The sequence below is a fragment of the Bos javanicus genome, chromosome 21 (genome assembly GCF_032452875.1).
Source record: "Bos javanicus breed banteng chromosome 21, ARS-OSU_banteng_1.0, whole genome shotgun sequence".
Taxonomy (NCBI): domain Eukaryota; kingdom Metazoa; phylum Chordata; class Mammalia; order Artiodactyla; family Bovidae; genus Bos; species Bos javanicus.
In genome coordinates, this window is record NC_083888.1 from 68,817,274 (window position 1) to 68,878,221 (window position 60,948).

General features: G+C 60.6%; 2 protein-coding genes across 10 annotated transcripts; one reads left to right on the plus strand and one right to left on the minus strand.

Moving 5' to 3' along the window:
- Window positions 1-8,491: 8,491 nt before the first annotated feature.
- BRF1 (BRF1 RNA polymerase III transcription initiation factor subunit) lies at window positions 8,492-60,700 on the minus strand. Of its 9 annotated transcripts, none has more exons than XM_061395569.1 (19): window positions 59,823-60,057; window positions 55,462-55,593; window positions 53,241-53,252; window positions 42,776-42,913; window positions 32,469-32,500; window positions 29,827-29,899; window positions 21,849-21,998; window positions 20,798-20,891; window positions 19,896-20,022; window positions 19,460-19,499; window positions 19,280-19,372; window positions 15,658-15,927; window positions 14,574-14,635; window positions 13,926-14,007; window positions 13,797-13,852; window positions 13,177-13,490; window positions 11,952-12,003; window positions 11,593-11,764; window positions 8,492-11,442 (listed from the first exon to the last, which is right to left on the minus strand). In XM_061395569.1, the coding sequence occupies exons 1-19, from the start codon at window positions 60,004-60,006 to the stop codon at window positions 11,405-11,407; spliced, it is 2,121 nt and encodes a 706-aa protein (XP_061251553.1). In that variant the 5' UTR covers window positions 60,007-60,057; the 3' UTR covers window positions 8,492-11,404. The 9 variants fall into 9 exon arrangements, with proteins under 9 accessions (XP_061251553.1, XP_061251546.1, XP_061251549.1 ...); XM_061395562.1 differs by lacking the exons at window positions 53,241-53,252; window positions 59,823-60,057 and adding exons at window positions 57,416-57,560; window positions 57,924-59,261 and having other exon boundaries at window positions 42,751-42,924; window positions 55,513-55,593; XM_061395565.1 differs by lacking the exons at window positions 53,241-53,252; window positions 59,823-60,057 and adding an exon at window positions 60,625-60,700 and having other exon boundaries at window positions 42,751-42,924; window positions 55,513-55,593.
- On the plus strand, window positions 26,344-28,933 carry BTBD6 (BTB domain containing 6). Its single transcript, XM_061395571.1, has 4 exons — window positions 26,344-26,828; window positions 26,904-26,994; window positions 27,137-27,255; window positions 27,428-28,933. Exons 1-4 carry the CDS (start codon window positions 26,455-26,457, stop codon window positions 28,458-28,460), a joined length of 1,617 nt encoding a protein of 538 aa, XP_061251555.1. The 5' UTR covers window positions 26,344-26,454; the 3' UTR covers window positions 28,461-28,933.
- Window positions 60,701-60,948: the final 248 nt, after the last annotated feature.

A 60,948-nucleotide genomic window follows, 5' to 3' on the forward strand; every position in this document is an offset into this window, starting at 1 on the left:
GGCCGGGGGTGGGACGAGGCCCCGTGTTCCCAACCCCCAGGCGCCCCGGGGTCTCGAAGGGAAACAGCGCAGCCAGGAGCCCCAGGAACGCGCGCGCACCCCGCTGCAGCCAGGCCCGCCCGGAAGGCACGAGCCCGGGAACAATGCCCTTCGTGTGACAGACTTTCCCTCCGTGGGAGAAAATAGAGCTTGATAGAATGGCAATTTCCTGCATTTGTGCTATGGCAGAGAGTGGTTCACACAGGGACCTCCCACAAAGGGGAGCTCCTCGCCAAGTCGGCGGGGGCCCCAGGGCCGGGCAAGGGTCCTCCCTGTCCTCCAGGCCCCTGCCCGCCCCCCAAGCCTCAGCTCCAACTCAAGCAGCTTGTGGACGTGCAGAGGGGCTGGGAGGGGGGAGGGGGGCTTCCTGGAGGAGGGGACCTTGGACAGATTGGGCCATGAAGACAGCTTCTCAGGGGACAGAGGGCCCAGGGCAGAGCAGATGGGGTGCCACGGTGAGGGCAGGCCGGGGGCACTGCCATGGGTGGAGGGCAGAGGTTCCAGGGAGGCATACCAGCAGCAGAGCCTGGGCCTCCGTCTACATTCTGAGTGAGGAAGCGGGCAGCCTGGAGGTGCCCCTGGATATGGCGATGCTGAGTGCTTGTGGCCCATGACGGCTGCCATGGGCTGAAGGTCCCAGTGCCTCCGCCCGCGGGGCCTGGCTGGCCCGGGTGGTCAGACCCAGAGCCCAGGGGACCGCTGACCTGCTGCGGCGGGGGCAGGATCCTGAGGACACCCCTGGGGTCTTTCCCCTCCCAGAAGAGGTTTGTGGCCAGGGCCTGGGAAGAGGGGGTTTGAGGCGGAGCAGGGCGCCTGTGGCCGGGACGGAGTGCCTGGCCCAGGCTCACACTGCGGGGTTCTTGGGCCATGTGCTGAGGATGCCGTCTCTACCCACCTCTTCTCTGAGGACGGGCCGCTGGCCGGCCCTCCTGCCCAGTAATTCCAGCGCTGATGCACTCTCCAGGGCACACAGCCTGGCAGGCTGTCCCGACCTCTGTGTTTCAACCTTTCTCTGTCCCTGGGCACAGGGACTCAAATGAGCTACGAGCTGCCCACCACACCCCAGCCCTGGGGGCCACCCTGTGGCCACTGGCCTCTTGGTCTCTCCTGGGGGAAGCCCTGGCTGACCCTCCTGCCTTCTCCTAAGGCTTCAGCAGCTCCCACACCCAAAGCCCACCATGGCCACACCTCTCCTTGGAGCTCAGGCCTCACCCGTTCACACCTCACCCCCATTCAGGGCCCAGAGCACAGAGGTGGTGGGACCCCTGCCTTGCCCTGGGGACACAAGGCCGTTCTCTGTAGGTGCTTCAGACAGCAGTGCAGGGCAGGGCCTCACGGCTGAGACGAGGCTCCTCTAGGACACCCTGGCTCTTCATACTGTTCATGGTGTTCTCAAGGAGAGAGTACTTAAGTTTCAAAAAACTAAGACCATGGCATCCAGTCCCATCACTTCATGGCAAATAGATGGGGAAACAATGGAAACAGTGTCAGACTTGATTTTCTTGGGCTCCAAAATCACTGCAGATGGTGACTGCAGCCATGAAATTAAAGGATGCTTGCTCCTAGGAAGAAAGGCTATGACAAATGTAGACAGTGTATTAAAAGGCAGACATCACTTTGCCTACAAAGGTCCATATAGTCAAAGCTATGGTTCTTCCAGTAGTCATGTATGGGTGCGAGAGTTGGACCATAACGAAGTGCTGAAGAATTGATGCTTTCGAACTGTGCTGTTGAAGACTCTTGGACTTGCAAGGAGATCAAACCAGTCCATCCTAAAGGAAATCAACCCTGAATATTCACTGGAAGGACTGATGGTGAGGCTTCAGTACTTTTGTACCTGATGTGAAGAAGTGACTCATTGGAAAAGACCCTGATGCTGGGAAAGATTGAAGGCAGGAGGCAAAGGGAACGACAGAGGATGAGATGGTTGTATGGCGTCACTGACTCAACGGACATGAGTTTGAGCAAACTCCGGGAGACGGTGAAGGACAGGGAAGCCCGGCTGAACAACAGGACCTGCAGCTTCAAGGCTGGTGGACAGCGGTCCCACTGCTCCCCCCACCCCAGCCCCGATGCACCGGGCCACCCTGCCCATGGCTGCTGCCGGCCTCTGGGGGTGCAGTGGAGCACCGCAGAGGTGGGAGGCCCCTTCTGCCCACTGTCCTGCCGCCCCTGCCTTCCCTGGGGCAGGCACCCTGCATGGGGTCTGGCCCCCACTCCTCGCCGTCCCCCAGTTATTCACAGGCGTTCCCCCCAAATCTCGTCCACATGAGCGCCCCACTTGGTCTTTCAGATGGGATCAAGTTCAAGCTGCCAGCCCCTCTCCTGGACCTTGAGGCCTCCGGGGTGGCGCGGTTCCCCTCTTGCTCTGACGGTGCCCTGGCTGCTTGCACGAGCTCACTGCCCTTTGTGAAGCACTGCTGCCATCCTGGGGCTTCCGGGTGTTCTCCGCCTGACACCTCGTGTCTCTGCACAAACCCTGGCGTTACAGCAGAGCTCAGAGCAGGTCAAGGCTGCAGAGGCCCAGCCCTGCGGGGGTGCACCCATGATGGGGTCTGGTTGACAACTCTCCCTTGGGCTCCTCTGGCCTCAGGCAGTGGCGTCCAGCGCTCCTAAGACCTCTGGGACCAACTCCTCATATTAAATCCTGCCATTGGAAATAACCACAGTGATAGCCATGATGCTTTATTCTGGTTGAGTTGGGACTGAGTCAGGGAGGGCTTTGCAGGGTGGAACACGGTGTGTGTGGGGTAAGGGGGATACTCAGAGAAAGGCACTGAAATTCCAGGGCTCTAGGGAGGGAAGGCAGGCCAGGGCTGGCCCAGAGAGGTCTGTCCTGTGTGGTGGGAAGGGGGCAGAGGTTGGGTAAGGACAGGGGAGCTGTATCTCCCATCACCTCCTGCAGACCCCACTCTCAGTTGTGGGTGAGCACGTGACTGAGGCCGGGGCCTGGTGAGTGGGCAGCCTTGGAGCAGGGACGAATGAGGAGGCCTGCCGTGGCCCCAAGTTGACCACCTGTCCAGGATGGGCAGGACTGCTTAGCGGAACCCAGTGAAGGAGCAACAGGAGGTCTGGCCCAGGTGGGGAAGCACTGGGAACCCCGTCTCCCTCTTCCTCTGCCAGGCCACAGTCCTGCCCAGCCTGGAGCCCCAGTGGGCTCCTCCTTTTGCTGAGGCAGTGGGAGCTGGGTTCCACCCTCTGGGACTTGAGTTCTGCCTACTGCTGTTCTTAACCTCCTTGAGTCTGTCACCCCTGACAAGGATCAGAGGAGGAACACAGGCCTGTGAGGGGCACCCCTCTGCCCAAGGGTGGTCCTCCTCCCCCTCCCCCGCCCCTCCCGCAGCTCTATGGGATCTGATCTCATGAGCACAGCCCCCATCAGCCTTCCCTGGGAGCGGCTATTCTGACTCGACCGTCCACCCTGCAGACGGGCACACGGAGACCCAGAGGAAAGGGCTGAGCTGAGGCCAGCCTCGCCCCTGGTCTGGCTTGGAGCCCCCGGCCCAGGGCCCAGGGTGGCCCCGGGCAGGTGGCCGTCACCTCTGACCCCGGGCCAGGGTGGCCTCGGCGTCTGGGCCTCAGCTCGGAGCGTTTCCTGCCTGCCTGCCCCAGCCCAGCCCCGCAGGAAGTGGCCGCCTCCTGAACAAAGGGGCCGGCGGACAATGGCCATTGAATTGGGCCGGGGCGCTCGCGCACGGACAGACCACCAGCTGCCCGCGCTGATAAGACCGCTCCGCGGACTCCACGGGCCCCTGGACCCCAAGGCGGGGGCTCGCGGCCGGCGCGGCCCGCGGCCGGGCGGCCAACGGGGAGTCGACCCGAGGCGGCCCCGCCCCCATAGGCTCCTCCCCATATGGCCCCGCCCCCCGTGCGGGCGGCCAATGAGGAGCCAACCCGGGGCGGGTCAGTCCCCAGCAGGCTCCTCCCCCACCTGGCCCCGCCCCGGCGGGCACGCCGGTTGGACCCGTAGAGGGCCGCAGAAACCGCGCTTGGGGAAGTGTCCCCTCGGAAAGCGGAGGAAGTTAGCGCCTCGTGCGTTTCCTGCGCCTACTGGAAAAGTCGGGGAGGGCGGCCCTGGCTCTCTGCGAGGGTCACGTGCGGCTCGTTGTGCTCCAAGGGTGGAGCGGGCAGCTGGGTCCTCACGCATGCCTGGGGCAGTCCTCCCGAGGCGCCTGGACACGTGGTGAACACGGTCAGCTCTGTGTACAGAGGCTCAGCGTCGAGAGCCAGCTCCAAGAGAGAGCAGTGGGGCTGAGGTCACGAGTCAGCCCTGAGCTGGTTCTGCAGGGCCCAGCTGACCCAGGCCATCACCCGTGATCTGGGAGGCTCTGAAGGTGGCAGGGGGTGTCCGTGTCCTGGAAGGCATCACCTGGAGCCCGTGGGGACGGGACTGAGAGGGGCAAGACCTAGAGGTCTGGGAGAACCGAGACAGGCTCTTCCTTCCTGGTGGGATGACATAGCCCACTTCCGGGCCTGGCATGTGCCAGGCAAGGCAGGGGTCTGGGGAGCTCAGGCCTACAGCAGCCCCGTTCTGTTTGTCCAGCTGTGATGGTGGCAGTGGCTGTGGATAAGGTGACCGTTGGAGTGTTTGCATGCTGACTCTGCCAAGGTCTCAGGGGTGCGGTTGGGTGGAGTTGGGTGGGGAGAGACGGTGACGGGGGTGGTGGTGGGCCAGCAGCTTGCGGTCATGGGCAGAGCCGCATGGCGGAGTGCTGGGGCTGCGGTCACTGGGGGTGGTGCTATAAGGTAGCTCACATAGCTCCAGGTGCCTCAGTGAGGCTGCCCAGACTGCCACTCAGTGGCCTGGGGTCATGCCCTCGAAGGAGCCAGATGATCCCTGCCAACTCCTCTAGCCCCTCTTGCTCACGTGCTGTGAGCACCCCATCTCCTGAGGAACCGAGGTAACCGTGGTCACTGGGCGCGTAGACACACCTGATCTTCAGGTGGATGCAGCCAGACCCTCTCGTGGACTCATGCCCACCCTGGCCTATGTGCCTTGTCCTCCACCCCATGCTGGCCCTGGCTGTGTCCTGACCCGACCACCTTCTCCACTCCACCCTTTGATCCGAAGCCTCTGAACGGTGGCCACCCTCCAGCCAGAGGCCACGTGGGACCCAATGCCCACCTTGATACCCCACTGCGGTCTCTGCAAGCACGGCCAGGTTCTCATCGGTCACATGGTGTTCCAGGAGCCATCCAGGCTGGGCCACAGACCCACAGCCTGCGTGAGCAGCCGCCCGCCCAGCCTCTGCCCGGCACCAAGCCCGCTGCTCTGAATGCAGGAAGTGGGAGGCCCGGCGGCTTCTGACTCCCGCCCTTTATCAGCCCACGACGTTTCCTGCGGCCCGCGCAGCCTAGACCCGCGGCGCCGGGACCCCAGGTCATCAGTGACTCATCGAGAGCCCGCCCTGGGGACACCCGGGCCCATGCCCCGACTCCTGCAAACGTGAACTCCTGCCCTCAGCCCAGCCCACACCTGGCTGGCAGGGCCACTCTGGGCCCCCGTCCCTGGGCCACCCACTGGCGTCTCCCCATCTTTTAATCCGTCCCTCCCTCCCCCATCCACAACCAGAAGGGCTGAGGTGCCCCCACCTCTTTGTGCCCCCCAGTTCCCAGTGCCTGTAGCCAGTAAGGTGGGCAGCCAGGGCTGCAGGGCCCACGGGGCTGACCACGAGCTCCTGCTCTGAGCACAAGACCCTCTGTGGCCACCCGCTTGCTCCCTCCCGCGGGCCCTGCTGTCCCCCAACCCCAAGGAGCACCAACACCACCACCTCTGGGGACCCCCAGTTCTCACCACCTCTCCCGGTGCAATCACCCAATCCCAGGTTGGCGGCCCACCTTCCTCTTCTGGTCTGTGTGGACCCCTCTTCCTCCAGGAAGTCTTCTGGACCAACCCCTACACCTCTCCTATCCTGGGGCCTCCCAGGGGATGCCTCCACTCCACAAAACTTGTCTCTGACCTTTACTGGGCCCCCAGACCCCCCCGCCACGGGAACCCAGACTCTGTCGCTCACGGGCAGACCCCTCCTCCCTCACCCCAGGGCACCCCTTGCCCAGTGCTCCTGGGGACACCGTGCGGGTCAGGATGGGAACTGAAGTGGGGGTGGGATGGGGCAGAGAGAGCACCGGGAGGTTCATCTTGGTCTGCACTCGCAGACCACCCGCTGGGCCCGATGTAAATGCTAAAGGAACCACCAGCTGTTGGGGTGGGCCCTTCCCAAACAAGTGCAGACCCCTCCCTGGAGCCAGGTCCTTGTGGCACTGACCCTCACACAGGCACAAGTGTGCACATGCAGGCTCACACCCTGCAGGAGGGTCCTCATGGCGCACACCAGCCATCCCACTCAGGCCCACCCTGCAGGGACGCCTGCAGGGTGACCAAGCAAAGACCCCTGCCACGTGCCACGCATTGTGGGGCTACAAGTGGGAGCTCTGCTCAGGGTGTGCCCACGTGTGCACGGCGCTCCTTTGCATGCTGTGGCCTGGCCCGTGACCACCATGCCACCTCCCCAAGATTCACATTCCCAGGCTGGGTCAGTGACCATCGTTGGGAAAGTCTGTCTCTGCCCAGGGCCAGGCTGGGGTCCACCAACCGGGGGGAGGGGTTGAGTGCCATCCACAGGCTGGTGAGCTCGGCGCCCAGCCCTCAAGCTGCCTCTCCATCACTGCAGGCCCTTCCGCCTGCTCCCTGGTGACAGCCACAGGACCCTCCTGCTCAGCCCTGCCCGGTGCCCCGTCCCCCCGTGGCTCCCTCGCCTCTGCCCTGCACAGCAGCTCTGCTCATGCCCACCCCTGCTGCCGCACTTGCCCGCAGCATGGGGGCCGTTCCTCCCAGGGATTGTCCCCATCCCCATGGCCAACTGCAGACTCTCAGAGCTTCCGCGAGGTCTGCTGAGTAAGTAAACCCATGAACCGATGAACGGGGACTGTGTTTTCCAGAGCCCTGTGTGGCTGGAAGGGACACCCAGTAGGGGCTTGTGGGGAGAGAAGGCCAGAGGTGCAAGCCCCCCGGGAGGTCTGTCTGGGACCCCAGCCGCCTGCCTTCAGGTCCTGCCGGTGTGGCCCCCACTGACCCAAGCCCTCCCGCCCCGGGGCGTTCCCCCCAGCCACTGGCTTAGCTCCACAGCGGCTGAGGCTGGCAGCAGGGCCCACGGCAGCCAGGCCCCTGCTGAGTCCTGCACGGGCGTTTTCCCAGGCCCCACCAAGGCGGGCACCTGGCAGACGATGTCCTTATTCACTGCGGCCTCTGGGTGGGGGAGCAATTACTCAGTCTGCCTGGGGTGAAGGGCCCTCGTTGCCAAGGAAAGGACGGTCCCCACGCTGTCTAGCATGGCAGCACTGCCTCCAGCCATCCAGGCCTCCGGGGCTCAGCTGAGTGCGTGGCCTCTGCAGTTGCCCCTGTGACGTGTGGCAGCCCACCTGCCTGCCACAAGCCTACCCAGCACCTACCCCACCGCAGCCTTCCACTGGCCTCGCCAGGGCTGAGGCAGCAGTGACGGCTGGGTCCCACCATCCTGGCCCCCTGCCCTCCCAGGACCCAGGTGGACCATTGTGTGATGGCTTCCTGAGCCAGGCTCCTCTAGAGGCAGGAAGGTCAGACCGCCTCGCCTCTGCCTCCGCCCACAGCCCCTGGGAAGGGCCCTGGCGGTCAGGGCCTGAGGCCCGCAGCCTTGGAGCCCGACTCTCGGACCCCACCCCTTGCCAGCCTGGCTGGGGCCAAGGCCTCCCCAGGGACTAGCCGGCCCTCCAGGCACGTAGGCCAGGACGACGCGGGTAGGCGCCAACCAGCCGGGGCAGCTGCCGCCTGCCTGCGAGCGACCCTGACTCGGGAGCCCCTGCCCCCAGGAGATAATGCCCTGTCGGTGCCCCCAGCCGGCCGGTGTGCACGTGCAGGGAGCCGGCTGTCCTGTGGATGTGGCCACAAGGAGCTGGGAGAGTGTCGGGAGGACCCCTGGGCGGGGCCGGGGGCCGAAAACCCAAGGCCGTGAGGCAGACAGCCACCCCCGCCCCCCTCCCAGGGACGGACAGGCAGGAGCCGCCCCGGAGCCCTGCTGGCCCTGCCGGTCCTGGGGCGCCCCCTGCTGCCCGGGGCTGGCCCTGCAGTGTGGCAGCGGCGGGGGCTCCCTGGAGGCACAGGTGGCTGGGCTGAGGGTCCGGATTCAGGACTGGGCCCCGAGGCTGAGACGAGCGGTGGCCGGAGCCTGGCAGCGGAGCCTGGGGTGACATGCAAGCCCACGGCCGGGCACGGGCCGCTTTCTGTCCACACTGATCCCCACGGTCTTGCGGGGCAAGGGGGTCCTCAGCCCAGGAGAACAGGGTGGGTGTGTGGAAGACGGCGAGCCTGGGGCACCCACGCCGGTGGGGGTGGCACCGAGACGGGGTGCCGGGGGCAGAGCCGTCCTGGCCCACCAGCCACTGGACGGTGTCAGAGAACAAAGACACTGAACGGGGCTTGCGACTCCAAAGGCAGCCTTTATTGCGCAGGGAGCAGCGTCCCCAGGGTCTGTGCTGGGCCCCACCTGGGGCCTGGGAGGCAGAAGCAGGACACTGGCCTGGCAGCCTGAGGGTGCCCGGGCGGAGGTGGCCATGGGGCTGGGCCTCTTGAGGCAGGGTGGGTAAGTCCGCCCCCCGGTGACCTGGGGCCTTCAGGGCAGCCCCAGCCTGGGGACGGGGAACTTCCTTGCCCTCCCGGGGCCCCCTCAGCCCAGAAGGGACAGGAGTCCCTCTCCCGGTCCCAGACTCGTGGCCCTCACTTGGCCAGCGCTCCAGCCCGCCAAGGAACAGATGGAGGACCAGGGTGTGGAGACAGCAGAGGGGTTCAGGGAGGGCGAGCGCTGAACAGAAGGAGGGCATCGGTCTGGGGCGGGAAGACAGGGAGGGTTGGTCTGCACCTCGCCCAGTGCTGAGCCGTGGGAGCAGCGTTTGTGGGGCTGCCAGTGGGCAGGGCACAGTGGGCGCTCAGGCTGGGCTCTACCAGAGAGGGTGTCAGGGACCCTGGTTCTCAGGGGCCCCCCAGAAGCCGCCCCTCCTTCAGAGAGACCCCCCAGCGCCAGCAGGGGCCGTGGTGGCAGAAGGCAGCCACTAGCCCTACTGCCCGTGTGGAGGCCTGGCCCAGCTGGATATGACTGTGGGAGCCAGGAGAGCGTGGGGAGCCGCTGGGAGAGGGGCAGGAATGCAGGCCGGGGCCCGGACAAGCTGGCTCAGGATGGGGCTCCTTGCCACCTGCAGGCACTGGGGGCGTCTCAGGCCTTTTCCCCCTTCTTGGGGGGCCTGAGGCAGCGAGTGGCATGACGCCATGGCCCATCCAGTCCCGCCAGGAAGGGCGCCCATGGTCCCGACTCCGTGGACCAGAGGGGCGGGAAGGGTACGAGGTCCCGGAGCACGGCGTGGGCTGGGTGCCAGCAGGTGCCACATCCTCTGTGGACACCCCGCAGCACCTCCAGGCCTCGGGCCCCTGAGCTCAGCCCCGCTGGGGGCAGACCTGGGTCTCGTCAGAGCCCGGGATCCGGTGCCCTGATGGTGCCCCAGGGACCCGGGTGGAGCAGCATGAGCAGCAGTGGCGTGTCCGTGCACAGGTGTGCACTGTGGGCGTGCAGGCCCTGCAGGCCTCTCCCGGCAGGCCCTCCCACCCCCAGGCTGCTGGGGCACAAGCTGGGAAAGAGACTGACGGGGAGAGCAGGATACCCCGGAGGAGGGGCAGGCAGGGGGCCTGGAGACCCTGGCCTCACGCTGGAGGACGGGCAGGGCACGTGGCGGGGACAGGCCGCCCTGGCCCCAGTGGACACAGGCTGCCTCCCCTAGCTGCTCCCGGCACCGTGCGGAGCCTGGTGGCCAGTTGCGTGCCCTGCTCGGGCGAGCGCCCACAAACGACTCTGCTGACGTCAACCTGAGTGGGCGCAGCTGGGGACCCAGCCTCCACACCCTGTGCCTCGCCCCGCAGCCGCCCTGCGCATTCTCCTCCCCAGATGTGCTCGGCCGCTCCCCTGCCCCTGGCTCAGCAGCCTCTCCTCTGCAGGCAGGCCTGTCCACCCATCCCCTGGCCCACAAGGCCATCAGCCCCTCCTCTGTGAAGGAAGCTCCAGCGAGGGTGGCCTGCAGGCTGGCCTCCTCCCCACCTCCCGGGGAAACGCCCAGCCAGACCTGTGTCTAGAACACAGCATGCACGGCCTGGGCGCCCCTGACAGCCGCCAGCTCCCTCCTCCACCCGGAGTCTCCCGGGCTCCGGCCCAGCGCAGCACCTGCTCCCCGTGCAGTGCAGGGCCCCCTGTCCACGAGACCCTCTAAGAGCCTCTGCAGGGGCCCAGGGCCTTCCTGTGAGGGTGGGTGTGTCACTGGTTCCCCAGCTGACAACCGGGTGCCTGTGGAGCCTGTAGACCCAGCACCCCGCCTAACCTCGCTCCTCCAGGGAGCCAGACAGAGCTGCAGACCACACACTCGGCGAGTTTCGGCTCAAGCAACGATCTTTGTGTTTCACCAGCCCACCTTCCACTCCAGCCAGCCAGGTGCCCTGGGGTCCTGGCCGAGGGGCACGGCGAGGGCCTCGAAATCCCCCAGTGAGCCGTGATGCCCTCTGGGGTGGACGCCATGAGGTCTGCCCACCCAGGGTGGGGCCTGAGCCCTGGGGGCAGGCTGCTGTGGCTCTGCCACTGTGAGGGGCAGGTGGCCGAGGCTAGCCTGGAAAGCCCCCGTGGACCCCTTGTGGACGCCCCCGTGCAGCCATGCCCGAGGCCAGGGCAAGTGCTCTGGGCCTTCCAGCAGCAAGGCTGGCCCAGGAGGTTCCAAGTGCCGCCAACAGAGGGCTTCTGCCGGCCACGCCTCTGAGGACAGGGACCCAGGTGCAGCTCGGGTGGGAGGTGCCCAGACAGCTGCGCATGCGCCTGACAAGCGGGGCCGGGCAGACTGTGGGCTCTTCGGTGCACGTCTGCGGGGTCCCCAGTCCCGGGCACAACGGGGAGGGCCTGGCTGGGCGTCAGCTGGACACAAAGTGCTTCTCTCAGACGCGGCAAAGAGATGAGGGGCACAGGCTCCCAGCCCCCGGGGCAGAGCAGGGTCCAGACCCCGCCGGGCCTCCACGAGCCTGGACACGTGGCTGGGCCTCCCTGGGCCGCAGTTTCTCTCCACAGGATGCGGCAGAGTAAGAGTTCCTGGGCCACAAGACCCAGCTGTGCCGAGAAACACACACGCTCCTCACGTTGCTCAGATCAGGATCCCAACAGCGAGGGCCATGAGGTCGCCGGCGGCTGTGCATGAAGGCCGCTGGGCAGCAGGGCGCCCGTCTCATCACCGAGTCTTGCTGCTCACCGGGGGCTCACCCTCAGGAGCCAGTGGCGGGGCCACCAGCGGACGTGCCGGACGTGAGATCACCTCAGTAGCCATCGTCATCATCCCCGTCACAGCCGTAATCTGCAGAGTGCAAGGCAGTAACCACGGGGGATGAGGCCCGCCACCCCAGGAGTGAGCGGGACCCCCGAAGCGCCCCCCATGGCCCCACCGCCAGCCCTGCGGGCCCTGCCCCCAACGATGTGGCCTCGCCGAGCGCCCGCCTGCACACACCGTTGCCGCCCATCATCTGCAGGGCGCTGACGCAGGGCTCTCCGTCCTCCTCCTCTGCGTCCTCCTCCTCCGCGTCCTCCTCCGCGTGGTAGGACACAGGCCCGCTCTCCACCACGACCACTGCGGGCCTGACACGCTCGGCCTCCAAGGAGTGGGCGCTCGGGAGTGAAGCCTGCAGGTGAGGCGAGGGGCTGGGCAGGTGCGGGCAGGCTCCGGGCCGCTGGGGCAGGGCCGCCCAGCTGCAGGGCCTCGGCTCCAGGGCCCGGCCCCTCTGCCTGGGTGGGCGCACCCTCCAGACACCGTGTGGGCACCCTCTTCCCCAAGGACCCCAGCCCTGGCCCCACCCCCCGTCAACACACCTCTCCAAGTGCCACCTTCTTCGCCGGCTGCGTGGACACCAACGGCCGCAACCTGGAACAGCGCACAGCGAGGCAGCCTCAGCTCAGGGCGCGCCTCCACCCGGAAGGACACGGCCCAGAGAGGCCTGCCTCTGACTGCACCTGGCCGGGCGCAGAGGCCAGGGACGCTGGCCCTGTCCCCAGGGCCCTCAAGCGCTGGCCCCTCACCCCCGGAGCATCCCACAGCCGCCTCCTGCACCCAGGCCTGGCCACCCTCCTCACCCCGACCCCGCGGGCTGAGCAGGTCGCTGGACAGGCGGGCCGCCCTCTTGGCCTGCTCGCGTCCACGCAGGGCACAGCGGGGAGCGGCTAAGACCCTCAGGCCGCAGCCACCGTCGTCCTGCCTGCACTGCGCTGGACACACCCACAACGGACCCCAGAAAAGCTTCCAGCGGTGGACACCCTTCAGGGGGGGTCTCTGGCTAGGCCGCGGGCAGCCTGCCCCGTCAGCAGCAGGGGCTCAGGGCTCTCACGGGGGCCCTGGCTCCCCGCGGTCCTGGCCAGTGGCCTGGAGGGGAGGGTGGCAGGCGAAGGTACGGCTGTGCCCAGGCTCCTTGGCAAGGGCTGCCCCATAGGCAGGGTGCATCAGCGGAGCAGGAGGAAGGCCAGAGGGGCAGGTCTACATCTCGGGCACCCCTCTCGACGCACCCTACAGCCATTCGCACGCCGCCCCGTGGGTGCCCAGGCCTCTAAGAGGGCCCGCAGGCACCAGGGATGCTGACGGAGGAGGGGGAGGGTGGGGTCAGCCCCACAGAGCCCAGCACCACCTGCCCCCCGGGAGTGACCAGGTTGGGGCACGCCGACCAGTCTCGGGCCTGATGGGAGCCCAGGGGGCGGGCACGCGGAGCTGCCTGGACCTGTCCACGCAGGGCGGCCCACTGGCCCCAACGAGGAGGGCCCCATGGCCGCGCTGCTGTCTTCCCCCAGCCCCGCCGGCCTCGTCAGTGGTCTCCTCTCCCAGGGTGGGGTACTGTGGGGGCTTCCAGGAGCCCCTGGGTGGGGAACAGGCCCGGCGCCCCCCGTTTCTTCAGTCAGGACCGTCTCTGATGCTGTGGGCCCCGTCCAAAGCTGGACCCCCACTCAGCTCCCCACCAGGGTGGCAGGAGCTCCGGACACCAACACTGGTTTCTGGCACACGGGTGGTGAGCGACCTCAGCCTGCCCCCCAGGCCCATCCGGTACGGTACCTTTTGCCCGCGCTGGTCGAGGGGTCAGGCCGGCTTCTCCTGGAAGACGTCTTCCGCCGCGACAGCCTCCGGGCACTGGTCCACTCCGGGGGCCGGGCGGCCTCCCCCTGGGGGCCCGTGTCCTCCCCAGGCGGGGGGCCGTGCTCCCGGGGCGGGGGGCCGTCCTCCCCGGGCGGGCCGCCCCCCGCGTCCAGGCCTCGCAGCACGCTGTAGTTGATCTTGCTGGAGATCTTCTTCTGCTCCAGCATCTTCTCGATGGCCTCCCCGGCCGTGCTGGCCTGGATCGGCTCCCGGCGCTTGCAGGACTTCTTGGGCTTGAGGGAAACACAGAAGTTACGCTTCCTGTGGGCCTTGGTTCTATGAACCAGACAGGTGCCAGTCAGGACGTAGGGGGCATCAGCTGGACTCCTGGGAAGGAGACTCACACCGTCAGGGCTGGCTGGGGCCTCTCACCCTCCCCAGAGAGACGGGCCCCTGGGTGGCCGGCACTGCCCTCTGCCCACCGAGCAGCCCCCAGCCGTCCTGCACCTCAAGCGGGACCACCCAGCAAGAGGCTGACAGCACAGCCCAGAGGCGAGGCACGGCTGGGGCCCCTGTGTGCAGGGTGGGGGGGCGCTCACCTTGTGCTCCTTGTAGATACCCAGCTCTCTCTCCTTTGCAATTCTCGCTTCTTTCTCTGAAAGACCAAGGAGTGGGGTCAGCGACGCCCGCGTCCCAGGCACCTGGGCGGGCACCGGGCGGGCACTCACCCTTCTGCTCCCGCAGGTACTCGGCATTCTCCCGCATCCACAGCTCAGCCTTCACGCGGGCTTCTGCCTCGTTCAGGATGTACTGGGGCAGAGCACAGCGTCACTCAGAGGGCACGCCCAGAGCTCAGCCTCAAGCGTGCCCGCTTTGCGCATGCCAGTCAGGAAGCAGGCCTCCGATCCGAGAAGGAACGTGTGCAGAGTCCGGGCTGACGGCTCGCCATACCCTGCCCTCCCTAGGCCAGCCTGGGGGCTGCACCCTCCCCAGCAGCTTGCAGGCCCCAGGCACAGGAGCCAGGGCAGCCAGACTGCAGGCTCGAGGGTCCCAGAGAAGGAGCTGCGCTGACGGCCACGACACCAGCTGAAGAACCGGCGGCGGCCGCAGGCCCGAGGCAACTGGTGACAAATCAGGGGAAGGCTTCCCGCTGCCCGTGGGTGAGCACCACCGGGCAGCCTCCTCAGAGCCCACCTGGCTTCCCGCTGCCCGTGGGTGAGCACTGCCGGCCAGCCTCCTCAGAGCCCACCTGCACAGTGGGCCTTGGACCTGGGACGTGGAGGTGCAGCCCCAGCCCACGGGCCCCCATGGGTGCAGCCCCGGGCCCCGCCCCAGCCAGCCCGCCCCGGGAGGCCCCACGAGCAGGCAGCACCTACCCGGTCGATTTCGAGGTCGTCGATGCCGCTCAGGTCCAGCTCCCCGTCCCCGCAGGCGTCCTCTGGAGGGAAGCACAGGCTGGACTCAGGCTTGGCCTCCCGTGGAAAGGCGCACAGCTCACCCAGGGCGGCTCGGGGCCTGGGGCAAGGCCAGGGCGGCTCCAAGTCGCACCCACCGTGCTGCTCCCAGGGCCTCATGGAGGAAGCAACTCTGACCCGGAGCAGACCCTGTCCTCACGCTCCTTAAGGAGGAGCTTCTCAACAACGTTTCTGGGTGGGGGCCCCAGGGAGCCTCCATGACCATGCTGAGGACCCCCCACACCTGTGGGCCGCCGCCCTCCTGCCCCTGCAGGGCCAACGGTGCCCTCCGTGCAGCCCAGAAACAGGGACGCCTCCTGTCAGCTGCCCGCCCCTCGCTGCCCGCAGTGGGGCCCTGCTCTCAGCTCCAGCCAGGACGGCCTCGCTCTGCCCCCGGGCCCCCATGTGAGCCCGCTGCCCGGTGCCCTCGCACAGCAGCCCTGGGGGGTGCGGCCTGCTAGTGCCCAGCAGGCGGGCCAGGTCTGCGTCAGGCCCCCATCCACTCCCAGGGCAGGGGCACCCACAGGGCACAACGGGGGCATCGGGCAGCGTCCCGCTCGTGACGTCTCCTCACACAGAGGCTGAGCCCTCGGTGCCCAGGGAGAGGAGGTCATGCTTGCATGAGACACAAGGGACCCAGGCCTGCCTTCCTCATGGGGAGGGCCCCGCGGGCACCAGAACCCAGCAAGCAGTACCCATCTGTCCAGTGGAGAGGCTGCCCTCGACCGACACCTCCCCACCAGGCCGACGCAGGGGACAGGCAGGGGTGCCAGTCTGCCCCAGTGGGCCCCCTGTGACACATGGCTTTGGCTTCCTGCACTGAGGGGCAGGAAGGAGACTGGCCACAGCCCACCACACTGTGGGCCCAGGCCGGTGCAGGAGGGCCGCGGAGACCCTGCAAGTGCTCCGGGCACCCAGCTGTCAGCACAGCCCCTCCCACGGCGGGGGGCGGGGCCATGACCCAGATGGGAACGCCCTTGCCCGCCCCCCAACCCCCAGCACTCACTGGGCTCGTGGCTCGGGGAGGAGATGCACTCTCGGATGGAGTCCGAGATGCCCAGGCTGGCCGCTGTGGGCAGAGGTCCGAGCAGGGACTCCAGTGCCGGGGGCCTCCTGCCCTCCTCGGGGACCCCTGCCACCTCTGAGCTGCCGGGGACACTGCCTCTGAGCAGCTCCTGGTAGAAGTCCTTGTTCAGGTGGCTGGCCGCGGCCTCCAGCTCCTCATCCTCGGTGTCCTCCTCCCCGCACAAGCTAGACGTGGAGTCCTCAACGGAGCCTAGGACACAAGTGCACATGCCCCCCGTCAACCAGGCAGGAGGCCAGAGTGCCGCCCGGGGAAGAGCGTTTCCACACAGCCGCACACATTCCCAACGGCGGGCCTGGCCCCAGGGCGCCCACACCACACACGCAACGCCAAAGCCAACTTACATCAGACACGAACCTAACAGCTGCGAGTATAAATGTTTCTGAGAAAAGATGGGAGATAGGAAGAAATGCTGACTCCAGCATCGATAAATCAGATTTCATCAAAGATGGGAACTCTACTTTGAAAGACACTGTTTAGGAAGACAAAAAGACAAGCTGCAGACTCTTCTGCAAATCACATGTTTGACAAGGACTTGCCTCTGGAATGTGTGAACACCTCTGAAAACACAGCCCCGTCACAGCTGGGCGAACGATGCAAGCAGAGACCAGCAGAGGCGTCGCGGGCGGTCACAGGCACGTCACCATCACGACAGGCGCCTGCGGCCATGGCCACAGCGCAAGGGCCGACGCCACGCACCTGGGGCTGTGCGTCGGGAAGCAGCTTCTGAACCACCCGACCACGTCTCCCTGACCCAGCAACGCCACTCCCCCACATTTACCCTCGAGAAAAGCAAGCAAAGACTGACGTGAGTGTTCACAGTGGTTTACACGCAACTGTCCAAGACTGCAAATGACCCGGATCCTTTGTGTGGATCACAACAGACTGCGGAAAACTCTTAAAGAGACGGGGTACCAGACCACCTGACCTGCCTCCTGAGAAATCTGAATGCAGGTCAAGAAACAACAGTTAGAACTGGACATGGAACAACAGACTGCTTCCAAATAGGTGAAGGAGTACATCAAGGCTGTATATTGTCACCCTGCTTATTTAGCTCATGTGCACAGTACATCATGAGAAACGCTGGGCTGGATGAAGCGCAAACTGGAATCAAGACTGCCGGGAGAAATATCAATAACCTCAGATACGCAAATGACACCACCTTTATGGCAGAAAGCGAAGAGGAACTAAAGAGCCTCCTGATGAAAGTGAAAGAGGAGAATGAAAATGTTGGCTTAAAACTCAACATTCAGACAACTTAAGATCATGGCATCTGGTCCCATCACTTCATGGCAAACAGATGGGGAAACAATGGAAACAGAGGCTTCATTTTTGGGGGGCTCCAAAATCACTGCAGATAGTGACTGCAGCCATGAAATTAAAAGATGCTTGCTCCTTGGAAGAAAAGCTATGACCAACCTAGACAGCATATTAAAAAAGCAGAGACATTAGTTTGCCAACAGAGGTCTGCCTAGTCAAGGCTATGGTTTTTCCAGGAGTCATGTATGGATGTGAGAGTTGGACCATAAAGAAAGCTAAGACCTGAACAATCGATGCTTTTGAACTGTGGTGTTGGAGAAGACTCTTGAGAGTCCCTTGGACTTGAAGGAGATCCAACCAGTCCATCCTAAAGGAAATCAGTCCTGAATATTCATTGGAAGGACTGATGCTGAAGATGAAACTCCAATTCTTTGGCCCCTTGTTGCAAAGAACCAACTCTTTTGAAAAGACCCTGATGCTGGGAAAGATTGAAGGCAGGAGGAGAAGGAGACGACAGATGAGATGGCTGGATGGCATCCCCGACTCAATGCACGTGAGTTTGGGCAGGCTCTGGGAGTAGTTGGTGACGGACAGGGAGGCCTGGCGTGCTGCAATCCACAGGGTCACAAAGAGCTGGACAGGATTGAGAGACTGAACTGACTTCCACTCAGGACCGGACGCTTGGGACCCCTGCCCCAGCAAGGACTGACAGGCGATGGACCTCTCAGAGTAACAGCACTGAGTGAAAAAGCCAGAGAAGAAACGATCCCGCTCACAGAAAATTCTAGACACGACTAACTTCCAGCCGCGGGAGGCAGCTGCACGCTGGCCTGGGCGCCCTTGCGGCCCCTTGCCTGGAAGCCCGACCTGCCACCGCCTGTATCGTCAGCAGCCCGTGGGGCGGCCGGCAGAGCTGGGACACTGGCCACCCACTCGGCCGCCTCGGGGCCTTCAGAGCTCAGGGCCCGGCACACACGTAGTGTGGCCTCTGGAGGGATGGACTCGACGGTGTATGCGGCCCTTCCTCCCCCACCGGTCCCCCAGCACCCGGCCTCCTCTCCTCGCTGCGGAGCTGCGGTTCCCCCCAGGCCGGCCATCCTGCAACAGGGCGGAGCCGCTTGGAAGCCAGGGGTCAGAGGAACGAGTCCACACCCAGGAAGGCAGACCAGGAGCAAGGGTGGGGTGGGACGTGGAGACAGTCCCAGTAACCAGCGGCAGGCACGGAGGAGGACGTGTCCCCGATGCTCTGGTCAGGAGCAGCCATGAGAAGCTGGACCTGGGGCAGACCGGCGGTCCCTCAACAGCACTTGGTAAGCGCAAGCAGGGAGAGCGAGCCCAGCCCTGTGGCTGCGTGGCTGCAAGCAGGTGCTGGCCCAGAATCAGAGGCCTCCAGAGACCACGTGAAGAAAACCCGCGGACAGAACACACGCTTCCCGAGGCCCAGGGAGCGCCTTGTGAAAGGCGCGTGAGCAGACACAGGGGAGCCGGGCCCTCGTGGGGAGAGAGGTCCAGGCTGGGCCGGAGAGCAGAGCCCCACTGTGTCCAGAGGGGGACACGGGCTGGGGGCGGGGAGGCAGGGTGCCAGGGCAGAGACCACCAGGCGTGCATGCAGGCCCATGGGGGCGCCCAGCACCGAAAACCAGCCGGCCTCGGCCGAGACCACCTCTGCCTGTGGGAGGGTCACACAGCTGACAGCGTGGACGGGGGGACACCCCATAGGACACGGAGCCCAGCCCTGGTGGATGGAGCCCAGGGGGCCTGTTCCCCAAGCACCACAGGCATCTCCAACCAACGGACCTGTGGCCACAACACGGTGGTGCCAAGGAGGGACAGCGCCAGCAAAGCACCCCGGCCCCAGGCGGCACGAGTGTGGGGCCCACCCCCACCGCTGGAGGAAAGCGGCAGGCTGGCAACCTCAGGGGGAGATGCTGCAGAGGTCAGAACCGAGGGCGGCAGTCGCCGGCACAGAGCAGAGAGGTTGCAGGGTGCACGAATCAGCGCAAGAGCTGCCTCAGTGGGAAATCGGTAACGAGCCCGGAAAACGAGGACAAGGCACAGCAGACACGAGCAGACAGCACAGGAAACCGCCAGAGACAGCACCGTCGGAAGCGGCACGAGGCGCGCGCTGTTCACGCCGCGGACAGGGTGGCCCAGGCGTCCTGGGGGCACTGAGGCTGGCTGCAGGGCACCCAGGCCAGCGTGACCCCGGGCTGGGGGGAGGCTGGCAGTGGGAGGGGCCGGGCGCAGGCAGACTGGGGGCGGCTGCGGGCGCGACGGGACTCACCGTCTTTCGTCAGGCTGGCGAGCGCCCCCTTGGCCTTGGGCCGACTGTTTTCTAGCTCGATCTCAATGGCGTCCTGGTAGGTGGTTATTTCACCTGAAGCGATAAGTTAAAAGCAAAAAGTGATCATGAACTCCGTCCTGTAAGGCCCTGCAGCCTCTGTTCAGGGAGACGGGCGGTTACCTTCCACGGCCTCCAGCTGTTTCGACAGGACTTGTTCAAGCTGGAAAGGAAGGGCACGAGCGTTTAGTGACGGGTTAGACCAGGCCGCAGGCACCGCAGGCCTCTCGGCCCCGGGCAGGGCCCCACCCCGACAGGAGGGATGCAGCTTCAGGCCAGACACACGCTGGGCCCTGCAGGAAGGAAGCTTCCTGAGAACCGGTGCTGGAGCACCTGGGTGGCCTGGGGAGACCCCACGCACAGATGAGCGGACCTGGGGCCCAGGAGGGGTTGTGCCCGGTGCAGCCCACCCCGCCACCACCCCTTGACTGGTTTCAGCGCCCCATCCGCCTCTCCCAGGGCTCTGCACGGACGCACGCCCTCGTCAGTCTTCGTAACGAAGCCACTGTCTCAAAGGAAGAGGGGAGCGGCGAGGACAGAGGCCGTGTGCAGGGCCCACCTGCTTCAGCCGCAGCTTCCTCTGCCCAGCTGTGTAGGACGGGGGGTCACACTCCTCCTCCAAGTCAATCTTCATAAACTCGTCCACGGTCAGCTGACTGGTGGGCGTGTCTTCAAACTCTGTGAGCCTGAAGCACAGGGAAGAAAGGGAATCTGGCACCCCCGAGCAGCGTATTAACCAGCACCCAGTTAATGAAACACCCCTCGGGGGTCACGGGCCCCCAGCCCGGCGCCTGCACACACGCAGCTGTGCAGACGGGGCCCAGCAGCCTCTCGGTCCTGCTGACTGTGAAGGCTGGCTTCCCTGGGAGCCAAGGGCAGGGCCCCCAGGGAGACCCCGGGAAGGAGGCCCCCAGTCCCAGGCTGTCACTGCACACAGGGCTCCTGCGTGGCAGTGAGTCCAACCATGATCAATTCTTGCCCGTTTCCCACGTCCAAGTGTTTAATAGGAGAATCTATAAAGAGAACTAGAGGTCAAATAAGCAAACCGAACTCCCTCTGCTTTGAAAGCGGCCGTAGAACACCGTCTCAGCTGAAGCACAGCCATCGGGGCTCCCAACTCGGGGCGAGCGGGCTGCAGTGATGAGCGTGCCAGCGACTCGCTCACCCCAGGCTGAGTGGCGCTCCGGCTGGAGCAGCTGCAATGACCCTGGGAACTCACTGCCCAAGAAGCAGCTCCCTGGCTGCTCCAGGAAGGGACAGCGGCCGCCTCTGCAGGTCACGCTGGCTGCGCTGGCCAGGAGACGGGCACGGCCGCTCTCAGCACCAATTCCTGACCTGTGAGTCGGCGACCTCACAAGCCACTGGCCCCCTCAACCCCAGGTGGAAGAAAGGGGCTGCCACGTGGACAGAGACGCTGCCGAGGGGGCTGCCAGGACCCCAGGTGGGCCCAGAACCACCCACCTCTTGCGCAGAGTGGACTCGCACACCTTGACCACGCTGATGACCTCCTTGACGGTTCTCCGGAAATCATGCATTCTGGCTGCAACCAGAAGCGCTGGGGAGAAACACGGAATTCAGAAAGGGGACAACCCAGTGACCCCAGGAGCGTCCCTGGGCAGACGGCCGTGACCCACCGCGGGGGCTCCGCCGACACCAGGAGCGTCCCTGGGCAGTCCCCACTATGGGGGCTCCGGGAGCCGGGGTGGCACCAACTTGCTCTCCTCCTGCGGGAGGTGCTGCAGGCCCGTGCCTGTGAGAACGCCCAGGAGGGCTCGATGCGCTGCAGGCGACTACACAACAGTCTTAAAAACACAGAAGATGCTGCATCATAGTCTCCTTTCTTAAACGTAACAATTAAAATACACTTTGAGGATTTTGTGTAACCTCTCAAAGCAAACGTGTGCGCTGAGCTGACTTGCATGGGAACCTCGAGGAGAGACAGAGTGGGCGCCGGCGTGCTGCACATGGTGACCAGAACTGGCTCCCCCGAGGAAAGACCTGGCTCTGGGCTGCAGGCTCGGAACTGGACATGCCCCTGAGCAACACTGACCCTGTGGGGCTGGGAGGGAGAGTGAGGGCCGGTGGGTGGCTCCAGGTCCCAGGGTGTCGGGAACAGCAGGAGGGTCGTCTGTGGGCACCTGCCAACCAGAGGGGAGCCCAGACCACAGTCCTGAGGGGAACAGGGAGCGCCCGGAAGGGAGCGGGGCGCTGCAGCAACGACTCAGCACGGCTGCGCCTCCAGTCAGGCCTCGGGTCAAGGCTGGGAAGCCTGGAGTCCCCTTGGCTTGAGGGTCCTGCCCGCTCCCCAAGGCCGAGGAGGCCAACAGGGAGCAGACAGAGCCCTTGAGGGCTGGGTTAGGACCAGGCAGGGGTAGCTGCGAGGCAGCTCTGGGGAGAATCCACCTGCAGCAGCCCGGCCCGCTGAAGGGTGAGCACAGACCACACTCGCACACAGCCGTGGGGCCCAGCCAGCCCAACCCCGCACGCCCATCCCCACGCCGCACGCCGATACCTGCCCCGCAGAGCCCCGAGGGGCGGCGGCCCGTGTGCATCCAGTCCCTCTTCATCCTCTGCAGCAGCCTCAGGGCCGTCATGGACACCTCATGGTTCTTTTCGCCGAACTCCAGCAGATGGGCAAAGCGTGGGATGTACAGGCAGGGGTCTGCGGAAGACACGCACCTCAGCGTGGCCCTGGGGAGACGCGCCCCTCTGCCCCCCAGATGGGGCCTCTCTCGCCCGTCTGCCGCACAAGCTCCCGGGGCCCCTTTTCCCTGACATGAGCCCCCGGGACAGGCAGCCTCAGGAGCAGCTGAGGACACTGCAGCTGGTGGGCAGGACGGGCGTACCCTGCCACGTGAGGTGGGGCCAGGCCTGCGTGCTCGCTGCTCAAGCCCCGGCAGAAGCACACAGGCCCGTGGGCTGCTTTGTGGGCATTCTGCGGATTTCCAGGGAGGCTGAGCAAATTCTTACACATTCATTTTCTGCATTTGCTCTTGTGGAACAGCAGCTTAGGCCTTCTGCCTTCTCGTCTGTAAGAGTGTGTGTGCACCTCTTCAGTGAATGTCTCCCTCTTGCTAAGGGAGGCCAGCCTGGCTGGGCGGGATGGGAGCCACCGTACGCACGCCCTCTCTGTGCTTACCAGCACCTTCCCCGCGCCGCTCTGGGCTCCAAGCGTCACAGAGCGAACAGAACCAGCTGAGCAACAAACCTGGCTAGCTGTCAGGCCTGCCACAGATAATGAGGAAACCATCCGGGGTTCTGTGACCGAGTCCTGGGCTGAGACCTCCTTTGGACACAATCATCAAGCAAGGCTGTGCTTCTCGGGGCATGGTGGAGGCCTGAGGAGCAGGCTTCAGGAGGGAGGCCCAGCAGAGAAGGGGCTGATCGGCTCCCCTCACGTGTCCGACAGCAGCGCAAGCAGCGGCGGCAGAGACCCCGGCCCTGACCAGCACCCAGCACCGTCCTCCTGGGCTCGGCTGCGTCTGTGAGGGCCCTGGGGGCGGCTCTGGCCCCGGGTGGCCCCGAGATCCTACAGGCAGCTCTTCCACCCTGTCAGCCGTGGCTCGCGGAAAGGATCGGGGAAGGCTTCTGAGGACGCAGACTGGCCGCCTGGAAGCAGCCCGGGTCCCGTAAGGCCCACGGGATCCAGGCAGGCCCTCTCTGCTCTGACGGCAAGACTGGCAGGAGCGGCACCTCCAGCCGATCCCGACAGCCAACAGTGCAGCCAGCAGCGCAGCCGAGCGAGCAAACAAGCAGGGGAGCCGCAGGGGACAAGGCGGAGCCCCGCAGGGGCGCTCTTCCGCACATGCCTCCCCCATGCTTGCTGTACACCCGGGGCAGGGAGGCGCTGTCCCTGCGACGAGGAAGGGAGCCCGGCCAAGGGGAAGCAGCCGCCCCCCGGCCCTCGCCGTCCTCAACAGACCCTCAAAGCGCCCAACCTCCTCCTCCTGTCTGCCCAGTGAGGTTCCCCTCCACTGCCTGTAGGACCCACCCACGGCCAGCTGGCCACAGCTTGTCCTCTGCCACTCCCAAGTACACTTCCTTTGCTGATGAGAGAGCTGGCTGGTTTAGGCTGACAGCAGGCAGCTACGACCACTTAACCCCTTCAAAAGACACTGTGCAAGCAGCATGGCAGAGTCACGGGGTCTAGGCAGTCTGGAGCTTCACCCACTTCCACTGTGGGTATGTTGGTTTGGAGTTTTGGGGGTGATTTGATTATGGGAAAAAAACATATATCTTAGAAGTATAACTACTAACATTTGTAAATATTTTTTAATAAAACAAAACATATCAGAACTGAGAATTAAATTACATGCATATTAAAAGATCTTATCTTGATTTGAGTACAACTTTGACAGTGATTATTCCTAAAATAGAAAACCGTAAGCCTAAAAGTACTGGGAAAATTCAAGACAAATATGCCAGCAGCCTGGGGTAGGTGTGAAGTGGCTGGGGCATTTAATGTAGGGAAAAGAAGAAAAGCTGGGAGAAAATGAGAAGCCTCAAGTATAGATCACATGACAGAAGCTAAATTCCCTAGGGCTCAGACGCTCAGTCGTGTCCGGCTTTCTGTGGCTCCTCTGTCCATGGGATTTTCCAAGCAATAATACTGGAGTGGGTTGCCATTTCCTACTCCAGAAATTCCCTAGTGGGCTTGGACAAAAACGCTAAATCCAGGATGCAGTGTTCATAAGAGGCAGCTACAAGTAATGCAAAAGGTCAAGATCAAAAGGCCATTCTGGGCCCCTGAAGCAGGGTCACCAGGAGGAGAAGGGCAGCTGTGAAGGGCACAGCAACACAGGACCCAAGGCAAGGGAGGTGCGCGGGCCAGGGCGAGGGTGTTATGAGGGAAAGGACCCAACATCTTAAAGGACACAGGACAGTCACACACCTGTAAGACACATGGACTCAGAAAGTACTAAATAAAGCAAAAACTGCTAGAAACAGACATTTCCACGCTTGATGTAAGATTTTTAACATAACCACAGTGATGTAGGATTTTTAACACAAGTCTCTCATTCGACAGCATGGCTAGTGGGGGAAACACCAAACGGGAGACCGGAGCCACCACAGGCTCAGCGCAACCGCTGACTCCTAAAGTCAACGCCGATAAAGAGCGACCATCCTTTCCCAAAGTCTGCAGAAAAGTTTTAAAACCTGACCGTGTAGTAAAGAAACTCCCTGCTGCTGCTGCTGCTAAGTCGCTTCAGTTACGTCCGACTCTGTGCGACCCCGTAGATGGCAGCCCACTAGGCTCTGCCATCCCTGGGATTCTCCAGGCAAGAACACTGGAGTGGGTTGCCATTTCCTTCTCCAGTGCGTGAAAGTGAAGTCGCTCAGTCGTGTCCGACTCCTAGCGACCCCATGTACTGCAGCCTAACAGGCTCCTCCGTCCATGGGATTTGCCAGACAAGAGTACTGGAGTGGGTATATACATATATAAAACTGACTCATGCAGCTGTATACCCGAGTCACACAATACTGTAAATTAATGACACTTTGTCCCTTAACAGTATTAAATTTAAAAGAAACTTAATTTAACCCCCCAGACCTCCTTGGTGGTCCAGTTGTTAAGACTACGTACTTCCAACTCAGGGGGATGCAGGTTCAATCCCTAGTTGGGAAACTAAGCTCCCTTCTGCCACCTGGTGTGGAAAAACAGCAACAACAACAGACCATATAAATGCTGCAAAGAGGACTAAAAAATGGGAAATGGGAAACACTTCTTCTAAATAAAAAATACAGGTAAAAAGCAGTAATAAAGTAATGAAAAAACAAATGTTACCTTCACCAGGAAAGAATTTCAGAAGATAAAACGGAAAACAGTATGGTGCTGGTACAAAGACAGATACACAGGAGCAGTGCCACAGAGCCTCTGATGAGGATGTCAAGACTGCACAATGGGGGCAGGGTCATGTCTTCAACGAATGGTGCTGGGAAAATCAGATACCCATAAACAACAGAAAAAAGGTGGACCTCCACCTCACACATCACATACAAGTATCAGCTCCAAACGGATTAAAGATCTAACCGTAGGACATGAAACCGTCAGTCTCCTGGAAGAAAAGAGAGGACGAGCATGATGTTGGAATGCAGACGACTTCCTGACCATGACAGCAAAAGGGAAAACAGACAGAAACAGGACTGGGACAAACCTAAGACCCTCCGTGAAGCAACGGAAACCCTTAAAAGAGTGAAAAATGCAACGTACAAAACGAGAGAACGTATCTGCAAATCACGGACTTCTCTTGTGGCTCTGAGGTCAAAGAGTCCGTCTGCAATGCAGGAGACGTGGGTTCGATCCCTGGGTCGGGAAGATCCCCTTGAGGAGGGTATGTCAACCCGCTCCAGGGCTCTTTCCTGGAGAATCCCATGACAGAAGAGCCTGGGGCGCTGCAGTCCGTGGGGTCGCAACGAGTAGGACACGACTGAGCAAGTAAAGAGCAACAACAAGCCCGCATATCTCCAGAACAGGCAGAGAACGGGCAAGTCTAAGGAATGACAAAACCACCCGATTCAGAAACGGACAAAGCAGCCGGAGAGACTTTTCTGCAGAGGCCCAGAGAGAACCCAGCGCAGCTGACGGGCTGCACCACATCACCGACCACCAGGGGCTGGAGGCCCCCCACGAGGCAGCGCCTCACTGCACGGTCAGGACGGCGGCCCGTGGGGTCGTCGCGGGGCCCCTCTCGACCCTCCCGCACCTGCCCCTGCCCAGGACCGCCCAGCGGTCCAGCGGACGGCACAGGCGCCGAAGCTGTGCGCGCGGCGGGCCTGATAGGGGCACGGCCCCCACTCCTGGGTCTTGCGCAGAGACTGGCCGCGCTCAGACCAGCGGCGCCCCGGCCCGCGCCCTCAACCCCAACCCCGACCGCAAGGCCCGGTTCTAGCAAGTGCCCGCGCGGGGCGGGGCCCGGGGCACGTCGGCCGCGCGGGGCGGGGAGGGGCGGGGCCGCAGGCACGTCGGCCGCGCGGGGCGGGGCCGTGGCGCGACGTGACGCGCGGTGGCCGCGGCGGTGCGGGCTGAAGGCTCCGGCCGGCGGGCGGGGCGGCCCGAGGGAGCAGGTCCCGCCGCCCCGGGCAGGCCGGGACCCCGCGCGCGCGGCCGCCGCGGCCCCATGCTGCTGCCCCTGGCCTGCCTGCACGGCCGAGTGGCGCAGTGCCTCACCGCGCTCCTGGTGCTCGCAGAGCCGCCCCCGAGGCCCCGGCGCGGCGCGAGGGCTCACGGCGCGCCGCTCCCGCGTGCGGAGGCCGCCCTGCCCGCGAAGATGGCCGCGGAGCTCTACGCGCCCGCCAGCGCCGCGGCCGCCGCCACCGCCACAGACATCGCCAACAGCAATGCCGCCGCCGCCGCCGCCGCCGCGGGCAGGAAGGGCCGGCCCAGCGCCCCGCTGCCCGCGCCGCCGCCGCCCGCGCCCGCGCCGCCGCCGCCCGACAACAACAACCCGGAGAGCCCCAACTGGCAGTCCTTCCACCCGACCTTGCGCGAGAGGTGAGCCCGGGCCCACCCGCCCCGCCCCGCCCGCGCGGCCCGAGCCCGAGTGTCCTGTGCCTCTGCCCTTTGCAGGAACGCGCTGATGTTCAACAACGAGCTCATGGCCGACGTGCACTTCGTCGTGGGGCCCCCGGGCGCGGCCCGGAGGGTGCCTGCCCACAAGGTTGGTAGAGGTTCGGCCCTGTGCGCTCCCAAAGGCGACCGGCCGCCTCCGGAGGATGGACGGTCGTCTTCTGGGTGTGGCAGCCGCTGGGGGCAGGGAGGGCCCAGGGCTCAGGGCCGCGCTCTGCCTCTCTCGTCCACAGTATGTCTTGGCCGTGGGTAGCTCTGTCTTCTATGCCATGTTTTACGGCGACCTGGCAGAAGTCAAGTCAGAAATCCACATCCCTGACGTGGAACCTGCAGCTTTTCTCATCTTGTTGAAGTAAGTCTACCGCATGAGGGTGGGAGGATGGGGCGGTTCCTTGCTGTCTGGTTCTTCCAGCCAGCTGCCTGGAGCTTCCTGAAAGTCCACAAGGACAGATGGGCTCCTCTGCTGGGCCCTCGGTGCCCAGAGTGCCCGGTGCTGCCCATGACTCTGCCCCCATCCTGCCTAGGTACATGTACAGTGACGAGATTGACCTGGAAGCTGACACGGTGCTGGCTACCCTCTACGCTGCCAAGAAGTACATTGTCCCCGCCTTAGCAAAAGCCTGTGTCAACTTTCTGGAGACGAGTCTGGAAGCCAAAAATGCCTGTGTCCTGCTATCGCAGAGCCGACTGTTTGAGGAGCCCGAGCTGACCCAGCGCTGCTGGGAGGTCATCGACGCGCAGGCTGAGATGGCCCTGAGGTCCGAAGGCTTCTGTGAGATTGACTGGCAGACGCTGGAGATCATCGTCACACGGGAGGCCCTCAACACCAAGGAGGCCGTGGTTTTCGAAGCGGTCCTGAGCTGGGCGGAGGCCGAGTGCAAGAGGCAGGGCCTGCCCGCCACCCCTCGCAACAAGAGGCATGTGCTGGGGCCCGCCCTCTACCTGGTCCGGATTCCGACCATGACCCTGGAGGAGTTTGCTAATGGCGCCGCCCAGTCAGACATCCTGACACTGGAAGAGACCCACAACATCTTCCTGTGGTACACAGCAGCCAACAAGCCCCTCCTCGAGTTCCCCCTGACCAAGAGGAAGGGCCTCGCGCCCCAGAGGTGCCACCGCTTCCAGTCCTCTGCCTACCGCAGCAACCAGTGGCGCTACCGCGGGCGCTGCGACAGCATCCAGTTTGCCGTGGACAGGAGAGTCTTTGTCGCTGGGCTGGGCTTATACGGCTCTAGCTCTGGGAAAGCCGAGTACAGCGTGAAGATCGAACTCAAGCGGCTGGGGGTGGTCCTAGCGCAGAACCTGACCAAGTTTGTCTCTGACGGCTCCAGCAACACCTTCTCAGTCTGGTTTGAACACCCCGTGCAGGTGGAGCAGGACACGTTCTACACGGCCAGCGCTGTCCTGGATGGCAGCGAGCTCAGCTACTTTGGGCAGGAGGGCATGACGGAGGTACAGTGCGGCAAGGTGACCTTCCAGTTCCAGTGCTCCTCCGACAGCACCAATGGGACTGGGGTCCAGGGCGGGCAGATCCCCGAGCTCATCTTCTATGCCTGAGGCGCCCGGGGGCCAGCCACGCTGTGAGGGGTGAGCCCTGTCTCTGCAGCCAGCAAGGGACCGAGAGTGCAGGGAGGCAGGGGGCACTCTGCTCTGGCCGGGCTGCCCTTGCGGCCTGTCTCCTGTGTGTGGTTAGCCAGAGCCTGGGGTGTGACGCGGACGCCCCCCTCCCCAGCCAGAGCCTTGGTCCCTGAGCCGTGGCTGTCGGGCCGGCCTCACAGGCACCTCCTGTACAGTGGGGTGTGCATCTCAGGTGGAGGGCGGGTTTGGGGGTGCAAGGCAGGCCCCAGGTTCCCCTCAGTGTCGCCTCCCACCTGCTGTGAGGGCTCTGCCTTCTCTCTTGTCCTCTTGGATTCTATTCTAAGTGGTTCTGAGCTTAAGACCTTATCTTCAAATCCAAAACGGGAAAAGTCACTTCCAGTAGTTCACCTATTTAAGTGGATTTTCATAATAAAGTTTTAACAAAACAAGAACCACACACACGTGAATGACTGCAGGTCTCACGGGCCTGACGGCACAAACAGGTCAGCAAGCAGTCCCACGGACCCACCTGCCCGGGGTGTGCCCTCTGCTGGCAGCTGGGCCTCCACCCAGGAGGGTTTGCTTTCTGGACTGCAGCCAGACTACCCTGGAGAAAGGCATCAGGTCGTGTCTGCCTTCCAAACTGTCACTCGCCGCTCAAAGTCATCCCGTCTGGCTCTGATGTGGGGGCGGAAGCGGGGTTGGTTCTCTGCAGGGCTCGGGGCTCCAGCCCCCAAGAGCAGACCTGCCACCTCAGGGTCACGGGCAGCCTGTGGGCTCAGGCAGGCCCCTCGGGCCTCTTGCCTCTGTGCTCCTGCGCCACAAACTCCAGGCCACTTACTCTGTCCTTGGAAAACCTCAGCTTGATCCCAGAGGGATGCGCCGTGTGCCTCAGCACAAGCATACAGCCCCGTCAGAGGAGGATGCCCGACCTAGTGGAGCTCCGCCCCGGCCCCAGGGGACATCCTGGGCGGGTGGGGGGGTGGGGGGGGGAGGGAGACAGAACTACAGCGTCTGCCCACCCCCCAGGGCTCTGCATGCTACATCCTTAGTACAAGAAAATGTGCTTCTAGACACCCGTGGGCAACGGAGCAGTCCCTCCAGCCGACGGTAAAAGCGGTCCCCGTGGTGAAGCTCCCGTATAGGCCCACCCTGACGGAAAGGCTGGCTCGGTCCGCGGGGGCCTTGCCATCCACGAGGCCCTTGTTACAGGGGTCCCACTCGCACCTGCCGGGGACTGACCGCGGCATTCTGCTTTCATGGGAGGCGGGTTCCAGGCACCAGTGGCCCCCCTGCGGGTCCTCATCCCGCGTACCGCCCTCCCGCCCCACGGGCCCCACGGTACCTATGGCGGGCGCGTTGATGCAGAGCTCTCTCGCCAGGAGGAGGAATGTCTTGCCCAGCACGTAAACGTTCACCTGTCATAAAGAAATGCGGCTCAGGACAGCCCTCGGCAGCGGGAGCGCGCGTGCGCCTCCATCAGCAGCGAGCGGCCCTGCTGGCCCCACGGCAGCCTGGGGCGCCCCCACCCCTCGTCCAGGTAATTCTTTAAGACTCACGGTCTCAGTGGCAGCTGACTTTGCTGAGAAGGAAAGCTGCCTGCAGGACAGCTGACTCAGCAGAATTCTCCAGAGCCCAAGGCGCCGGGACAGTGGGGCCCAGGCCACTCCTCCACCCACTCCCCAGGGCATCCTTGTCGCGTCCCCACAGGGCGTGGCGGTGGGTCTGCAGACCTGAGTGCCCTGCCTGCTCACCCCTCGAGGGCCAAGCCCTGCCCAGGCCCATGCCGGGTGTCTCACCATCCCAGCTTGAGGGGACAGAGCCCCCCGTCTCCCACCTGTCCACCCCAGTCCCCTACAGGACCTGGGCCTCGCGGAGCGCTGGCTCCGACCCTCCGCTCTGACTCCCTAGAGGGCCCCCTCCCCCGATCAAGTCTAGCCTGTGGGCCCCTTGGCCAGCCCCCAGGAGGATGCCAGGCACAGTGCTGAGGTGGCCGAATGAGGGCCTGGCGGGCCTCCCGTCACAGGGCCTGCGGACAGCACACACGGGCGCCTGGAGTGGGGCACTGAGCCCTCTTAGGAGAGGCGATCGGGGTCCCTGTGGGCACCAGTCGGGCCCAGACCACCCTGCTCACCCCACTGGCAGCTACTCTCTGCCCTCGTCTGACCCCACCCAAAGGGCTGTGGCTCCCAGAGGGGCCTCCTGAGGGCACCCTGCCCAGGCCGGACTCCAGCGTGTTGGTGCATCCCTCTGCCGGGTCCCTGCCTTGCTGACCGCCGCCTCCCCTCGGGCTGGGACGGGGCTGACCAGCCAGTGTCCGTCCCCACGCTCCCTGCAGCACGTCCCTGACACTGCCCGCCCGTCACAGCCCTGCACCCGGTCCCACGACCCAGGCAGATGAAGCCTGAGTGCTGTAGGAAAGGGTGCCCTGAACAGTGCACCCTTCAAGTGGAAGATCAAGTTTTTAAAAGGACATGCGTGTAAAACGTGTGGTTATTGTCAGAGATGCTCACTGCCATCAGTATTCTTTAGAAGTCAAGACACTGACACTTTGAGTGTAACTTCTGAGTCTGCAGCTGGCCGTGGGTGGCCCCAGGTCCGTCTCACTATGAGGGGGTGGGGAGGGACAAAGAGACCTCCTCTCAGGATCCTCAGGGCACAGCAGTTGCCCCCGGCTCCTGCCAGCGGCCGTCAGCTGTGAGCTCAGCCCGGGAGGTGCTCGCCTGGGCATGTATGAGAGTGTGGATGACCGAGTCCTGAGCCTTCCCGCACATCCACTGAGCGGTCAGCCCTGGGCAGTGGCAGCCCTCTGGGCAGGACCTCCCTCGACGTGTGCGCACGACGCCCACAGTTAAGTGCAGACACGTCTCGAGCATGCTGAGCCTGTCCCGGCCTCACACCCTGGAAGGGCCGGGCTCACGGCTGCCAGATCCCTCCTACCTTCCTGGTGCTCAGGCTGGGTTCCGCTCAGGACAAAGGGCCCAAGGCCCACCCTCCCCCTGAGGTGTGCGAACTGTGTGGGTGCAGCCTGCACGCACGGGGTCCCGCTGGCCCTGACCCAGCCCAGGGGAGGGGAGCTCTGCTCCGTCACCTCCCACCCCAGCTCTGACTGTCCCGCTCCCCAAGGTGTGAAGCAGGAAGCACCGGGATACCTCCCTCTACCTTCCAAGTGGCGCCCAAGTGCTTCCGGAGTGCTGTCCTGAGGCATCGCCAGGAAGGAAACCTGGCCACGTGGACTTGCCCTGACCACAGTACGTGGAGAACTGGATTTTCATGGTTCCAGGGATTCTTTCCAGGGTGACCCCAGAACGTTTCAGCAGGGCTGCTGAGAAATGCCGTTTATACAGGTAGTCTCTGAGGTCAGTGCAGGTATGCCTGCCTGCCCTGGGACTGCTGAAGGCCCAGCCCTGGACCAGCTTCCTTTGGGAGCGGGGGGATCCCTGGGCACTTTGCGTGCATCCTCACACCGGTCATATCTGCTTTCCCTGACATAGTAAGGAAAAGTTAGTTTCTTTCCAAGTCCTCAGTGGCGAGACCCACCGAGCCCAAGCTCACCCAGCGCCATAACCAGGGCACGTGCAGACCACAGTGGCCCCAACCTGGAGGTGGCCCCTCCCCATGAGCATCCCATCCACACGGGTATCCCCGTTGGTGGTCTTGCTGTTACCATCAGTCATTTGGAAATGAGGAACCCAGAAAGCAAGTTTCTCTAAATAGACTGCAAGTATTAACATAAGCTGTTACACTGTTTAAATGTACACGTATGAGTCCATTTTGTTCTTTGAAGAACGTCCCTCGCCTTGGACAGAGGTCACCGGGGCCTCTCCTGTGGTTCTACAACCAGCCCCTGGGACGCCACCACCCCCTACCCATTCCGTTTGCCAGTTTCCAAACTGAGACCCAGGCCCTCCGCGTCCTTCGCCTGTGGACCCTCCCAGCCGGGGCGGGCGGGGCCTGAGCAGGGCTGGGGCGGGGGGGTTCATCTACCTGGAGCAGGTCGCTGAGGTCGAGGAGCATGTCTGCGTGGGAGTCAAGGAGAAACCAGCAGGCCCACGGGCGCCGGCCGCCGCACGGTCCCCGGGAGGCAGACCCTGGCTGTAGATCCAGGCTCCACACGGGACGGCGATCCAGAGTGGGCAGCCATGCTGCGGGCAGCAGTGAGTCTCCACCAGGACGGGGGCGGGGCTGGGGCAGGCGGGGGGTACAACGTGGCCCCCGGAGCACAACCGCCTGTGCGGGCCAGCCTCCGCATCTGCACGGGCCCTGCCCTGCCTGCCCCACGAGCACGGCCACACTCGCGACTGTGCCCCGTGAGCACCCACCGAGCGCCTGCTGGGCACCAGGCAGGGGGGCAGACACACACACACTCGGGACCCCCCGGGTGGCCGGCAGGCACTGCCACGGTCCTGGTCCCCAGGGGACAGCTGTGGGGACTCTGGCATAGGCCCAGTCCTCACTGTCAGTACATGAGCAAGGAGTAATCAGAATATGCCCTAAGTGAGTCAAAACCTAGCCAGCCACACACACAGAACTATATACAAGACATGAGCCCCTGAGAAAAGCAGCTCGTCGAATGAAGTGAATTTAGTGTTGTTCATGCTGAGGCTTTGAGAAGTAACTGAGAAAGGATCTGGTAACGCTGAACCAGAGCCCGGAGCGGGCGTCCAGAGGGAAAGAGGGACGGAAGCCCCGAAGCCACAGCCTCATTCCAACAGGCAGCAAGCTCTGAGCATGACTGCCAAGGTCCTTGAATAAAAGGCACCTTGTTCCTCAGTCTCTGAAGACAGGCCCTTCATCGGGGAGCGCAGCGAGACAAGCAAGACTGCAGTGCAGACCAACGCTGGTGAGAACTTTGAAAACAAAACAAGTGAAATCACAAGAAACGAAAGGAAGGCCACAGTAGACACACGAGCAGGAATCAGCGGCCACAGTAAACACACGAGCAGGAATCAGCGGCCACAGAAGAAGCTGACTCAGCCAAGAGACCAGGCGCTGTCAGGCCCCAACAGCATCACAGCGAAGGAAGGACAGCAGACGCCCGCGGCCGCCAAGGGCTGGGCGGTGGGCGGGTGGGGAGCGGGGTCCTCAGGGGAGGGGAGCGGCTACATGCCTCCACCATGGGGGACACACGGCCTCTCTCACTGGTCACGCCCAGGAGTGTGGCCACCAAGAGTGAGCCCTCAGGGCGGCTGTGGACATCGGCCAACAGAAACGACCAACGTGTGTCCGCCAAACACACAGCTCTCTGTGCGAGCGGGTAACAGGGAAGCTCTGCGTGGGGTGGGGAACGTGGCGCTCAGCACAACTTCATAGACCCAACGCTGCTCTTAAAATGAAGTCTGTTTTTGAAATGATACAGATAAAGTGAATGCCCCAAAAATGGGCAAAAAAAGTTTTGAACAGGTATGTCACGAAGAGAAGCAAAGAGCCCCCACAGGAGCTCAAAGTGGCCCCCACACCGACGGCAGGGACAGCGGCTCTGCGGGAGGGCCTTCCGGCTCTCAGGACAACGAGCAGTGGAGCCCACGCCCGACCACGCACATGCCCCAAGAAGGGTGAAGTCACAGGACTTCAAGCACGAGAGCAAAGACGGGAGCAGCAGGGACCACCTGTCACACACTCCAGAGATGGGCGCACACGTGCTTCCCGGGCAGGGCATTCCAGAACAAGCCAAATGAACCCATGGGGCTCCAGGAGCGTGGGTGCCTCGGGGTGGGCTGCCGGCAGCGCCCTGCTCCCTGGAGGAGGAGCTGGTCACACAGACCCGAGTGCTCATCAGAACGCATCCGAGGGCACGACCAAGGCTTGTGCATTTCATTTCATGCCAATTTTGCCTTAAAAGGAAAGAAGAACCATAAACAAACACTGGGATCTAGTCAGGTAATAACCCGCCTGCTGAAGGGCTTGGGGACAGCAGGCGGATGTCTGCACCTGACTTTGAAAAATGCCAAGAAGACAGGCCGAGACCAGCGGGCGGGAGCAGGGAGCGCAGGCGGGGTGCGCGCGGCGTGTGTGCGAGGTGGGGTCGGGGCTTCCCACTGTATCATCAACCGTCTCAACTTCCCATGTGTTTGAGAGTTTTCATAATAAAATGATGGGGGGGGGGAATGTGTGTATTTTAAAAAGGAAATTGGGATTCAACCTTTAATCAAGTTAAAACGAAACGGCATTTGCGGCCCTTGAGCAGCAACGCCATCAAAGGGTGACTGTCCGGTGCCCACCCGGCCCCCTCTGCCCGCCTCTGCCACCACGGGGCTCCCTGCTCGGTGAGCCCAACCTCAGGCGGCTGGCACCGGCGGGCAGTCACTCACAAGCCAGCGCTCAGCTCTGTTGACAGCAGCAGCTCACATCCACGCCCTGCCAAGGACAGAGGCCGCCGGACACCGCACCCTGGCATCCTGCCGTACCAGTTCTACCTGGCGGTGACGCCCGGCCCTACTGGAAGTCCAGAAGTCATTCGGGAGAGTGCAGCAAGGGCCAACGGCGCCCAGACACCAGCTGGCAGTGGGAGAGTGGGAAGCAGCAGTCTGCTTTGGCAACTTCACTTCCAGCCACAATGAAACAGGAGAGTGGCCGTGCTGTGAAGAGCAGGCTTAAAAGCCAGATAAAGCGCAAGCAGCTCTTGGAAAGCACAGGGAAGCAACCAGGAGCCGCACCCAAGGGCACCCAAGGGCACGAGCCTAGAAACCTGGAAAGGCCAGGGCCTGCTGGCGGCTCCGGCTCCGGTCGCCCCGAGGGCAGGAGGCCAAGGCCCAGGCCACATCCTGGAGCTCACACAGTCTCACCAGGAATTCCAAGGCAGCCAGCCTTGAGGGGCCCAACTGTTAAGCAGTGGGCCCAACGCCACGCACACAGCTCCCCCAAGCCTGGTCAGCTCCTGCTCCGCATGGGCACGAGGGTGCACAGGCTCCATGCCACGGCCAGCAGCAGTCAGCTCCCAGGGGCAAAAGAGGGCAGAGACCCCTGCGATGGCCCCAGCGGGTCCTGCCCAGGTCCTGCACCAAGCACCCGGAGACACACAGTGAGGCCCAGACAGGCGGCCCTGGCTCTCTGCCTGCCAGAGCAAATGACAGCCCTTCTGGGTGAGAAATACCCATAGCTGCCACAAGTTTTCAAATACTATATCCAGCAACTCTATAAAAACTTTTTCCCTGGTGACTCAGACGGTACAGAATCCACCTGCAATGCAGGAGACCTGCATTTGATCCCTGGGTTGGGAAGATCCCCAGGAGAAGGGAATGGCTACCCACTCCAGTATTCTTGCCTGGAGGATTCCATGGACAGAGAAGCCTGGTGGGCTACAGTCCATGGGGTCACAAAGAGTCAGACAGTACTCAGCAACTAACGCACACATAAGTGTGATAACAGACAGAAGCAGAGCTCCAAAACCAGAAGAAAACTCAGACAACAGAAGCAGATCCCTCAGTGATTCCCCTGTTGGAGTCACTATTAAAGACTTTCATGTAACTCCAGAGATGGAAGACCTTACCAAAGAACTGGAATCTAATAAAAGAATCTAATGAGAAACAATCCCTGAAGTTAGGAAGTTAATAGACTGGTCTAACATCCAGTGACACACAGCGAAAGAAAGGATGGACGAACTCAAGGTACGCGCAGGACAACATTCAGGGAGAGGAAAGAGAGAGAAAGCACGGAAAACAAAGCGCAGCCCGAGGCGCGAGGAGAGGGTCTAACGTGCGTGGAACTGGAGTCCTTGCTCCTTGGAAGAGAAGCTACGACAAAACCTAGACAGCATACTAAAAAGCAGAGACGTTGGTTTGCCAACAAGGTCTGTACAGTCAAAGCTACAGTTTTTCCAGTAGTCATGTATGGATGTGAGAGTTGGACTACACAGAAAGCTGAGCGAAGAATTGCTGCTTTCAAACTGTGGGGCTGGAGAAGATTCTTGAGAGTCTCTTGGACTGCAAAGAGTTCACACCAGTCAGTCCTAGCGGAAATCAGTCCTGAATGTTCATTGGAAGGACTGATATTGATACTGAAGCTCCAATGCGTTTGCCACCTGATGCGAAGAGACGACTCACTGGAAAAGACCCTGATGCTGGGAAAGATTGAGGGCAGGAGGAGAAGGGGGCAACAGAGGATGAGATGGTTGGATGGCATCACCGACTCAATGGACATGAGTTTGAGCAAACTCTGGGAGACAGGGAAGGACAGGGAAGCCTGGCCTGCCATACTCCATGGGGTCACAAAGAGCGACTGAACCACAACCCCCGGAGTCCTGAAAGGGAACAGGGTAAGAAGGGGGAGAAACCGTGCTTAAAAAGATACCTCCCAAGATCCTCCCCAAACAGACAAAAGTCTCAAATTCCAGGAGCTAGTCAAGTACCAAAGAAACCACATCTAAGTACATCAGAGTCAAACTGAAACAAAGACAGAAGCTCAGTGATACGGGACGATACCCATCACCACCGACAGGAGGCTGCGAAGCCCGCCCGCTGTCCTTCCTTCCCCTGGCTGTGGGGGGCTTTACCGCGCGCAGGCAGGGGGCCTGAGTCCACTTCAGTACAGGCAGTCACATGCTGCTTGTAACCGACAGGCCTTAGACACAGCGAGGACCGAATGTTAAAATATGGAAAAAGACAGACTGTGTGCGTCCTCAGCACAGGAAAGGGGTCTTGCTGCACCAACGCCGACACAGGAGCGCCTAAGGGGAAGCGTGGAGACAGGGACCCACGCTTCACAGCAGCCGGCGTCACTCCCACCAGGAAGACACAGGACCCTGAATCTGTACCCTCTAAAACACTGCATCAGAATACCACGCGGACCCAACGAGATAGAAGGAAAAGCGTGTCAGTCCTCATCGGCAGCAGGAGTTTCAAACTCTTCCTTCAGAACGAGGGGACAGAAGCACCAGCGAGGCTGATCTGAGCGCAACTAACCAGCCTGACCGCACGGACGTTCACACACCGCTCCGCCCGACAGCTGCAGACACCCGTCCGTTCCTTTGAAGTGCCCGTGGCACGGCCACCAAAACAGATGGTGCGCTGAGCCGCAAGTCAGGTCCCAGGCCCGGGGAAAGGGGACGCGTCAGTGCCTGCCGTCTGGCCACACGGGAACCACACGAGACAGTGATGACACAGAGAGCTCCAGAACCCGCAACTGGTTCCAAAGCAGGCGGCACACTCGTAAATACGACTCAATGTCTCCTTAAAGAAATGAAGACGGGAATCAGAAAACACTGTGAACTGGCCACAAAACACATCAGAATAGTGCGATGCCACCTAACTGCCCAGAGAGAAGCTTATAGTCTCAAATGCTTACAGTAGGAAAAGCAGAAAAATGAAAATTAAGAACCTAAGGAAGCTGGAAAACAGCAAATTAAATCTAAAGAAATTAGAAGGAAAGAAGTAATAAGCAGAAATCAATGAAATAAAAAATAAACGTACCCTACAGATAAACAAAGCCAAAGTGTGGTTCTTTTGCGAAGACTGAGAGCGCGCTGGTGAGGCTACAGAGGAACTGAGCCGTCCTGCACGGCTGGTGCGGGCGCAACACAGTCCAGCACCGGAAAGCAGGCTGGCAGTGCCTCTCAAGCTAAACGCAGAGCTCCAGGGCGGCTCACAGGGTCCCACTTGCGTGAAAGTCGACAGGCAAACGGAGAGCAACAGGAAGCAGGCTGCTGCTTGCCGAGGTCCGAGTGCTGTCGGAGGCGCGGCGGCGGTCTAGCACTGATGTGGTGACGGCTGCACGCTGCGTGAGTGTGACCGAATACCACCGACTCACACAACTCACCGTGTGGACTGCATCTCAACAAAGCCGTTACCAAGAAAAAGACTAAGAAAACTGGCGAGCCCCTAGCAACATAGATCAAAGAAGAAAAACGGCAAAATCACAAACCGAGACGCGACAGAGGGGCCGCCACCACAAGGCCGCAGACGGAGGGAAACGGGGCTTCAAGGGTGACCCGGCTCCGGTGCGCTGGTCTCGGAAGTAACAACCGGACAAAGGCCTTGCAAAGCACAACCGAGCAAAGCTGCGAGGGAGCTAAGATCCCGAACGCTGCGAAGCACGGCCGAAAAGTAAAAATCAGTGTACTTCACCTCAGTGCAGATTGAGGGGAAAGATTACGGCACGTGATGCGCACACCAATGAATACATAGACGAGCCAGCGCCCTTCATAATAAGAGCTCTTGGTGACCAGGAAAAAGGAGACGCCCAGCCTGGTATCTGATAAAGCCATCGACAGGAAGCCCAGAGCAGGCGTCTGCAGCAAAGCGCTGGAAATGGCTCCGGAGGCGGGGATGCCCCCTCACGCCTTACACCACGGGGCACCGAGGCGGGCCTCAGACAGCTGAGTGACCAGTGGAGACTGCGGCAGCGGCAGACACAGCTGAGCACGCTCCCCAAGTTCAACGCCAAGATTCGTCACTGAATTCTGTATTTTCAACATACTGCTATACTTCTGTACACCAGGAGCAAAAGATAGTGTTTACCTTAGCTCAACACACAAATACCGAGAAATAACTCTAACGAACAAAGGTTAAGGCCTCCTCCTCAAGAATGACAGAGCAGAGAACGCCCGCAGGAGACGAGGGGCGTTCACTGGAAGAGTCGCTGTCGTCCGTGAATGTCAGCGCCACCCAAGTTGATTCACAAACCCCAATCGGAATCCCAGAAGTTGTTTTCTTTTCTTTTCTCCCCACAGAAATGTACGATTTGATTCAAAAACGTGTACAGAGAAACCACCGTGCACAGCCAGATGCCTCCAAGGCAGGACAGCAGCTGGGCTTCAAGGTCTCACACTGCAGGTTCTGAGACGGGTCATAAACCTGCCATGGAAAGTCTTGGCACCAACAGACCCACACAAGGGGTCCGAGAGGTCAGCGACAGACCCCACATGAGCTGGAAATGGTGCCAGCACTGTATGCGGGGAGGGCCGGCCTACAGCAGATGGCACTCTGACTGGACGCCCGGGGAAGCAGCAAACTCTGACCCTCTCCTCACAGCAAACATGGGACCAGAGGTCCTCAACTCCAGCAGGAAATGCAAAACCAAGAGCTTCCAGAAGGGAGTACTTCCAGGACTGGGACAAAGCTCTCTTCAATGGAACACAAACCATTCATCAAGGAGAGGATGGACAGATGGTACGTCATTGGAATCGAGAGGTCTGTTTACAAAAGATGAAGCCCAGGGAGCTCCCTGCGAGCTCAGCGGTCAGGACTCCACGCGGTCACTGCCACGGCCCAGGGTCAGTCCCTGCTCGGGAACTGAAAAAGACGCTGCCAGGAGGCAGAAAGCAGCAGGATGGGAGGCTTTTTTCCAGCCGACACAGCCCAGGGCGTGCCTGCTGGACCCCAGGGAGCGGCCCCACTCGGCATCATTGGACGTGGGCAGGCAGGACACGCTGAGCGGCAGGTCTGAGTGCCAAGGCCCTGGGGCGGCGAGCACGGGGCTGTGCCCTCCTCTCAGCTCAACCTGCAGCTCCGCATGCCGAGCGCCTCCTGACAAATGCTCGCCAGCCACTGTGGCCTTGTCTTGACTGCCCTCTCTCTGTGTGACGCCAGGATGAGACACACAAGCCACTGTGTGTCTGCCGAATCCACAGGACATGAGCGCCGGCGGAGACCACGCAGCCTGCGGGGCAGTGAGGTGTCACGATGGGCTCAGCACTGGGGGCAAACGACCGACTCGGTGGGGGCCGTCCACACCGGGGAGGCGGTGCACGTGTGTGACAGGGGCTTGGCAAGTCTACACACTCTCTTCTCAGTTTTGCTGCTGCCCTAAAACTCAAGTTATTTAAAATCTTTTAAATTCTCTGGTTGTCCTTGGGGAGGCAAGTGGTTGAGGGGTGGGGGGCCGGCAGAGGGAAGCAGGCAGTGGTGGGCTGGGGAGAACCGGGTCTTCACGGGACTGTCCTCCGAGACAGAGGATCCCAGGGAGCCTAGGGAGGGCAGAGGCTCAGCGTGGAAGAACCCCACCCCAGGTCTGCAGATTGGAAGCCCCCTGAGCAAGACCCAGGGTCGGAAGCCTGGGGGAGAAGGTCTAAAGGCCAAGGTGGGGGGACAGGGTCAGCAGCCTCGGGACTGAGGGCACTGGGCTCACCTGCTCACACACAGGCCTGCTGGCTGCTCAGCTGGAGCCCAGTAAACACCAAGGACTACACACCTCCTGTGGACGTGCGTCACAAAAGCCGCACTAGCGTCGGACACGCAGCTGCGGGAGACAGTGGCTGGGTCACCTGGGCCGGGGACCTGGTGTCCGCTCACAGCCTGGACGGGAGAGCGAGTGAAAGTCGCCCAGTCACGTCTGACTCTTTGCGACCCCACGGACGACACCGTAACATGGCATTCTCCAGGCCAGAACACTGGAGTGGGCAGCCTATCCCGTCTCCAGGGGATCGTCCTGACTCAGGAATCAAACTGGGGTCTCCTGCATTGCAGGCGGATTCTTTACCAGCTAAGCTACCAGCGAAGCCCCTTAGAGCCTGAAGTTTCTGCCAAACATGCCCACCCAAGGACAGATGGTCTAGAAAGCAGGTCAGAGAGAGGGAGTGAGGGGAGCGTGGAGGGCAGTCTGGGGCGAGGAGAGGAGAGGGAAGCCTTCGAATACGTTCTAGGGGCTTGGAATTCGCCTGCAAGACAAGGCGGCCGTGCCAGGCAGGGCAGAGCAGGCGGCTGCAGGGCGGGGGGCCGCAGGGGCAGGGAGCCGAGGCCTGTCCAGGGCGCCAGGACACCGGCCGGAGGATGGGGCCCGGAGTGCCAGCCACAGGGAAGCTCAGGGGGCCGGCCACACCTGTGCCCTCCGGCGGCCCCCAAAACGGCCCTCCCGAGGGGACCAAGGGCCGGCAGAGGGGCTGAAGCGCTGCCCCACACAGTGCAGTCCACCGTGCTAACAGCTCTTCAAGGCCAAGGGTAGGGCCAAAAATGCACATGTGCAAGGCTCTCAGTCTATTTACAGAGCTGCAAACCATCACCCCTCCCCAGCCTCGGTCAGCATCCCCGGCCCTGGCAGCCGCGCTCAGCTCTCAGCCTCTGGTTGGCCCGTCTGCACGGTTTGGGTTCAGGGCCCCCAGCGGCATGGGCTCAGCGCGGCCCCTCCGCCCGGCAGCGCTCCCAGGTGCAGGGGCCTCTGGTCCATCCTCTGCGGGCCGCCAGGCTCCGCTCCTGGGCCAGGGTACTGGGCAGGAGGCGGGCGGCTGGGGTGCTCGCGCTCCCCGACCCCCACAACCCGGGGACCGGGACCGGGATTGCCGCTCCTCCAGCCGTGGCGCCTGCTCCGCCCCCACCGGGGCGGAGGGCGGGGCGCGCTCAGGAGGCGGGTCGGGCCGACTGTGCTGGTGACCTCGGCCAGAGCTCCACTGCGCCACCTCGTGGGCCTCTGGGCGCAGAGCTTCATCCTTTCATGCAACAAGGGTTCTTTGATGCTGAAGTGATAAACCCCCAAGATTCAAAGACATTCTAAGGAGAGGCTCTGATCCTGAGGGTCGCCCCCCCATGCAGTGTCCAGGGCCCCGCGCGCATTCCCGGCTCAGGGCCGGGCCGCAGCCAGGCCACCTACCCGCAGGGAAGGCTCCTCTGCGAGGAGGGGCAGAGAGGCCACAGCTCCTACAGGCGACTCGGGGAGCCGCACCCCAGGAAGGGCCCCGGGACACACCGCTGCCCCAGCTCCCACCAGGAAAGCAGAGGCGGAGGCCCGGCTGGGAGATAAACTCTCCCAGAGAAAAAGGTAAGTAAGTGGACAACAGGAAAGAAGAGACCAGAAGACAGGTCAGCGGGGCAGCAGGTGAGCAGAGAGGAGGCCAACGTGCCCCCCGGAATCCTGCCAGGCTGTCCCCAACACGCAGAAGAAAGACCGCAAGCGGTCAGATGCTCACGGCACCCGCTCTCAGAAGCCGTGGGAGGACACGGGGCCAGCAGTACGATCCACGCGGGAGAGGCGAGGGGCCCAGCGGGACAGTAAAGGAGACACGAGACACGGGAGCACACGGGCACACAGCCCCAGAGGACGTCCTCACGGAGACGTGACAGGCAGGCCCGCGCCCACGACGAGCCTGCCATCCAGGCACAGGGAGGCCGCACAGCGTCCCCTCCGAGAAGCCACGAGCCGGCCCGTGCAGGGAGACGCTGCAGGGCCCTCGGGGCGGTGGGCCGAGGCACCCAGCGGCCCCGCCCCTCAGCCTGTGCGCCTCACCTAACCCTCCAGCCGGTTCCTCCCGAGGCATCCCAGCAAACACAGGTACTGAGCACGGGGGAGCCCACGAGCAGAGGGAGGCCCAGCAGGCGCCGGGAGGCCGGGCAGCGAAGGATACGCGGGGTGCCCTCTGTGCGGCACACCAGGTAGAGGCAGGCGGCCACCACGTGCGCCGTCCTCCGGCCCCGGGTCAGGTGCTTGCTCACGGCCATCTTGAAGAAGTTGAACGCGGTGTCCAGGCAGTGCTGGTTCAGCTGCAGCTGGTTCCCCAGGTGGTGGATCTGACGCCTCCCTAGGACACAACACGACACGTTACCGCGGATCCCAACAGGCGAGCCGGCGGCTCGTTAACACTGTCAGCGTCGGTGACTGCCTCGGCAATCTAAGGCAGAAGAGTCGAGGTCTACCCGTTTCCTTTCACGCTCTGCAAAACGTCCCGTTTTCACAGGGGTTCCAGTAAAATCACACGTGTGGGCGCGCAGTGCGAGTTCCCTGCAGTGCCACGTGCCCCGAGGCGCCCTCCTCCAGGGTGGAGTGGGTCAGGTCAGCCCGGGAGCAGAGCCCTTCCCAAGGCCCCTTGCTCAGTGAGTCTGGGAAGGGCTGCGGGTAAGCCGGCCGCCTGGCGCTGAACACTGACCATGGGCCCCGAGTCCACATGCTCCACCGCAAGGCCCCTCCCGTGCCTGAGCGCCCAGGCCCTGCCGCCCGCGCCCACCCAGCCTTCCCCACGGGCTCCACATCAGCCTCCTCGCAGGCTGGTGTGCACAGGCCGGTCAAGGACCAAGTCTGCACGCACACCTCTGCCCGGAGCACGGCCCTCCTGGGAGCCACAGGAGCACCGAGGGGGAGGCGGACATGGCCTGTGCAACCGGCGAGCCTCACAGGAGCCAGGGGCTGGGGCACATGCAGCCCGCCCAGCGTCCTCCCGCCCCCGGGCCCTCTCTCCTCTAGCAAAAACCACTCTACACTGCGCCAGTGGCCTGTGCTTCCCCCACAAAGAGCTAGGAGCCAATGCCGCTGCCCCTGTGCCAAGGACTGTGGGCTCAGATTGACCCCTGGCCAAAGGGAGGTACCCAGCGAGCTAGCGCCCAGGGGAACAGGCATGAGGGCTGGTACCCAGCAGTTGGCATGTCCCGTGAGTGCCCTGGCCCCTGTGGCCCTGCCCCCTCGACCTCCAACACAGCCTGCCCGGAGCCACGCAGCTCTGAGGCCTCTGGTCAGGCTGAACTGAGGCAGGATCATGGTCACGGTCCCAGAGCCGAGGCCAGGGCACAGCCAACATCCTGACCATCTGCAGAGAGAGGAGGGCGGGTCGCTGCTGCCCATCATAGCGCGCGTGCCAGGATGTCAGGTGTATAGGCACAGTCTGCCCCGCAGCCTAGCCAGTCTCGGGGCAGACAGAGTGGTTGATGAGAGACCTTCAGGCCGGAGGCTCGTGCCACACCAGCTCCTCGGTGTTCACGGGGGCTCCGCTAACACGGAGAGGAAGGTCCTTTCCAGAGGGTGCTCACAGAGCCCGGGACCCAGCTTAGCCCCACATACCATGGGCTAGGGTCCCCCAGAAGTTGGGTGGGGGGCTTGAAATTATAGCAGCAAGTCACCTTATCACGTCTTCCTTGCTCTATAGCTCACATACTGTAAACTTCACCCACTTAAGTTGTCCCACGGAGTGGTTAGTACATTCACAAAAGTTGTTCGACCATTACCGCTTTGGTACATTCCATCACCCAAAAAAGAAGCCCTGTAGCCATGAGAAGTTACTCCCAGCCCCCCAAGTGAGTTTTTAATTCACGCACATCGGGCAAGCACAATCGGCATTCTGAACAAATCACACGACACAGGCGTGTGTGCAACCTTTAAAAGCACAAAGGTATCAGTAAATGCAAACACGCAAAACAGACTCCCAATTAACCAACCTCAGCTTACTGTCCTAAGAATAATACAGGAATGCAAAAAGTCAACTCACTAGCACATCGATGTCTTCAAACTTTTGACATTTTGTGAAACTAAGGCCTGCGTCTCCCTTCAAGACGGCACCCAAGCAGCATCCTCCCAGAAGCATGGAGACGGCAGAGAGCACAAACGTGGACACAGCGCGAGGACCGGCCAGCGCCCCAGGGGCACGTGGCGGGAGGGTCTGACCTGGCGGCTTAAGAAGCGGAGCCCTGATGCTACAGGGCTCGGCCCAGAAGCCTCCACTCACCCGGAGGACCTTCGCAGTGCCAGCCGGGCCTGTGCAGCACCCAAGTCAGGGTGCACAAGCACGTCACACCCGTCCCACGTGGCAACACACGAGAAACCACGCCTGTGATCAGAACCAGGGGCACCAAGAAGCCAATGGGCGCCCTGGGTGGGCTACAGGCGTGAACAGGTCAGTTTAAGACCCACATTCATATAAACATGGGCCAGCAACGGAGAGTCACCCACCCTGTGTAGAAAACGCCAATGTGGAGAGAGAGGAAGAAGCACCAGGCTCCACAGGCAGACTGCTCAGAGAGGAGAGCGTCCCAGGTCCATGATAATCTCAAAGTACTGGAAAGACGCCAGCACACAGGAGAGTAGGGACAGGCTGCGATCAAAGACAGTCCTTGAAAAGTTAAAAATGTGGTCACTGAACATTTTGTAAAAACTCAGAAATAACCAAACCACAAAGTGGGCACAGGTGAAGATTTAAAAAGAGAGCTAGGAGCTGGAGGAAGGGCCGCCCCCAGAGAAGGGCGGCTTCCAGGGGGCAGGCCCCAGAGGGAGGCACGCAGCTGGCCAGACAGGCAGACTTCCAGGCAGGCAGACGTCCAGGCACGAAGGATCACCCAGATGAAGAGGGCCTGTGATTAGGACAGACGACACCACAGAAAGAGCTAACAGTCCCACCAAGCGTGCAAATGAGCAGGGGAGCCGCGGGGGATGAGGCAGAGATCCGCAGGGGCGCTCTCCCGCACACGCCTCACACACACTCACTTTACACCCCGGGCAAGAAGGCACTGGCTGCACGAGGAAGGGAGCCCGGCCAAGGGGAAGCAGCCGCCACACAACCCTCGCTGTCCTCAAAGGCCCCCAAAGCGCCCAACCTCCTCCTCCTGTCTGCCCGGTGAGGCGCCTCTCTGCTGCCTGCAGGACCCGCCCACGGCCAGTCAGCAACAGCGCGTCCTCTGCCACTCCCGAGTACACCTGCTTTGCTGATGAGAGAGCTGGCTGGTTTACTTGAAGATTGACAACAGTATGGACTTAATACCATAGATTCAGATCATACCAAATACAACCGGACGGAACCGGCAGGACAGGGACAGCGCTGCCTGGCAGGTTCCGGAGGCTGGAGCCACACGGACACGCAAGTCGGGTTTAGAAAAGGCAGAGGAGCCAGAGGTCAAACCACCAACATCTGCTGGATCACAGAAGAAGCAAGGGGCTTCCAGAAAAACATCTGCTTCTGCTTCACTGACTATGCTAGAGCCTTTGTGTGGATCACAACACACTGTGGAAAATTCTTCACGAGATGGGAACGCCAGACCACCTGACCTGCCTCCTGAGAAGCCTGTATGCAAGTCAAGAAGCAACAGTTAGAGCCAGACACTGAACAAGGGACTAGTTCAAAAGTGAGAAAGGAGTGTGACAAGGCTGCATATTGTCACCCTGCTTATTTATCTTACATGCAGAGCACATCATGGGAAATGCCAGGCTGGATGACTCACAAACTGGAATCAAGATTGCCAGGAGAAATATTAACAACCTCAGATATGCAGATGATACCACTCTAAATGGCAAAAAGTGAAGCAGAACTAAAGAGCCTCTTTATGAAAGTGAAAGAAGAAAGTGAAAAAGCTGGCTTAAAACTCAGTATTCGAAAAACTAAGATCATGGCATCCAGTCCCATCACTTCACGGCAAACAGAAGCTGAGGAAGTGGAACGGTGACAGGTTTATTTTCTTGGGCTCCAAAATCACCGTGGACGGCGACTGTACCCATGGAATTACGACACCTGCTCCTCGGAAGGAAAGCTATGACAAACGTGGGCAACGTATTAAAAGGCAGAGGTACCGTATCGCTTTGCTGACAGAGATCTGTATAGTTAAAGCTGTGGCTTTTCCAGTAGTCATGTACAGAAGTAAGAGTTGGGCCATAAAGAAGACTAAGCACCAAAGAATTGACGCTTTCAAATTGTGGTTCTAGAGGAGATTCTTGACAGTCCCTTGGACTGCAAAGAGAGTAATTAAACCAGTCAATCCTAAAGGAAAGCAGTCCTGAATATTCATTGGAAGGACTGATGCTGAAGCTGAAGCTCCAGTACTGTGGGCACTTGATGCAAAGAGCTGACTCACTGGAAAAGACCCCAATGCTGGGAAAGACTGAGGGCAGGAGGAGAAGGGGGCGGCAAAGGGTAAGATGGGATGGTTAGACAGAATCACCGACTCAATGGACATGAGTTTGAGTAAACTCCCGGAGCTGGTGATGGACAGGGAGGCCTGGCATGCTGCAGTCCATGGGGTCGCAGAGTCAGACATGACTGATTGACTGAACTGAACAGATGTAAAGGAGCAACTGAGGGGAACACAATAGTAGTAGACTTTAACACTCCACTGACACCAGGGGACGGACCCTCCAGAGAAGCAGTGAAGCAACAGAGACCCCGAGTGATACCACGCAACAGTGAGGCTTGGTATGAATCAGTAAAGCAACAGAGACCCCGAGTGATACCACGCAACAGTGAGGCTTGATATGAATCAGTGAAGCAACAGAGACCCCAAGTGATACCACGCAACAGTGAGGCTTGGTATGTTCCTGACGTTGCATCCGAAAGAAAACACCACAATACACATTCTTTTCAAGCACGCAAAGAACATTCTCCCGGACTAACCGCGTACTAGGGCACAAAGCCAACCTCTACAAACATAGGGTGTGGAGACTGTTTCCAGCATCTTCTCTGAGTACAATGGCATGAAACTGGGACTCAATCACAAGAAAAGAAACGGGAGAACGCAACTACACGGAGACTGAACGGCTGCAAACGCCGTGAGACACACAGACCGCAAAATCTGCTCGTTGAGGAGTCGCGCCGGACTCTCTGTGACCTCACGGCCAGCAGCCTGCCGAGCTCCTATGTCCATGGGATTTCCCGGGTAAGAATACCAGAGTGGGTTGCCATTTTGTTCTCCAGGGGATCTTCCTGATCCAGGGATCGAACACAAAATCTATGGGATGCAGCGAAAGCAACTCTAAGAGGCAAGTTCATAGGGATGGAGGCCTTCATTAAAAAACAAGAAAAATCCCGAGTAAACAACCTATCTTACTACCTAAAACAGAAAAAGAACAATAAAACCTGAAGGAAGAAGAAAGGAAATAAATAGTCATTTTTAAAAAATAGAAAAAACAAAATCAATAAAACCAGGAGATGATTCTTGGTTTCAAAGAGTAAACAAAACTGGCAAACCATTGGCTGGGCTCACCAAGAGGAAAAGAGAACCCGGACAGATGAAATAAGGAATGAAACAGGAGCACCCTCACCTGACACCGCAGAAGCCCAGGGAGCGGGAGCGCGCCACACGCAAGCGGACACTGGCAGAGCCGGCAGCCGAGGAGAGGAGCCCCTGTCCAGAAACACACAGCCCGCCAAAACTGAATCAAGAAACAGACTCCATCAAGGGAAGTGAAACAAAATCTGTAAAACAAACAAACAAACCCTCCCTACAAACACGAGTCCAGGACCAGATGGCTGCACAGGTGAATTCTACCAAACATACAAAAAAGAACTCACTATACTGACTCGTCTCAAACTCATCCAAAGACTGAAGAGTGGGGAACACTCCCAGGGACGTTCTGTGCAGCCGGCGTCACCCTGACACCAAACAAGAAAACCACAGGCTGGCCTCTGTGAACACAGATGCAAAAATTCTCAACAAAGTATTAGCAAACCAAATTCAACCACACAGATAAGAGATCACACAGCACAATCGAGTAGGGTCCATCCCAGCTTCACGAGGACGGCTCAACGCCTGCAGACCCATTGATGCAATAAACCACATTAACAAAAGAAAAGTCAAAACCACATGATTATCTCAGTAGATGCAGAAAAAGCATTTGACAAAAGTCAATATTCATTCACGATAAAAAATTGTTACCAAAGGGGGAACAGCGGGAACATATCCCAACATAATAAAGGCCATTTATGAAAACCCACAGCCTATATAATACTCAGTGGTGAAAAGCTAAGAGCCTTCCTACTAAAATCTCGAACAAGACAAGGATGCCCACTCCCACCACGTCTATCATCATAGTATTTAAGTTTTAGCCACAGCAATCAGACAAGAAAAAGAAGTAAAAGTATTCAAATTGGAAGGTAAAAGGTAAAACTCACTATATGCAGATGACATGATACAAATATTCTAACAGAAAACCCTAAGGGCTCCACACAAAAGCTACTAGATCTAAATGAATTTAGTAAAGTAGCAGGATACAATATTAACATTCAAATATCAGTTGCATTTCTTTACACTAACAATGAAATATCAGAAAGGGAATGTAAAAAATACCAATATCTTTTAAAATAGCACCAAATACATATACCTGTGAATAAACCTGGCTAAGGGGGTGAAAGACTTACATGTTCGGAATCATAAACCATTAATAAAGCAAATTAAAGACGATTCAAAGAAATGGGAAGATATGCTTCTGGATTGGAAGAATATTGTTAAAATGGCAACATCTAAAGCAATCCGCAGATTCAATGCAATCTCTATGAAAATACCCATGACATTTTTCACAGAACTAGAACAAATAATACGAAATTTTATAAGGAATCATAAAAGACCCAATCCCGAGGCGGGGCGGGGGGGCAGTGCGGGAGGCGTGACTCTCTCACCAGACTTCAGACAATATGGCGAAGCTACAGTAACCGAGACGGGGCGGCGCTGCCGCAAAAACGGACGCACAGATCAACAGGACAGAACGGAGGGCCCAGAAACAAACCCACACACTCATGGGCACTTAGTCTTCAAGTAAGGAGGCAAGAATATAAAATGCGAAAAAGACAGTCTCTTCTGCAAGTGGTGCTGGGAAAGCTGGACATTCACATGTCAATCAATGACGTCAGAACACATCCTCACGTCCTGCAAAAAACCACAATCTTACCAATGTTCTCTTAGGTCAGTCTCCCAAGGCAATAGAAATAAAAATACACAGATGGGACCTAATCAAAGTTAAAAGCTTTTGCACAGCAAAGGAAACCATAAAAAAAAAAGCAACCTACAGAACAGAATATGTTGAATCACATGCTATAGAGCAGAGATTGGCAAAACACTTAAATCGACTACACTCCAACAAAGAAATAATAAAATGGAAAAACGCAAACCTCAACCTCTGCTTCATACCACATATAAAAAATTGATTTGAGGCAGATCACAAACTTAAATGCAAAATGTACGACAATAAAGCTCCTAAGTGAAAACACAGAAGAGTATCTTCAGACCCTAGGATAGACAAGAATTAAGGTCTTTTAAAATTTTATCATTTTTTATTTGGCTGCATCCAATCTTAGTAGCAGCACGTGGGATCTTAGTTCTGTGACGAAGGATCAAACCCAGGTCCCCTGCACTGGGAGCCTGGAGACTTAGCCGTTGGGCCATCAGGGAAGTCCCAAGAATTAAGATCTTAGGTCACAAAAACCCCTAACTATAAAGATGGATGTATTGGGACTCTGTTAAAATTAAGAAATTTCTGTTCATCAGAAGACATTAAGAAAGTGAAAAGCCATCTACTGGGAGAAAGACTCAAAATACGTATATGTATCAGGAGACTTGAATTCCAAATTTATAATGAAGTTTACAAATCAGTAAGAAAACGATAACTCAGTCAAAAAAAAAAAAAAAAAAAACTTGTACAAAAGATGCAACAGGCAGCTCAGAGAGGACCAAGCAAAAGCAGCCAATCTCACTGCTCACCAGGGAGAGCAGAGCAAGGTCCCTGAGTGCTGTGCGCCCCCCAGGAAGACCAGTAAGTGCAGGGGCCGACACATCCACTGCAGACCAACACGCACGCCGTATGCTCCAGGACCCCACCTGCAGCGCCGTCCCGAGAGACGAGTCCACCGGAACATACACGGCAGCCACAAGGACCGCCAAGTGTCCGTGGCAGGAAGAGGACGCGGCACATTCACAGATGAAACCCTGCGAGCAGACAGACCTCTGAGACACACACGAAGGACGCTGTGCGATGCCAACTGTCTGAGCAGAAAAACCAGGGAAACTGATCGACAGGAGGGAGCCTTCTGGGGCCCAAGAAACACGCTGGCCCATGCTGTGTGCTCAGACCTTAGGTCACCCACACTGACCCGGCGTCCTCCAGGTTGGTACAGTCATGCGTTTTACATACGTTATGCCAAGAAAAACAGACAAACAGAAAGAACACAGTAAAACTTCCCCTGAGAAATGTCTCCCACGTGAAAGGGTTCATCAGGTCAGTAACAAAAGCTCCAGCCTAGAGGCATTTGAGAATTCCAAGGAGAGAGAAAACCCAAAGGTCCAAGTTAAGAAACAAACAGTGAGATGGTGACTCAGATGGGACTGCATCCCTGTGCTGGCCGCGAGCACACCTTGGCCCACCCTCCGTGGGCACCCACCCCAGCCCTGCCAGGCTCCCGGAGGGAAGGCGGGGGTGCAGGGCTTCTCTCCCGCTGAGCCGCACCTTTCCAGCGAAGCCAGAGGCGAGCCCACGAGAGGGGCCTGGGGCACCGGCCTCCGGGGCGGAGGCGGGAGGCTAGGCCCCGAGGGAGCTGGACCACAACGCAGACAGTCTGTTTCTCCTCCACTTCTCTCTCGTTTTCTAAGAAAGGCACACGAGACTGAACATAAATAGTAACAACTGAAGGTAAGTCCACAGATTCCAACCCAACCCAGTAGGCTGGGGGCAGGTGGCAGGAAGCGAGTGCAGGACACCCCCATGGGAGGACAGAGCAGCTGCGGCGGAGGGAAGGGGGTAACCAGCCACGAGGGGACCGTGGGGGAAAGACCTGGGCCCGGAGGAGGTGCCCAACAGACCGAGAAAGAGACACACGATGAAGTCAGCAAACAGCCGTAAACGCTGTTTAAAAAGATGAACACACAGCATGAAATAAGAGTAAAGCTAACCGACAGCAGGGAGCTCCCTGCGGTGCACGCAGCGCGCTCCACCCGATCGGTGCGCAGGCCTGCAGTCACACACACGGCCCCAACTCATCACCCCGATCGGTGTGCAGGCCTGCAGTCACACACTCGGCCCCGACTCATCACCCGATCGGTGCGCAGGCCTGCAGTCACACACGCGGCCCCGACTCATCTATGTTTCTTAGAGAAGGTCCGGGAGACACACAGAATCTGCCTGTATCTCTCCTCCAAAAGCGACAGAAGATGACAGCAAGGACATACAATCAGCATGAACTCACCAGGACAAAGGAAAAAGCACAGGAAGTCTCTGGGGACAGGTAAGGCCGGCACACGGCGGGCGCGCTGAGGGGCCGCCGGGGAGAAGCCAGTCTGGACAAGAGCAGCAGAGTCGGGGCTGGAGCTCACGGCCACCCTCGGCCCCCACAGCCCCGTCCAGCAGGGACAGGATGCTGACACCAGAGGGGGACGGGCCGGGCGGAGGCAGAGCCCGCCCCTCCCCGGGTGCTGGGCACTGACCTGGGCAGGAGCCCTGGGGAAGGGGCGAAGGCGACCACCAAGCAGGCTTGCGCAGCCTCAGACTGTGCTGACCCCGTTCCCAGCAGCCCGAAAGCCCCGCTTTGACTTCGTAAACGAGGCCGTGTTTAAAGTCGGATGGGGCATTTCTCTCTGTGTCGCTGGCTTACATCACACTTCCATGAATACGTCTGCACGAACGCTACTCTTTACAACTGATTTGGGTCCGAGGGACAACCTGTTTTGGGCTTTTGGAAATAGATCCATTCTCTACCGGGAATAAAGTTCTTCACATGCAGACGATCTTAAAGGTGGGCGCAGAGAAGAAGAAAGATTACAGGACAGTACCACCTAGAGGACAGCGGCGGGGCTGGGAGGAGGCCCGAGCGCTGCCCCGGCGCAGGCGCGGGCCACCCGCAGAAGAACTCTGCTCTGGAAGCACCAGGGAGCCCCCTAAAGACACAGGACTGCAGGCTCCCAACACCGTGCGTGCTAACTCAGTCCAACGCTGTGTCGCCCCACGGACTGCAGCCCGCCAGGCTCCTCTGTCCACGCCATCCTCCAGGCAAGGATACTGGAGTGGGTTGCCATGCCCTCCTCCAGGGGATCTTCCCAACCCAGAGCTCGGGCCCGTGTCTCGCGTCTCCTGAATCGGCAGGTGGGTTCTTCACTAGCACCGCCTGGGAAGTCCTCCGACACCAGGGCCGGGTTCAATCCCTGGTCAGAGGACTGAGACCCTTTAAGCCGCGTGATGTGGCCTACATAAATAAATAAATGTGCGTGCCCTAAATTTGTATACACATAGTCTACGCAGGCAAAGTAAAAGACCAACAAAACCATGGGGAGAAAGGGGCAAACCCACAGCCGCCACGGAGACTTTAATACGCTCCTGCAGCAACAGGCAGACAGGCAGAGCCAGGAGCAGTGAGCCCTGGGGGAAGCCTGGCCCCAGCGGTGTGCACACGCACCGCAGCCCCTGCAGAGACACGTTCTTTTCACGTGTCCAAACTGACTGTAACTGACCAGACAGATGTTGGGCCATGAAGTCAAAGCATTCAGAAGACCGAAATCCTGCAGAATATTGTCTCTAAACACAGAAGAATCAAGCTGGCTATAAGAAAAGACCCAACAACACTAACAATCCATGGGGTCAGAGGGAAAAGCTCACCGGAAAAACCTAGCACATTCTGATGCGAGTCATAATTAGAAGCCCGCCACCCGCCCTCTCGGTGGTCGACAGCACAGTTGTCAAGCCCTGCTGGGCTGGGCAGCGGCTGGCTGAGGGTGTGCTGGCCGCCGCCATTCACAGCAGCGGTGGGCAGCCAGGCGGGTCCTTGAGAGCCACAGACAAGGAGACCAGGCTGCAAGGAAGGATGCTCCACCTCACCCGGCATGCCGGTGAGCGCTGCGAAGCCTGGCAACACGTCCCGTTGGGAGGCACTCGGGTGCCAGCACGTCCCTGAAAGGGTGCTCACAGAGGCCTGAGGCGCCCCAGCAGGGTGCCCTGCCTGAGAGACAACAGCCAACATCGTGCCCGGCTGTGAGAGCGTCCTCTCAAATCAGCAACGAGACACCTGGACACGGTGTGGTGCTGGAGGTTCTAGACAGCACTGTCAGGGAAGAAATTTAACCGGTGCCTAGACTAGACAGTAAAGCAAGGCTACATCGATTTTCAGATGACATGATCTCATATATAGCAGATTCTCAGAAATCCATTAAAAAACTATTAAATGGGATTTTCAAGGGTTGCAGGATACAAGATCAATACACAAATATCTATCATATTCTATACACTGGCAACAAACGATCAAAAAATGAAATAAAGAAAGCAATTTCATTTATAATAGCATCAAAAGGACGAAATACTTAAAATAAATTAGCAAAGATGGAAAATTTATACTTTGAAAACCACAAAAATTGTTTGAACAAGTTAAGGAAGACCTAAACCAATGGAAAGGCACTCTGCACCAGGGGTGAGGAGACTCCGCCTTGTTAAAAGAGCACCATCCCTGTCCCCAGACTCATCTTCAGACGCCACTGGTCCTAGTCCCCAGACTCACTGACAGAGCCCACTGGTCCCCGTCCCCAGACTCATCAACAGAGGCCACTGCTCCCCGTCCCCAGACTCATCTTCAGACCCCACTGGTCCCCGTCCCCAGACTCATCTTCAGAGCCCACTGCTCCCCGTCCCCAGACTCATCAGCAGAGCCCACTGGTCTCTGTCCAGTTCTCAGTGGGCTCTTTGCAGAAACTGACAAACGCAACCTAAAACTCGTCTGTAAATTCAAGGGACTCAGAACAGGCAACAAAACAGTGTTAAAAATGAAGAACAAACAGGGAGGAGTCAAACTTCCTGACTTCAGAACGTGCTACTAAGATGCAACCAGCAAAACGCTGACATGAGCCTGCAGGGCGGAGGCGAGAGCCCAAACCCCTGCCGGTCGCCAGCTCCCGACAAGGGTGCCACGGAGGAGTAGCCTCCTCAGCAGTGGTGCTGGGAAAATGGGTACCCACGTGCAGAAGAGTGCAGGTGGGCACTTACCTGAACACCAGACGCAAACACGAACTCAAGGTGCCCGAAACCTCAGCCTGAGAACTAAGACCACAAAACTCGGACGGAAACACCACTTTATAAACCTCTGCTACTTGGACGGAATCAGGCAATCTTTCTTACTAACGACAAACGCACAGGCGACAGAGGAGTGAACAGACCGCACATCTTCAAAATTAAACCCTCTGTGCTTCACAGTTCGCCGTCAACCCACAGAATGGGTGAACGCTTTTTGCAAATCATACAACTGATGAAAGACTTATGTATGGAGCACATAAAGAACTTTTACCACTTAATAAGAAGACAAATAACCCAATTAAAAACAGGCCAAGCTTAGAACAGACACTTCTCCCATCTGTTGTGGGCTGGCACTCTCACAAAACACAACGAAAGTGGTCACATTGCAGGTCAAACTGCTGTCCCCACGTCATTTCTGTGCTCACTGAGACGGACTGGCTTCAGAAGGCGCGGGCCCACTGGGTCCCGAGGGCGCATGGAGCAGCCCCACAATGACTGCAGCAAGCCCAGGGTGCCCAGCAGGGGCCCAATGGCTGGGGTGGGGCCGCCTCGAACAGTTCCTCCCGGCAGGCGTGCTGGTCGCTGCAGGCCACCACGCTCGCCCTCCGCCCCGCACCCCATCCCGCCTGGGAGCCCACCCACCCCTGCAGCCCCCGCAGGGAAATACCGTTCTGCAGGGTCTGTGCTCGCGACTCCTTTCCCAGGCTCACGTGGAAGCCGCCGCCCAGCGTTGGGGCTTTGCCAGCACCTAGAAACACAGATCAGACGGGTGAGCCAAAGCCCAGCAGAGATCCGTGGCAACAGTTTTTCGTTGCCTCTGGTGTTTCCAGAGCAAGAACTCAGAGGGGTCAGCACGCAGACCAGGAGTCTGCAGTGAGTGACCCCCACCCTACCGCCTCCTCTGCCCTGCCCTGGAGCCCAGAGGAGACGGTCACACAGCGCCCGCCTCCCCAGGCTGCAGCGCAGGTCCGGCCCCTCACTTGGCCCTGCAGCCCTGGGCCGGCCCCTCTCATGTTACCACAGCCATCTCCGGGGGAGGGGGCTGCGGGCTCCTGGAGGGGAGCCTTGTCCGTGGGGCTGGAGGTCTGCAAGAGGCACCTGTGCGTGCCCGCCCGCCCACCCGCAGCAGTAATCTAAGGACCCTGCTCCCAGAGCGTAGCCGCGGCTGCACTCAAGAGCACTCCGCCTTGAATCTCCCACCAACTCCAAGCCACCCCAGGAAGTCTCAGATACTCTGCTCCACAGGGCTTCAGGGCTGGACTTCTGCCCTGATAGCCTCCTCTGGAGACAGCCAGGTGGACATCCGAAGGTTCACTAGACTTAACAAGCCCCAGCCCTGAAGCGTGATCATCAAATGAGCCCCACGCCAAAGGGAGGGCCTGGACGCCACAGCACAGCAGTGGGGCGGGAGGAGCTGCCCGACCGGAGTCCAGCATGCCTGTCACAAAGCACAGGCCACAGCACTAGACGCTCAAGTCAGGGGGCAGGACCGCACAGTCAGCCACGGGGCCTGCGGGAGGACCACGTGGAGGCTCATGTGTCAGGAAGCGGAAGAGCCAGATCTCTGAGATCTGAGAGGAGGCCCCCAGGAAAACGCATGGCCCAAGTCCTGGGGCCGTGAGGCTCGCCTGGGTCATCCCTGGGCGGCCACAAATGCAGACAGCAGGAGAACAAGCTGGCCTTCGGCTTATCTGTGGCTGTGGCATCTGTGATCTTTTGGACACAGGAGCCACCACAGCAGCCGCCTGCCCTGGAACACCACACTGAGACCTGCGTGCGGTGTCCCAGTGCTGCCCAACTTTTATTTCAGAAGAAGGGAAAAAATATCACCGTTTTGTTTTAACTGAAATGAGTCTGTGTCTTAAATAAAACTGTTACAAGAATCCTGCATTAGAGGACAGACAGGGAAGCAGTCTAAACCCGCTGAAGCCCCGGGTTCCAGGAGCACGGACTCGGGGGCCTCCCTCCCAGCCACCTCCCCCAGCCTGCCTGCCCGGACAGACCCGGCGACCAGCACGGGCCACACAGAGATACCGCCGGAGCAGTGTGGAAGTGGTTTGGGTGAGTGTTCAATGCCCGGCAAGGCCTGAAGGCCGCCCCGCCCTCCCCACCCCTCCCATCCAGCTCTCCCCTGACCCTCTCTCCAGCAGGCTGTCCTCCCCAGCTCCGCCGTCTCTCCCATGCCCCTAGCACCTGTCCTGGGGCTGCCCAGCCGCATCTGCTCCGGAAGCTGGCTCCTGACTCACTCTCCCCAGGCGCACTCGCACACACTCACTCACACTCGCACACACTCACTCACACTCGCACACACTCACTCACACTCGCACACACTCACACACACACCACTGGTGCTCTCCAAGGTGCCTGTGTATAGCCTCAGTCCCCCACATGCAGAGGAGGCACAGGGCCTGAGTTCTGGCAAGGAAGGAGCCTCCCTGGGCCGGGCCAGCAGGGGAGGGGAGGGCTGGGGGACAGACACCAGCCCCGGGACGTGGTCACAGCAGACACACATGGAGAGCAGTGGTGGAAGGTGTGAAAAGTGCTTGTTCAGCAAGTCTCAGACCACTCACCACCGGCTGGGCTCCGCTGAAGCCTGGAGGAAAGTTTGAGCTCCACCTCTGGCCAAAACCACCAGTGCATGCTGTGCTAGTCCTTCAGAGGCCCTTCACACTGTTCCCTCCACTAAAAACATCTGATATTTTCTATAACAAGATCCTGTAACAAACAAGATACAACCAGCTAAAGCTATCAAGTAGAAGGCGGTGCAGTTTCCATCACCCGAGGTGGGCCAAGAGCGCCCCCGTGTGGACAGCATGGGTATGGCCAGTAAGTGCACCCAGGGCACCGCCTCGGGCTGGGGTCTGCAAAGGCAAGAAGGTCCAAGACCCAGCCCTTGCGACTCCGCAGGGGCGGAGGGGAGACTGGGGGCCCTGCTCAGCCACTCTGAGCGTGGAGGACCAGCGGAAACAACAACACCCCAAGAGCAGACAGAGAAAAGCAGCACACTGCCCCTCCTCCAGTTCACTCTCAGGCCCGTCCAACACGGATAGGCCAAGCCCTTCCTAGGCCTGTACTCACTATTCAAAGTGAGGGGTCTCTGTTGCTGCTGTGAAACTCCTTTTAAGGGAGGACGACCGCACGAGGTCCAGCTGGGCAATTCCAGGACAGAAGGGAAATCCAGTGGCCCCTCAGCCTGAGCTCAGACGTGGGGATAACGCTTCTAGAGCACCCGAAAGGTCCTGGGAAGTCCACACTGAGCCCACGCATGGGCTTGTGGATGGACACAGACCTCGGACGCTGGTGAAGAAACAGCTAACCCGGGCGGCTGCCTAAACGTCTTTCAACCGAAGAGCTTCTCATCACAGATGCAGGTCTGAGTGTGGAAACCACCCAGCACGGAGCACACGAGGTGACCCAGCAGCAGCAGGACGTTTTAGGACCAAGGCCCTCTCACCCAGCTGCCTCCAGGACAGAACTCAGCCACTTCCTGGGAGCAGGTCCCTTCCGCCTGGACCTCAGGGGGGCCACAGGATAGAAACAGCCTTTCGAAAAACGGTGCTGAGGGAGTTCCCTGGTGGCCTGGTGGTTAGGATTCTGGGCTTTCACTGCCAAGGCCCAGGTTCAGTGCCTGGCCAGGTGGCGCGTGGCCAAAAAGAAAAACAACACAGTGCTGGGGAACCGGACATCCACTGCAAAAAGCAAACCTCAGCCGCACACCACACCCGATATGAGGCTTAAACGCAAAATGGTCATGAGTCTACACATAAAATATGAAAAAGTAAAACTTAGAAGAACAGTGTGTCTCGGGCTTAGGGAGTTTCTTAGAATGACAGAAAAAGTACAATTTGGAGGAGAACGGGACGACAGAGGGTGAGCTGGTTGGATGGCATCACCGACTCAATGGACATGAGTTTGAGCAAATTCCGGGAGATAGTGAAGGACAGGAAAGCCTGGAATGCTGGAGTCCATGAGGTCCCAGAGAGTAGGACACAGCTTAGCAACTAAACAACAATAAAAAAAAAAAAAAATCAATAAAGGGGACCGCACCTAATTTAAGCTTTTAATCACAATTTTAAACTTTTGCAAATAACCTGTCTAGCAAAGGACTTGTAACTACAATATTTAAAGAGCGCTCAAAACTCAACCTGTATAAAAACAGCAAGAAAACAACCTGCATAAAAACTATGCACAAAACTACCGGAGCAGACATTTCAGCAAGGGGGATTCACAGCTGTTCAGCATCACTGTGCCCTAGGGGAGAGCATCAGCATGAGAGGAGACACCACAACACACTAGGGACACACGGAAAACACGTGTAACGGTACAGGCAACACCAAGTCCTGGGTAGGCAGCTTATGAGAATGCAAAATGGTGTTGCCACATTGGAAAGTCAGTTTGGCGGCTTGTTACCCCGTTAAACACACAGCTACCATCCGGTCCTGGGTGACCCGCGTCCGTGGCAGGAGCCACCCCCAAGTTCCCGCAGCTCTCTCCGGATCGCCTCGGACTCGCCTTGGAAGGGGCCCCGCTGCTTGCAGCGCCCCGGGCGAGTCGCCGGGGTCCCGGGCTGAGGGACGGAAGCGGGTCCGCAAGGGTGGCTCCGGGCCCTGGAGAACCAGCCGCGGGCGCCGGGGGTCGGGGAGCTCCGTCCTCAGGGCGCAGCGACTGAGTCCCCAGGCGCGAAGATCCCTACCCCGGAGCCGCGGGGCTGAGCCGACCACCGCGCGGGGTGCGGGAGGCTGACGTCCTCGACCCCCGACAACCGGCCCCGAGGGGCCAGGCGACTGCGGGCGGACCACAACTGGAGCCCGGGCCGCCCTCCGTTACCGAGCCGCTCCCGCCCGACCCGGCCCCCGGGGCCAGCCCCCGCCCCCGGCCCCCTGCACACCGCCCCCCGGCCCCCGGCCCCCGCCGCCCCCGGTCCCCGGTCCCAGGCCCCCGGCCCCCCGGGACCCCCCGCCGCCCACCGGGACGCACCGTCCAGGGACACGAACTGCCCCACGGCCGACGAGCCGCCGCCGCTGTTCTCCACGAACTGCACCTCGGACACGATGATGTTGTCCTCGAGCACCGAGCCGCAACCGGTGCACACGGCATCGCCGCGCGCCGCGTCCAGCTCGATGTCGGTGCCGCCGCACCCGCGGCACACGCGGCCCGTCATGCCGGCGGCTCCGGGGGCCCGGCCCGCGCTCCAGGCCGCCCGCCGCCGCCGCCGCCGCCGCTGCCGCGCCGCTCAGACTCTCGCGAGGCCGCCGCCGCCGCCGCGCCGGCCGATTCGTAGCGGCAGATTCGCCGCGCGCGCACCGGGACGGCGACGCCCGCCGCGGCCGTGCCGGGCGGGACGGCCGCGGGCTCCTGGGCCGAGGACTCGAAACTGCCGCCCCGCGCCGGGAACGCGGCCACCGGGCCCGGGACTCGGACCCACAGGCCGCAACGGCGGGCGCCGGGCTGGAGGGGGGCGGGGCGGGGCGGGGCGGGGCGGGGCCACTGCTCATAGGCGGGGCCTGGGCCCGGCGCCTGTCGCGGTGGGCGGGGCATGGTGGGCTGGCGGGCGAATCCCAGGCCGTGGGCGTGGCTAGAGGTGGGCGGGGCCTGGAAAGGGGCGCTCAAGACTGGTCGGCTCAGGTCAAGGGTGGAGACCCGGCGGCGGGCCCGGCTCGCTGCCTACAGGCCGGGCCTCCGCTTGTGGGTGCTCCGGACCCCCAGTGCCTGCAGGCCCGGCCTCCGCCTGCCGGTGCCCCCCCACCCCGCGCCCGCGCGCTCTGCCGGCAGGCCTTACCCCGTAACAGTCGCTCGTGCCGCCCTTGTTCACCCACGGCAGGCACGTTTCTGTTGTTACATCGTGTCCAGATGCCGTTGGGTCCCCGGAAATGGGCCTGAAAAGAAATGCGCAAGACCGTATTTTCTCCTCTCAGCCGCGTGACCTGATCTGAGTTTCCCAACCAGGGATTGAACCCGGCTTGCCACAGCGAAAGTCCAGAGCCTTAACCACTAAGCCAGCAGGGAACTTCCAAGACCGTTTCTTAAAAAACTTAAACCTTGACTATGGGAGCTCTAACTAAATCCGAAAATGTCCCGTTCCCACTTGAAAGCAGTGTTGTAA

Bases quoted from the DNA above. Each gene is read 5' to 3' on its own strand.
- BTBD6 (XM_061395571.1), top strand. From the start codon at position 26,455: ATGCTGCTGCCCCTGGCCTGCCTGCACGGCCGAGTGGCGCAGTGCCTC. The intron at 26,829-26,903 runs GTGAGCCCGGGC...TGCCCTTTGCAG, and splicing joins CACCCGACCTTGCGCGAGAG to GAACGCGCTGATGTTCAACA. The intron at 27,256-27,427 runs GTAAGTCTACCG...CATCCTGCCTAG, and splicing joins GCTTTTCTCATCTTGTTGAA to GTACATGTACAGTGACGAGA.
- BRF1 (XM_061395569.1), bottom strand. From the start codon at position 60,006: ATGACGGGCCGCGTGTGCCGCGGGTGCGGCGGCACCGACATCGAGCTG. The intron at 29,900-32,468 runs GTAGATGAACCC...TCTTTATGACAG, and splicing joins ACCTCAGCGACCTGCTCCAG to GTGAACGTTTACGTGCTGGG. The intron at 20,023-20,797 runs GTGGGTGGTTCT...CCTGTGCTTCAG, and splicing joins GAGTCCACTCTGCGCAAGAG to GCTCACAGAGTTTGAAGACA.